The 72089-nt window shown below is 42.5% G+C and overlaps 1 protein-coding gene across 1 annotated transcript; it reads right to left on the reverse strand.

The window, feature by feature from the left end:
- Positions 1 to 22734: 22734 nt before the first annotated feature.
- Positions 22735 to 48495, reverse strand: NLRP9 (NLR family pyrin domain containing 9). Its single transcript, XM_027097461.1, has 10 exons — positions 48216 to 48495; positions 44095 to 45658; positions 40830 to 40989; positions 40207 to 40217; positions 31421 to 31558; positions 29296 to 29466; positions 26791 to 26961; positions 24768 to 24938; positions 24195 to 24365; positions 22735 to 23082 (listed from the first exon to the last, which is right to left on the reverse strand). Exons 1-10 carry the CDS (start codon positions 48493 to 48495, stop codon positions 22950 to 22952), a joined length of 2970 nt encoding a protein of 989 aa, XP_026953262.1. The 3' UTR covers positions 22735 to 22949.
- Between the last annotated feature and the right edge of the window lie 23594 nt (positions 48496 to 72089).

A 72089-nucleotide genomic window follows, 5' to 3' on the forward strand; every position in this document is an offset into this window, starting at 1 on the left:
ATTAGATAAAAAATAAAAGGTACACTTCAAGTACAAGAGCATAAAACGTTTAACATAAATTAATGGGGAAAATGCAGTGTGCACACCCCAACACGAAAAACATGGGTACAGCTGTATCATTACCAAAATAGATTTTAAGGCAAAATTGTTACTGAATACAGCACACTTCATAACAGAATCAGTCCAGCAGGAAGATACAGCAAGTCTAAAATTTTATGTACCAAATAGTATAGCTTCAAAATATATAAAGCAAAAAACAGAACTAAAAGAATAATTGGAGATTTAAACACACATCTCAATAACGAAGTGAACAAGCAGGGGGAGGGTTGGATTGGGAGTTCGAGATTAGCTGATGGAAATTATTATTCTATATAGAATGAATAAACAGCAAGGTCCTACTGTGTAGCACAAGGAACTATATTCAATATCCTGTGATAAACCATCATGGAAAAGAATATGAAAAAGATAGTATAGGTGTAACTGAATCACTCTGCTGTGCAGCAGAAATTAACACAACGCTGTAAGTCAACAATACTTCAATTTTTAAAAAATATTTCTTCAACCTTTCTGTGCGTCCTAAGAATGACTTTGGAAAGCACCACAAGCACTGATTTGGGGAGTTACAAATAAACTTTAGTGATCGGGTGAATTCAAAAGCATGGAATCCATGAATAGGGAAGATCAGCTGTAATTAGTATCATGTGTGTTGAGTGTAGGACGGGATCCCACAGGGTCCACGAGATTATATCGTGTAGAACAAGCAAGCCTAGGAAAGGGAATTATAAGAGACTTGAAGGATGCATCAGATTGAGGCCAGGAGGGTGGAAAGAGGGTTACAGGGCAGTGGTCAGTGAAAACAGGTGCAGAAACGCTGCAGGGAGAAAATACAGGAAGGGAGAAATTCAGCTGAAGTTTCTCAAAGACCTATCAAATCTCCTGGGTCTAGAAAGTGGGAACCTTCAAAGGAGAGTGAAACAGAGCAGAACCCTATGGTCCTTGCCCCCCATGTCCTCAGCCTGCCTTTTGCCTGTGGGAAAACTTTAGTCAAAGAATAAGTCTGATCAGAGAAGTAAAAAAGTGCAGAAACAAAGGAAAACACTCCAACAAAACTGAATAATCATTTAGTCTTTAAGCATAGTCAAGGACTTTAGTTCCTCCTCAAGGGCTATGAAGTAATATTCTGAGCCATATCCTGTGAGCTGTCTTGTAGATACTGAAATGCCCACCAGGAGGAAGAAGTTAACTAGATGATGACCAGACTGTAGCCATGACAATCAGTGAAGCTGATCAGACCACGGATGACCAATTTCAAGATGACTGTCAGAGGTGACTGCTGTTTCTGCATGTAGCCCCCTCCCTCCATCTCTAAAAGCTCTTGCCCCTTGATTGTCAGGGAGGGGGGAGTCGGCCTTCGGACAGGAGTCCTCATTCCCGCCCCGCAGTTGCTGGCATCCAAGATAAAGCAGACTTTCCTTTCCACCAACCTTGCCTCTTTATTGGCTTTTGCGCGGCGAGCAGCCTGATCCCACTTTCACTTACGAGAGGACAGAGGTGCAACAGATTCCTGCTGATTAAGAAAACGCCAGCAGCAACTCCCCACCTTCCGCTCCCCGGCCCCAAGCTCCTGGTAACCACCTTGCTAGTCTCTGCTTCTAAAAGTCGGAGTGTTTTCTGTACCTCACAGACTGGAATCCTGCAGTATTTTCCTACTGGAACTGGCTTACTTCACCTAGGAAAATGTTCTCCAGCGTCATCCATGCTGTCACAAATGGCAGGGATTTCCTTCTATTTTAAGGCTGACTAAGACTCTATACGGACTTCCCTGGTGGTCCAGTGGGTAAGACTCTGCGCTCCCAATGCAGGGGGCCCAGGTTCCATCCCTGGTCAGGGAACTAGATCCTACATGCCACAACTAAACAAAAAGAAGATCCCACATGCTGCAACTAAGACCAGAGCAGCCTCAATAAATAAATAAACGTGCTTAACCCTGCTCTCATTAAAGTTAAAAAAAACAAAAAAGATTCTATTGTATGTTTCACCCACGGTTTAAGTGTCAGTTATGCAAGATGAATTAGTTCTGGGAACCCGCCCTACATCGAAGTACCCACAGTCATCAATACTGGATTGTACCCTGAAAATTTTCAGAGAATAGGTGTCATGTTAAATGTTCCTACTACACACACACACACACACACACGACACAAAGAAACTTTTGTTTTTTGTTTTTGTGGTACGCGGGCCTCTCACCACTGCGGCCTCTCCCGTTGCGGAGCCCAGGCTCCGGACGCGCAGGCTCAGCGGCCATGGCTCACGGGCCGAGTCGCTCCGCGGCGTGTGGGATCTTCCCGGACCGGGGCACGAACCCGCGTCGCCTGCATGGGCAGGCGGACCCTCAACCACTGCGCCTCCAGGGAAACCCACAAAGAAACTTTTGGAGGTGCTGGCTATGTCTATTCCCTGATTGTGGTGTATGCCTGTGTCCAAACTCATCAAGTTACATGTGTTAATACGTACAGTGTTTTTTTCATATATTAATTATACCTCAAAAAAGCTGGTTGTTTCTACCCACCCCACTACTTTAAATCAATCACAATAAAGCTGTTCTTTTAAAAAAGAAAAAAAAAACAAAGGACAGGAAAGTTTGAAGCCCCAGAGAAAGGAGACAGCACTTACCCATCAGACCTCCAATCTCATCCAAGTTTCCAGATGCCCTTTGCAGGGAACCTCAACGATGAAGGCAACTCCACGCCCTCCCCAGCCTGTGATTGGCCCTCGGGTCCCTTCAGCTCCTATCAGATCTGTCTCTGGGCGTCCCGCCCCCTCCATTGCAGCCTATCCCCGCATAGGTCAAAACTCAGCTGCTACACGTAATTGCTGAGTCCTTCTCTTTTAGGTGTCAATCATCCCCACCTGGGAGAGGAGAGGCAGAGATGGGTTTCTAATTAACAACCCATCTGTTGTAAATGGAATCTTCCACTTCAGCCAAAGGTCACTGATGTGAATACCTCTCCTACCATCTGAGGGATCTCGTAGAACAATGAACGACTAGAGGAATCAAGAGTGCCTGAGGCCTCAGATACAGAGAACAGACTAGTGGTTGCCAAGGGGGAGGTGAGGTGGGGGAGGGAAGGACTGGGTGTTTGGGGTTAGCAGATGCAGACTATTATATATTGAATGGATAAACAACAAGGTCCTCCTGTATAGCACAGGGAACTATATTCAATTTCCTGGGATAAACCATCATGGAAAAGAATATTAAAAAGAATGTATATATATGTATAACTGAATCACTTTGCTGTGCAGCAGAAACTAACATAACATTGTAAATCAACTATACTTCAATACAATTTTAAAAAAGAGTCTATGAGCCCTGAAAATCACGGAGGCAACCCCATCCAGGGACCACTTCTTCTCCCAATGCCAGGAAAACCACCTATGAGGCCATTCCATCATAAACACGGAGGCTTTTCCACTGAAGTCAGGAACGAGACAGATGATCTCATGGCCACCACTAACTAACGTCCTGTTGGAGGTTTTAGCCAATTAAATTAGCAATTTTAACTAATTTAACTCACCCCTGTCACAAACATCATCCCAAAGCAGAAAGAAAATGCACTTGGTCTGCCCCACCTTCCACCTTAATAGGCTCTGGGGATACAGGCAGTTGACAATTGTAACTAATTTTAAATTTAAATCGGCAATTAGAGAAAGGCATAAGAATTGGAAAGGAACCGGTAAAACTATATGTGCAGATGACTTGATTACATTTCAGAAAACCCAAAAGACCCCATGGAAACCTACTACCAATATATGTGTTTATATATATGTCTGTGTGTGTGTGTGTGTGTGTGTGTGTGTGTGTCATTTTCCTACCTGCTCTGTCTCTGAGTCTCCTTCGACAGGGTCTATTGCTTTGGGACCCACATCGGGTCCTGGTGATACTGAAACCCTCCTTTGCTTAGTAGGATTACATTCCAAATAGGAGATGCTCATGTGAACGAGATCATCCAATTAATTGCTCTCGATGTTTCCCGTTGGACGCAGCACCTTTGGGCTGACAGCAGTGTTAGCCCTCTGTGAGTTTGGGGAACGCTCCAATCCTCTAATTCTCTAAAGTTGCTTGTTCTTCTGAATCTAAGAGGTAGGGGAGCAGATCCTTCACAAACTGGAAGCACCTGTGAGAATAAGCCTTGTAGCCCAACTCCTCTGACCGAGGATGCTAAATGCTTTCAAATCTGTGCCATGAAGAAGAATGACAACGCACCAGCCCCAGCCAATGGGAAGGGAGGATGCACGCTGCCCAGAACCCCAGAGCCTATTAAGGTGGAAAGTGGGGCAGACCAAGTGCTTTTTCTTTCTGCCTTGGGAGATGTTTGTGACAGGAAGGAGACAGGAAGCCTCATTCCCTTCAGCGGTGAGTGGTGGTGTTGTTTTCCTCTCCTACCTCCTATTTTTCCACATCACTTTCTTACAGTTACTACACCAGATACTTGAGTTCACCAGGTCCAGTTGGGCTAAGTTCGTTCTTTTTCCAGTTCTTTGAGGTTAGGTTGTCTACAAAGTTAGATTGTTTATTTGAGACCTTTCTTTTCTCTTAAGGTAGACTTTTTCTTTTTGCTCCAATATCAGAATAACAGAATCAAGAGTGGAGGTGAAGGTTAAGTAGCGAGGCTACTTCAGAGGTGGTCGTCATCCACAGGGAGCTTGCAATTCTCCAAATTCACTGCAGTGAATTGAAGGAGATAAAACTTTGAGTCAGTGCCCAATACATGATGACTTAAGTATCCAGGAAGTTCTCGGGTGATGGAGATGAGAATTAACAGATGATGATATATAAGAAAGATAACTCAGAGAAGCAATAGGATAGGAGTAGTAGGTAGACCAAGGCAAAAGCCCCACTCCCCCTAGTGACTTCATTCTTTTCTCCTCCACATTCCACTTTTTACACACAATAGAAGGAAGCCCTGAGTCACTGTTAGCTGTGATGAACCAGGCACTGTCTTCAATGTACTTGTGGGTGTATCTCTTTGAGAATTCTCACAACCCCAAGAGCACATAGGATAAGATCCCGGGACCAGAGATGAGCAAAGAGGCGCAAAGAGGCTCTGCAATTTCCCCAAAGTCACCTTGCTAATAAGTGGCATAGAGAATTAAAAACTACAACGTGGTTTTGAGTCTAAACACTGAGCCCCAATAGTGGAGGGGCCCCCAGGTCTTTCCGCAGGCCAGAGAATCTTGGAGGAAGGGAGGGGAAGAGGATATCCAGCACATGGTACACTCCATCAAGTATGGATTACATAAATCTGTCCCCTGGGGTGGTGTTCTCACGTTCCTATAACTTCATGTCTCCCCAGGTCGCGTCTCTTCTCTCTTCCAACTGGTCCTCCTTATCGCTGGCGCTGAGGCTCTCGGCCTCGGGTAAAGATGAGTGACGTGAGCTGGGATTCTGACTCTTCCCCCCGCTCTTCCTCATCTCCTTCTCCCCCTCCTTCCTCCGCTCACTCGCCTTCTTTCTTCCCGTCCTCTTCCTCCTCCACCTTCCCTTTCAAAGACGGAGTCATGCTGTACATGGTCTATTTAAGCAAGGAGAATCTCCAGAGGTTCAAGCAGCTTTTAGTGGAAGAGAGCCCCAGACCTGGCTCTCTCCAGATCAGCGGGGACCAGCTGAAGACAGCCCGGTGGGTGGAGGTGGTTCACCTCCTAATCGAGTCCTTCCCTGGACGCCTCGCTTGGGAGGTGACTCACGACATCTTCGCCAAGATGGACCAGGCAGAACTGTGCCTTCGGGTACAGATGGAGCTGAATGGTGAGTGAGAATCTGGTATACACGATGGGGCTGGGCTTGGGTGCTGCAGACCTAAGCGCTTCACTAGCCTCTCCTGTGTAGATACACTATGTTTACACTTTATGTTCTTATACATCTAACTATGCACATGCATAGATATATACACATATAGCACATACATGCATGTATATTAAAGTGTTTATTTATTTCTGTCGACTATGGTTTTGTTTTTTAATTTGGAAATTGGCTCCCTTTTTCATTGAAGTATAGTTGATTTACACTGTTGGGTTAGTTTCAGGTGTACAGCACAGTGATTCATATATATATATATATATATATATATATTCTTTTTCAGATTCTTTTCCATTATAGCTTATTACAAAATATTGAGTAGAGTTCCCTGTGCTATAGTGTAGGATATTGTTGTTTATTTTATTATCTTTAAATTTTTATTGGAGTATAGTTGATTTACAGTGTTGTGCCAGGAGCGGCTGGGCCTGTGAGCCATGGCCGCTGAGCCTGCACGTCCGGAGCCTGTGCTCCGCAGTGGGAGAGGCCACAACAGTGAGAGGCCCGCGTACCGCAAAAAAAAACAAAACAAAACAACAACAACGATAAGAAGTCACCTCACACCAGTCAGAATGGCCATCCTCAAAAAAATCTACAAGAGTACGTGCTGGAGAGGCCGTGGGCAAATGGGAATCTTCCTCCACCACTGGTGGGGATGTAAATGCGTGCAGTCACTGTGGAGAACTCTAAGGAGGTCCCTTAAAAATGTAAACACAGAGTTACCCCATGATGTGGCAATCCACTCCTGGGCTTGGATCCGGAAAAAAATCATAATTCGAAAGGACACGTGCCGCCCTATCTTCAGGGCAGAGGTATTTACAGTAGCCAGGACGTGGAATCCACCAAGAGGTCCATCCAAAGAAAAGTGAACGTGATGCGGTACATATGTACGATGGAAAACTGAACAAAATAACGCCATGGATGGATGGACCGAGAGACTGTGATACTAAGTCAAACAGGGCACAGAGAGAAACACAAATATCATAAGCTATCCCTACAGGCGAATCCTTACATTGATAGAAATGGAACTAATTTACAACACAGAAAAAGACTCACAGACTTAGAAAACAAACTTATGATTATCAAAATGGGTGGGAAGGCTGGAGCGATACATTAGGAGGTTGAGATTAACATATACACGCCAATATATGTCAAGTAAGTAATCCACAAGGACCTACTGAAAAGCACAGGGAAGTCTTCTGAACATACTTTAATAACCTATGTGGGATAAGAACCCTTCAAAGAATCAATATACGTCTATGGATAACTGAATCCAGTTCGTGTACACCTACCACAAACACAACACTGGAAATCAACGGTACACTGATATGAAATAAAAATTAAAAAACAAACAAGGAGGAAAACACAAAGGGGGGGGCATGTAGAAAAGCTGCTGCCTTGTGGCTGTTTTCCATAGTTACACCTTGAACACCTGGGCTGACGGGTACTTGCTCTTCACAGGGCCTGCGCGGCTGTAAAGAAGAAACACCTGCGCTCAAGAAACGTCCTCGTGTAGGTCAGCGAGAAGGAATTCAAAACCGGGACCACATTCCAGAAGCCAATTTCAAGAAGTTAGTCTTACTCACCCTGCTTACAAAATACCACATGAAAAGAGGTCCATGTCGATAAACAGTAGAGAGATGCTAATCAAAACTAAAGCGAGGTATAACCTCACACCGGTCAGAATGGCCACCGTCAACAAGCCTACAAACAATAGATGCTGAAGAGGGTGTGGAGAAAACGATACGCTCCTACGCTATCGGTGGGGATATAAACTTGTAACAGCCACTATGGGCCCCAGTGGGGAGGGTGCCTAGACGACCAAGAAGACAATGAAATTAGAACACTCCCCACCACCGTACACAAAAGTAAACTCCGAAGACGTTAAAGTTCTAAACTTTAGGCCGCATACCATAAAACTCTTGAGGAAAACCTACGCAGAGCATGCTTTGACATAAATTGCAGCAAGTTCTCTCTGAATCCATATCTTAGAACAATGAAAAATAAATACAAAATAAACAAATGGGACCTAATCTAACGTAAACGCATTGGCACAGCAAAGGAAACCAGAAACGAAAGAAAAGGACAACCCTCACAATGGGAAAACAATAGTGGAAACCAAGACACCCACAAGGAATTCATCTCCATAACAAACAAGCAGCTCACGTAGCTCAATATCTAAAAAACAAACAACCCAGGAAAAAATGGGCAGAAAAACTAAACGGACATTTCTGCAAAGACGACGCACAGATGACCATAAACCACATGAAAAGGTGCTCAGCATTCCCGATTAGGAGGGAAATGCTAATCAGTGGGGAAAATGCAGTAGCACCTCACACAGGTCACAATGGCCGTCATGCAAAAATGGGCAACAATAAATGCTGGAGAGGCTGTGGAGAGAGGGAACCCCCTACACGCTTGGTGGGGACGTATATCTGTGCCTCCGCTACGGACAACACTGTGGAGGTTCGTTAAAACACTAAACACACAAGTACCATGTGACCCAGCCGCCCCACTCCTGGGCATGGATCCGGAGAAAAACTAACTCTTAGAAGACAGCTGCACCCCAACGATCCTGGCAGCACTGTGTACACTAGCCAAGACGAGCAAGCAACCTACGCGGACAAGGACAGATGAATGGATAAGAAAGACGTGGTCCATACACTCCATGGCATATTCCTCAGCCACAATACAGGATGAAAGAATGCCATTTCCAGCCACGGGGAAGGAAGTAGAGATGATTCTACTAAGTCAACTAATGGAAACTGGGAAACAAAAGTCTCACATAATATCGCCTATAGGTGGAGCTGAGAAATGGATACAAATAAACGTCTTTACAAAAGAGAAACAGACTCACAGACCTAGAAAACAAACAACTTATGGTTACCAAAAGGGAAAGGTGGTGGGCAGGGAGAAATTAGCCAGTTGAGATGAATATGTACACACTAGTCTTTATAAAATAATCAAAAAGGACCCACTGTAGAGCACAGGGGACCCTACTAGACACTGTGGGATAAGCTCTATGGGAAGGGAAGCCAAAAAAGGACATATAAACGTCTAGGTATAACTGAAACAAGGAGCTGGAAATCACCCACCCCCCAAAAAAAAGCCCTCCACAGCATTATAACTCACCTATGCCCCAAGACAAAATAAAAAATAAAAGGAAGGAAAGAAAGAAAAACACCGACGCTAACCGTGGCCTTGGTGACATTGGCTGGTGTCACAGCCCTGGAGCCGGACAAGTCTTGGGTCCCAAGGCTGGACTGTCGAGCGGCTGAGGGAGCTGGGAGGATGTGCAGGCAAACGGGCCCCCTTTGCACTCAGAGTGCCCGGTCCTCTCTGCATGGGACCACACTCTCCAGATCCCCGCAGGCCCTCCTACCGCAAAACCAAGCCTCGTGCACCCAGAGGATGGTGGAGCATCTGGGCTGGAAGAGCATTCAAGAATCACTTGGGCTCCGCGTCTCCTGGTGTTGGGGTTCCCTCCTCCAGCCTCCTTCCTTTGGGTCGCCCCACCTACAGACGACGGCACCCTCAGCAGAGAGGTGTTGCAGCACTTGGGAGACATCCGGGGTCGGGGTTAAGGCTAAGGGGGAAGAAGTCAGGAGACACAAGCCTTGGGTGCTTCTTCTGGCGGATTCCACGGCAACTGACAAGCCAGGAGCAGGACTCTCCCTAAGGCTCTTGTTGCCACAGTAACCAAAGTCGGGCATGAGGAAATGCTGCCGCCTTGTGGCCGTTCTCCGCAACAACAACTGTAAAACCTGGGCACACGGCCACTTAATATTCACAAGGCCTGCGGGTTGCAGTTGACGCCGGCCCTCAGGAAATATCCTGGGGTAAGTCATCGGAAAAAGAGGCAAAACAGGGCCGACGATGAAGAAGCCACTTTCAAGACGTAAATTTTACTCACAATGTATTAAAAAACGAAAAAAGCACACGAAAGGATAGGCAACAGCACTAATTACGAAAGGAATGCATATCAAAACGATAAGAAGTCACCTCACAGCGCTCAGAATGGCCATCCTCAAAAAAATCTACAAGAGTACATGCTGGAGAATCCGTGGGCGGAAGGGAATCCTCCTCCACCATTGGTGGGGATGTAAATGCGTGCAGTCACTATGGAGAACTCTAAGGAGGTTCCTTAAAAATGTAAACACAGAGTTACCCTATGATGTGGCAATCCACTCCTGGGCTTGGATCCGGAAAAAAATCATAATTCGAAAGGACACGTGCCGTCCTATCTTCAGGGATAAAAAAAGTACATATACACGTCTAGGTATAAGTGAAACAAGGGGATGGAAATCACCCACGCCCCCCAAAAAGCCCTCCACAGCATTATAATTCACCTACGCCCCAAGACAAAATAAAAAATAAAAGGAAGGAAAGAAAGAAAAGAAACACCGACGCTAACCGAGGCCTTGGTGACATTGGCTGGTGTCACAGGCCTGGAGCCGGACAAGTCTTGGGTCCCAAGGCTGGACTGTCGAGCGGCTGAGGGAGCTGGGAGGATGTGTAGGCAAACGGGCCCCCTTTGCACTCGGAGTGCCTTGTCCTCTCTGCATGGTACCACACTCTCCAGATCCCCCCGGGCCTTCCTACCGGGAAACCAAGCAGGACTCTCCCTAAGGCTCTTTTTGCCACAGTAACCAGAGTTGGGTATGAGGAAATGCTGCCGCCTTGTGGCCTATTCCTGTAACAACAACTTTAAAACCGGTGGTGTAAGGCTTGTGGGATTTTAATTCCAGAGCAGGGATTGAACCTGGCCCTCAGCAGTGAGAGCGCAGAGTCCTAACCACTGGACTGCCAGGGAATTCCCTCAAATGCCTTTTCTATGTCTACGGAGATGTCATGTGATTTTTATCCTTCACTTTGTTAATGTAGCAAAAACAAACAAATAAGACCTAATTAAACTTAAAAGCTTTTCCACAGAAACGGTTACTATCAACAAAATGAAAAGACAATGTACTGAATGGGAAAAAAAACATTTTCAAATGATATGACCGGTAAGGGGTTAATATCCATAATACATAAACTGTTCATACAACTAAATATTGAAAAGCCAATTAAAAATGGGCAGAAGACCTGAATGGAAAATTTTCCATAGACAACATACAGATGGCCAACAGACACATGAAAAGTTGGTCAACATTGCTATTCTTCAGAGAAATGCAAATTCAAAACATATTAAGGTATCACCTCACACCTGTCAGAATGGCCATCATCAAAATGTCTACAAATAACAAATGTTGGAGAAGATGTGGCAAAAAGGGGACCCTTGTACACTGTTTTTCAAATATAAATTGGTGCAGCCACTATGCAACACTTTATGGAGGTTCGTCAAAAACTATAATGTAATCCAGAAATTCCTGTCCTGGGTGTATATCCAAAAAAATGAAAACACCAATTTGAAAAGATTCATGAACCCCAATGTTCATGGCAGCATTATTTACAATAGCCAAGATATGGAAGCAACCTGAGTGTCCATCAACAGATGAATGGATAAAGATGTGGTCATTATAGGCACAATGGAGTACTACTTAGCCATAAAAATGAAATTCCACCATTGCGACAATGTGGATGGAGCTAGAGATTATTATGCTTCATGAAATAAGTCAGACAGAGAAAGGCAAACACTGTATGTTATCAGATATGTAAATCTATAAAATAAACCAAATGAATGTATATAACAAAACAGAAAGAGACTCACATATATAGAGAACAAACTCGTGGTTACCAGTGGGTAGAGTTTCCCCTCTCTTTTCTCTTGGGGGGAAGTACAAGATAGGGAGGGATGTGTGATTAAGAGATACAACATACTACGTATAAAACAGAAAAACAAGGATATATTGTATAGCGCAGGGAATTATAGCCATTAACCTGTAATAACTTTTAATGGAGTATAACCTCTAAAAATAGTGAATCACTATGCTGTACAAATGAAACTAATACAATATTGTAAATCAACTATACTTCAATAAGAATACTTAATATAGGAAATACAATGTTCTGTTTATAGGAAATGATTTCTGTTTATGATTCATTAACTGTTCCATAATTTTCTGCTCTGCATTTGTACCCTACAGGTAACAAGCAGAAAGGTTCATAGCTTTGGCTATGTGCAGACAAGAATTTTCTATCACACAGGGAGATCAGCTCGGTGCTTTGTGACCAACCTAGAGGGGTGGGATAGGGAGGGTGGGAGGGAGGGAGATGCAAGAGGGAAGAGTTATGGGAACATGTGTATATGTATAACTGATTCACTTTGTTATAAAGCAGAAACTAACACACCATTGTAAAGCAATTATACTCCAATAAAGATGTTTAAGAAAAAAAGAGAATTTTCTATCCATGTGTCTGTAGTCAGAGTTTCCCTTGCCTTGCCCCAGATTCACTGGAGGACTGGCAATGCCTAAGTTCAACTGGAAAATTCACAGATATATGGAGATTAAACAACACACTCCTAAACAACAGATGTGTCAAAGAAGAAATCAAACGGAAAATTAAAAATATCTTTTGAGACAAGCATGAATGGAAATACAACACACCAAAAGTTATGGGATTCAGCAAAAGCTATTCTAATCGGAAAATGTATTGCGATAAAACCCACAATAAGAAAAAAATCTCAATAAACAAGCTCACTTACACCTCAAGGAACTGAAAACGAGAACCACCACCACCCCTCCCCTCCTCCCGGCAAGCAAAATGCGCCCAAAGTTAGCAGAAGGAAGCAAATAACAAAGATCAGAGCGGAAATAAATGAGAAGACACCAGGAAAACAATAGAAAAGATCCGTGAAACCAAGAGCTGGGTTTTTGAAAGGATTAGCATTCGTTTTGTCACTCACCACCGGCAGGAGCGTGAGGGAGAACATTCACGGTCGGGCACCTCCGGCGTTTCTAGCTTCGCCCCGTCCTCTCTCCCGTCTCCTGCTGGCGGCAGCTGCACTCCTGTCTTTACAAAACCAGAAGCGCGTATGGATGCCTCCCAGGAGCTGCCACCCTCCCTCTTCCTGGAACCCCCTCTCCCATCACTTCCACTGTTTTGCTCCTTCTTGGGCTCCGGCCCAGCTGACTTCACCTGCTCACAATCACCTGACCGTCGGCGTCGGTCACGCTGATAACTGATTCGCTCTCTTCACCTCAGAAGGGAAGTCATACCTCTTTTGTTCTTTTGCTTCTCCATCCTGTGTCTTCCTAATAATCTGAGAGCTGTAAGAGGCAAGGAAGAGTTTCCTTATTGCCTCGCAGATGCTCGGCCCACAGGGCCTGGACGCAGGGAACCGCTGCTGCATGGCTGCTCCTACGGCGGCCAGAGCGCTCCTTCCGTTGTAATTAACTGAAAGGCCCTGGCACTCCAGGTGCTAGCTTTTACCCTGGCCTCAGCGCATCCTGCTGAATCTTACTTACAGCCCAAAATGTATGACTGGCGTCTCACGCCCAGTAAATCCTCACGGGATCCCCCCGAAACCCCCCTCCTTGCTCCCTACCTCACACCTCCCAGCGACTCCTAAGTGCATGCGGGTCCCCTCATCCCCTTGCACCTCTCCTCCCACGAACATGGCCCATGGCCTCCCGCCCGTGGGGCTGAGAGTTTACTGGGGTGAGCGATGTGCTCAGACCTACCAGCTGCAGATTCGGTGCAGCAGAGACCAAGCCACAGGTGAGGCGTCTCCCCGACCCCATCAATCACCAGGCAGAATCGCAGAAGGACACGCCTGACCCTGCACAGAGAATCACCCCCAGCCCCACACGGTCACACACGGGGCACCACCACAGCCAGCGTCAAAGGAAGCCGCAGAAGGGGCCCTTGTGCTCTGACGGGAACGCACGTCCCAGCGCCGCCGCCGCCGCCCCCCGAGCCGCTCTTCACCCACAGGAGTCGGGGACCGGCGTGGGCAGCTCAGTTTCCATGGAACAGGACAAGCTGGAAGCAACTTTTACGAGGAAAATAGAAGCCCAAAGCCCTCTTTTCCAGCACCTTTTCTGATGACACAGCTCTGCTTTCACAGGCAAAATTTTGTGAAAAAAAAAAAATTTTTAATTTTAAAAATTTAAGAAGTTTTGCTTTTCAAAACTTGTGTCTCTCTTGTGCCTGAGCTCTTTCTCCTCCACTAGCTCCCTCGTATCTTGTGGGATTTTAAAACTTCTGTTAGTACAAATGCCTACAGCACAGTGGAAGCAGGAATTAATTCTGATGCGCTGGTAACAGAGTAACTCATCACAGGTGAGCTCAGAAACCGGGGCTGGTTTGCAGCAAAGCGCTGAGGCACAGCTGAGAAGGAGCTGCTTAGAGCATCTTCATGAGCCCAGGGCAGCGGGACTAAAGGAACCGGAATAAGGCCCTGGATAGAGACGCACTGAGAACAGGGGCCGGGAACTCGTTCACCTGCAAGCCGAGATCCACGAGGTCTGATAAAAAGAGCAGAGTCCTTGTCGGCCACAAGGGGGAGCTCAGTGACTCTGGTCATCCAAGGCTTGGCACAGACTCCAAAGAGACCACAGCCCTCTTCTCTCAGTTTTAGAACTCCAGGGCCCAGGAATTTCCAGCAAACCACACCATCCTGGTCCCACCCTGAGACACTGCCCAGCGCACACACACCCTCCACCCAGCCAGAGCATGGATGGGACGCTCAGAGGGAGGCAGGGTTTGCATCTGTCCTGCCCAATTTTAATGCAGCTCCTCTTGTTGGAGTTAACTTCCCTCCTGGTTTTTGCCCTGAGATTGAACAGAAAAAAGCACTCACCTGGCTGGTCTTTGTTTCAGAGTTCCTTGCAGGGACGCTCAGGATGAGCCCTGGGCCCTGAGGCCACAGGTATAGGGACCAGGCTCCTGGCCCTGATCTCTCCGCACAGATGCCATTATCACATCATCTGCTGTGTCAGTGACACTGTCTTCAGGGAGAGTCAGAGCAGAAGCTCATACCCTTTGGTTGGCCAATGTCAGGACTGAATCAGCTTCCCCCCAAAACAACTTTGGGGCTGAGTAGAGTGGATTCTTTTGGTCTAGTCACAGGGTCGTGCGACAGATTTTTTTAATAGCTATAAAACAATTGTATTTTTTCTACAGTGGTTGCCAAACCACTCTGTTCGACTTGCATCATCCCTTTTACATTTCCTAGTCCCTATCAGACCTATCTATTTTCGAATCCTGGCCCTGCTGTTATAGCTCGAGTAAATGAAAGAAACCAAGGGTCAGCCCAGAAGTTTGCATCCAGTGAGAACAATCTTCAGATGTTAGGGCGACACCTTCTTCTATTTCTCTTTATCCACTTCATCCCTTTCTTGTCATTTCCTCTCACCTCTTAGGCCATGATGGTGTTGGCATAGCTGCAGATACGCACGTTGGTAGTGGGATAGGCAGGGCAGTGAGGGAGGGAGTGGGCATGGTGACCTTGTCGTTGGGTGTTTTAGTCACAAGGCAGGGATGCTGCCGTGAGGGGGTGGGGAGCCGTGTGAAGGAACGGCAGCAGTGAACCTGCATTACAGGCGGGTGCTAAGGAGATGTGGGGTGGGCAAGATGAGAGAGGCAGTGTGGCTGTGAGACTGGGACCCTAAACCTGCAAGAAAAAGACTGCGCCAATAATAAATATGTTAAGGTGGATGTAGTCCAGGATTCTCACTTTTGGTGGCATATTTACAAGTATAGAAGAGGGAAAGGCTAGAATGAGTTCTTGGGGTTCGCTCTGAATTGGAGGAATTATGAGTAACTCATAGCTCGTTATAAATAGGTCTGTGCATTTGGGATGTGTGTGTGCACGTGCATGAAGCCAAAGTAACTCTGAGCTCTTTTTGCTGAGAGTTCCCGGAACCAGAAACCTACTGGCAGCAGTGGGCAAAGCTAATAGTAGACCTTGGATTCTAAAATCAGATCTCCATTTGAAGGAATCGGTATTCTTTGGCGAAATGACTGATACATCTGGACCAGTACCTGAGAAGCCTTCAACAATTCCTTTTGTTAAATTATGGGAGCTTTAGATTTTCCATTGTTCAAACCTGGGGCAGGGCTTGCCTGGTGGCGCAGTGGTTGAGAGTCCGCCTGCCGATGCAGGGGACATGGGTTCGTGCCCCGGTCCGGAAGGATCCCACATGCCGCGGAGCGGCTGGGCCCGTGAGACATGGCCGCTGAGCCTGCGCGTCCGGAGCCTGCGCTCCGCAACGGGAGAGGCCACAGCAGCGAGAGGCTCGCGTACCGCAAAAAAAAAAAAAAAAAAAAAAAAAACTACAAACAATAAATGATGGACAGGGTGTGGAGAAAAGGGAACCCTCTTGCACTGTTGGTGGGAATGTACCTTAGGATATCTACAAAAAACAAACGGATAATATAATATTATTAGACAATGCTTAACGGTTCAGTTTAAAATCTTGTCTGGTAATCTGGTTTCAGTATAATGGAATCACTTCGAAATAGAATGAGCAGAGACAAAGTGAATTTCACTAATATAAATTCCTGGTTTACATAAATAAACTCTTCCATTTAAAAGATATTTTCTCTCTCTGAAAATATTATGATTATCCACATTTATGCACATATTCAGAGAATTAAAAATGCTATTGGAAAATTATATTTATACTATAAACCTGAAAATACACAATAAATATGAATATTTTTTAAAAATTAAAAAAATTAACGTTTTGAATGTTAGACCCATTACACAGCAGATCGTTTTACACCTTCATTAGCTTTTGTGTTCCTACATCTTCTCTGACTTTTTACTTTGGTCTGGGTTTTACAAATCAGAGTCAGCTAGCTATCTGAGCTCAAAATCACCCACAGCACCTAAGGTGTCATGTTAAAGTTTGATCTGAGCCCTCATGAGTGAATAACAAGTTTCCATCAGAGCACAAAGGCTGACATATTCTGATTTAGGGAGTAATGTGTCCCAGAGGCAGTAATCTGTAATATTTCTGTAGGATTCAGAAGCCATTGTCAGGTATAGGAAAGGAGATAAGAATTTGCAAAAAAATCCCAGAGTTACCAAAATTCCCTCCTCTTCTGGAAAATCGGGTGTGTCTTGTGACGATCTATGCAAAATCGTGGGAAGTGGCACAGTGAAGGGCTTATGACCATCAGCTTGTGATTCACCAGATCTTTTTCTTGACTGCCCCCTCACTGGTGCTGGGACCTCTTTAAAGTCTCAAAACCTTATTCCCTCATTTATAATATGGGGTATTAACAGCACAGTGCGTAGAAGCCATGCATATGTTAAAATTTCAGCCTCTGGACCAGAGAGTTCTTGTTTTATGTCAAGATCACTTGTTAGCTTAGTCCGACTCGGGGAATTTTATTTATCACTCTGTGTCTCTATTCCTCATAAGAAATGTAAAGTAGGCATTAATGCAGAACATAGATCCAAAGGCTGGCGTGACAGTGAAATGAAAATGAGACCTCAAAACTCCTGCCCATATGGTTGTGCATGTTGGAATTATTTGCATCAGAAGATAACTTCCATTAGCCACAGAAAGAGACTCGCAGACATAGAAAACAAACTGATGGTGACCAAAGGGGAAGAAAGGTGGGGGAAGGGATAAATTAGGAGATTGCGATTAACAGATACACACTACTATATATAAGACAGGTAAACAGCAAGGACCTACTGTATAGAACAGGGAAGTATATTCAATATTTTGTAATAACCTGTAAGGGAAAAAATCTGAAAACAATATAATCATATATATTCTATAGCCAGAGGGCAGTGATTGAACTCACGCAATTCTGGGTCACCCTCTTCCATTTTCCAGGAATGGGGGTGGAAAGTTTGGGGTCAAATGGGACAAGGAATGACTGATTCCTGTCACTACATGGTGCCTTTTTAAAGGAACATTAAAAATTCTTTTCTAGTAAAAAAAAAAATAATAATCAAAGCTCTTCTCAAGAAAAAAAATTATTTCATTTTGAAAAAAAACAGACAAAAAGGCTGGCGTGAACACGTTTTTCATGTTCATTGTTGATCATAGTGGCTTGAACAAAGTTTGTTCTAATCTAGCATTAGCAGAAGTAGTAGTAAAAACTATAGTAAATATTGTTTGATTATCCTTCACTACTAAGAATAGGAGGGAAGGATATTAAAATGTAAAGTGGGAAGGATAGGTCAGGTACGCTCCACCGGTAAAACTCTTTCTGACACTTGAAAATTTAAGGGAGTTCTTCTCATTCAATGTTTTCTTTCTCCCCTTGGTGCCTCACACACACACATAATACAGAACGTAAGAAAAATCTGACCCCCCAAATCTTTAGAGGAACACTGAGTCAACTGCATCCTACTGCAAAAGGTTTCAGAAAAGAAACAAAAAAGAAACATAATGTCATTTTACCACACCCTGTTTTTCTCTGTGAATATCTGTCTGTGCATGTAAGTAAATATATGTCAGTGGAACTTATCTGATGTGTCAGGAGTTTGAAGTTATAACCCAGAATCTGCACATCACTTTCCCATATGTATTCACACTCAAGCCAAAACATCTGTTAGGTCTGAGAAAATAAGCAGACACTTTTGTACATGGCTGAGTTGCTCAGTGGCTCTGGTCATGCACGACTGACTGAGATTCCAAAGAGACCCCACCCTTTCTTCTCTATTGTCAACACTAGGACTGAACGACCTACAGTGAATCTCACCATCGTGGTCTCACCCTGCAACACTCCCCAGCACATGCCCACCAGATACCAGCCCAGCCAGGGCATGAATGGGGCACCCCAGGACAAGGCAGGGTGGGCACCTGTCCTGCCCAATTGTGCTAACAGCATAGCCCTGAGTTCCTCTCCTGTCGGAGAGCCCTTCTGTCCTGCTTTCTGCCCTGAGATTGAACACAAGGAAGCAGTCGCCTGCCTGGATTTGGCTCCAGCGCTCTGTGCAGGGAACTGTCCATCAGGATGGGCCATAGTTAGAGGGACAGGGTGCCTGGACCCGATCTCCCCACAGAGGTACCATTATCATGTCATCTGTAGTAGAGGTGACACTGTCTGCGTGGGGAGTCTGGGGCACCTCCAGTGAGGAGAAAACCGTATCCTCAGTGCTCATCACCGTCACCCACGTCTGGGGATTAGTGACAACTCCTGGCAATTACTGAGAAGATCTACATGAGCAGCTGAGCAGAGGGCAGGAAAGTTTTCCACATTCCCTGTGAAAGTTCAGAGTCAAAGTTGTAATCTGTGGTGGAGTTGGAACTAGAGGTTGGGTCTAGGGTTCCTTTTACACTACTATACAACTATATGGTTTTTCCCAATGGGCATTTTTAAAATTTTTTTTTAATTGAAGTATAGTTGATTTATAATGTGTTAGTTTCAGGTGTACAGCAAAGTGACTCAGATATATATAATATATATAATATGTTCATATACATTATATATATATGTTCTTTTTCAGATTCTTTTCCCTTACAGGTTATTATAAAATATTGAATAGAGTTCCCTGTGCTATACAGTAGGTTCTTATTCGTTATCTATCTTATATATAGTAGTGCGTATATGTTAATCCCAATCTCCTAATTTATCCCTCCCCACCCTTCCCCCTTTGGGAAGTTTGTTTTCTATGTCTGAGTCTCTTTCTGTTTTGTAAACAAGTTCATTTGTGTCATATTTTAGATTCCACATATAAGTGATAGCATATATTTGTCTTTCTGTGTCTGGCTTTACTTCACTTAGTATGATAATCTCTAGGTCCATCCATGTTGCTGCAAATGGCATTATTTTGTTCTTTTTTCTGGCTGAGTAATATTCCATTGTATAGATGTACCACCTCTTCTTTATCCATTCCTCTGTCGATGGACACGTAGGTTGCTTCTATGTCTTGACTATTGTGAATAGTGCTGCTGTGAACTCCCAATGGGCATTTTGGTCAATGCTCTCATGTCTCTCAAATCAGACTATCACCTATGATTGGCTCATACTGAACATTTCCATTTGATCTGGAATCTGGCCTCTCCCTTAAATACCATGATTCCTGCTACAGGTAGCCCCAGGTCTTTTAAGCCTGGAGGGTATCCCATGTAAAGTTAGTGTATCCCACCTCAGAATCCGTGAGCATCCCTAATGTCCACCTGATTCCACTGGGGAACGTGATGTGCTACCTATATCACCCAGAGAGGACTGCTTCCAGGAACTCCCTGGCGGTCCAGTGGTTAGGACTCAGCGCTTTCACTGCAGGGCCTCAGGTTCAATCCCCGGTCGGGGAACTAAGATCCCACAAGCCACGTGGCATGGCCAAAAAAACTAAGGAAAGAAAAAAAAAAAGAGGACTGCTCCCTTGTCTCTCATTGGACAACCAGTCTTTCCTTCTCTATTTTGAGGATTTATCTCAGGAAGTAGTATTCCTAGACATACAGACAGGATTCAGGGGACCTTAATATATAAGACAGATAGAAGGATAGCAACAGAATGCTCTAAAAATGAGAAAAAGGCCAAAAACCAAATGGCAAATTGGGCAAAATAATAAAGAGAAACGTCACAAGATGGATGAAAAGATTCACCCTAAATCATATGGATGTTAATTATGACAAGTCATTCAATTTTTAAAGATCGATTTGGATACGCTATATTTTTTGGATATGCTATATTTTTTTGCGTTTTCATATCATCTTCAGAATAAACTTGCCAGTTTAAACAATGGCGGTAGAACAAAAACAACACAAGCAGCATTGGATTATCTTTGGAAACTGTCAACTCTTTAGATCAAACTAGGGGTATGTGTAGGGTCAGCAGGTCTATGGGAAACCTCTGTATTTTCCTTCAATTTTGCTGGGAATATGAAACTTCTCTAAAAATAAAGTTTATTAAAAATGGGGGAGGAATGGATTGGGAGTTTGGGATTAGCAGATGAAAACTATTATATAGAGAATGGATAAACAACAAGGTCCTACTGTATAGCACAGGGAACTACATTCAAAATCCTGGGATAAACCATAATGGAAAATATGAAAAAGAATGTAAAGTGGTGCTGGGAAAACTGGACAGCTACATGTAAAAGAATGAAATTAGAACACTTCCTAACACCATACACAAAAATAAACTCAAAATGGATTAAAGACCTAAATGTAAGGCCAGACGCTATCAAACTCTTAGAGGAAAACACAGGCAGAACACTCCATGACATAAATCACAGCAAGGTCCTTTTTGACCCACCTCCTAGAGAAATGGAAATAAAAACAAAAATAAACAAATGGGACCTTATGAAACTTCAAAGCTTTTGCACAGCAAAGGAAACCACAAGACGAAAAGACAACCCTCAGGATGGGAGAAAATATTTGCAAATGAAGCAACTGACAAAGGATTAATCTCCAAAATATACAAGCAGCTCATGCAGCTCAATATCAAAAAAACATACAACCCAATCCAAAAATGGACAGAAGAACTAAATAGACATTTCTCCAAAGAAGATATACAGACTGCCAACAAACACATGAAAGGATGCTCAATATCATTAATCATTAGAGAAATGCAAATCAAAACTACAATGAGGTATCACCTCACACCAGTCAGAATGGCCATCATCAAAAAATCTACAAACAATAAATGCTGGAGAGGGTGTGGAGACAAGGGAACCCTCTCGCACTGTTGGTGGGAATGTAAGTTGATACAGCCACTGTGGAGAACAGTATGGAGGTTCCTTAAAAAACTACAAATAGAACTACCATATGATCCAGCAATCCCACTACTGGGCATATACCCTGAGAAAACCATAATTCAGAAAGAGTCATGTACCACAATGTTCACTGCAGCTCTATTTACAATAGCCAGGACATGGAAACAACCTAAGTGTCTATCGACAGATGAATGGATAAAGAAGATGTGGCACATATATACAATGGAATATTACTTAGTCATAAAAAGAAACGAAATTGAGCTATTTGTAGTGAGGTAGATGGACCTAGAGTCTGTCATACAGAGTGAAGTAAGTCAGAAAGAGAAAAATTAATACCATATGCTAACACATATATATGGAGTCTAAAAAAAAAATGGTTCTGAAGAACCTAGCGGCAGGAATAAAGATGCAGACTGAATAGAGAATGGACTTGAGGACACAGGGAGAGGGAAGGGTAAGCTGGGACGAAGTGAGAGAGTAGCATGGACATATATACACTACCAAATGTAAAACAGATAGCTAGTGAGAAGCAGCCGCATAGCACAGGGAGATCAGCTCCGTGCTTTGTGACCACCTAGAGGGGTGGGAGGGAGATGCAAGAGGGAGGGGATATGGGGATATATGTATGCATATAGCTGATTTACTCTGTTATACAGCAGAAACTAACAGAACACTATAAAGCAATTATACTCCAATAAAGATGTTAAAAAAAAATGTATATATATGTATAACTGAGTCATTTTGCTGGACAGCAGAAATTAACACAACATTGTAAATCAACTAACACTTCAATAAAATAAATCTTTAAAATGTATTATACTCAACAAAAATAAAACTCTATATAGGGCCAGTAAGGCATTAATAATTTATTGTAGAGGCAATAGAGAATTAGGCAATGTTTGATGATGACAGTGAGGTATTAATGTGTATTTGAAAAAGAAAACATTGAATTAAACTGTGTAGATACATTTGAAAAATACCGAATTTTTTAAAAAATGGAGTAGCATATGCTAAAGGATAAGTAGTGATCTGGAAATATACTTTTTTACTAAACCCGAAAACTGATGAAAAGTAAATTTGAACAAACTAAAAATGAAAGGTCCTGTTGGGATGTTAGATGCAGTGAATAAATTCTAAAATCTATAGATACATTCTAGCAGCAGTTCTACGTCAGAAGTGTCAGAGGATTGTGCTTCCTTCAAATCCAAGTTCCTACATCCCAAGATGTCCGGTAAGAAAATAAAGTCATGCTTTCCCAAGTGTTTACCCATTTAATGTATTTGTTCTTCTAAACATTGTGAGGCAGGATGGGAACTTTAAAGATGGGGCATAGAGGACTTAGGCACAGACAGCACATCCCACAATCATATTGCTAGAATACTGTGAAGGAAGAGCTCTGAAATTACAGTCCCCACTGCCCTGGCGAACAATTTACAGGACAGGGTGTGTCAGGAGGAGAAACGCCCATTGCGACCAAGGGGAAGCCTTTGTGAGAAGATTACTTCAGGACCTTCCCTGTCAGCCAATCACACCCCTGATCCTGTGCTCGTAATCAGTCCAGAGACTGTGTGAAATGGTCAGCTGGGGGTTCGTCTCTTCTACCTCTGTCAGCAGCATCTGAATTTCCTCATCATAGGAAGATTTATTCAGGCTGGGAAAATACAAAAAAAAAAAAAAAAAAAAAAGAGTTTTCTTGACTTGACCCATGATGGTTGGCCTCTCTACACCCCAGTGGCTACTTCCTCTCCACTCTTTCCTAGAAACGGCTGGGAGAGTTGTACTGACTGTGCAAAGAATGCACGAAACTTTCCTAGAGACTAGGAAAGTGAGGAAGAGGAATGTGAACCGTTTTGTTTATCCTCTGCAGGTCATCGGGGTCGGGGCAAACGGAAGGCATTCACATATTCATTCTACAGACATCAACTACACACGCTCTAAATGCAAACATAATGTTCCAAACAATATTAACTGCTACTCTTGAGGAAATGTACTTCTGGGTCAAGACTCCGCTCGGTCCTTTACGGAACCCCTTCCAGCTCTGAGCTGGGGTTACGTCTTTGTGGGCAAGGTAAATAGGAGATGGTGTTTACAGGAAAGCCATCATTCTTGCCTGGGGGTGATTTTGCCTCTCGGGGGACATTTGACAATGCCAGGAGCCTTTAAAAAATTTTCAGGGAATAGATGTGATAGGCATTCTTTTTAAAAGTTAGTTAATTAAAATTTCATTGAGATATAATTGACATACAACATTGTGTTAGGTTAAGGTGTGCAATGCATTGGTTTGATACGTTTACGTATTGCAAAATGATTACCACCACAGCGTTAACTAACACCTCTATCATACTGCACAATCTCTCTCTTTTGATTGAACAATTAAAATCTTGTCTCTCCGCAATTTTGAAGTTTTTTGTTTTGTTTTGTTTTGTTTTTATTGGCCACTTGGCTTGCAGGATCTCGGTTCCCCAACCAGGGATTGAACCAGGGCCACAGCGGCGAAAATGCAGAGTCCTAACCACTAGACCACCAGGGAAGTCCCTGAAGTTTCCATTTTTGATCATCATGACTGGAGGGAGGTGTCCCGGGGAATGGAATGTGTGGGCAGCGACCAGAGATGCTACCCAACCTCCTGTGATGCACAGGACAGCTCCGCATAGCAAAGAAATCTCCAGCCCAAATGTGAACCATGCCCATGCGGGGCAAACCCACGGCAGTCTAACCTCCCTCTGAGGTCACTCACCACCGGGGGAAACAGTGTCCACTCACCCAAGCGTCTGCAGGCCACATTCCAGCCTGATCAAGGCTTCACACAGCACCACCGCCCCATCACGGTCCATGCTAATCCATTCCAAGTTCATGCACCTCAGTGATTTGCAGAGAGTGAAAGCCAAGGCCAGGTCCTCACAACAGGCAGAGGTGAGTTCGCACATCTCCAACCTGCACGGGGAAACACCACCTCGAAATGCGGATTCCACGCCTCTGAGAGGTGACTTTGCCATCTAGACACGTCCTCCTCCACGGGGGCACATGTGGCAGTGTCTGGAGACATCTGACACACACGAGGAGTGCTACTAGCATCTCATGGGTGGAGAGAGGCCAGAGATGCAGCTAAACATCCCACAATGCACAGCCCGCTTCCCCACACAGCAAAGAACCACCCAGCCCCAGCTATCAGCCGTGCCAGGCGTGAGCAAACCCTGGTTTCACGGCTGGCATTTTACTTATCAGATTGTTCCAGACACACTTGTTTTCAAACATGCTTCCCCTTCATCCCTTTAATCCTCTAGCTTTTCCTCTTCTTGAAGTAGGTAAGCTTTCCCAACATCACTGGACACTCACCCAAGAGTCTCTAATTTACACTTAGGATGCTTCAAAGCTTCACATAACTGTTTGACACCAGCATCATATATCTTATTGTTCCCTAGTTTCAGGGTTTTTAGTTTCTCACTGTGAATAAGAACAGCAGCGAGGTCCACACAGCAAACAGAAGTGAAGCAACAGCCCACCAACCTGGAGAAAAAAAAATACACAAAATTCTCCTATACACACAAATATATACGATCATGAGGTCCATATACACACAAATATATACGACCATGAGGTCCATATACACACAGATATATACGATCATGAGGTCCATATACACACAAATATATACGACCATGAGGTCCATATACACACAAATATATACGATCATGAGGTCCAATCTGGAATGGCTTCACTTATGTTCACTTATTCCTGTAAAGGTAGAAATACTCATGTACTCCTAAGATGATGATGATGGTAGAGATGAAACAACGTCTCCACTTCTCCACTTTCTTCACTCTGCCCAGGCTCCCTGCAGTTCTCCTGTCTCTCCTGTGCTGCCTGGTCTCTCCCCCTGGGGCCTCTGCTCTTGCTGCCTGTCATACTCTTGGTCCAAATACCAGCGGGGCTGCCCCCTTACTCCCTCCAAGTCTCTGTACAAATGTCACCACGCTGAGGACTCACTATTTCATATTATATCTCCTATGTATCTCCTGCCCCCAAGCTCATGACGCAGAACTTCCATATGACCCAGCAATCTCACTCCTGGGCTTATATCTGGCGAAAACCACAGCTCAAAAAGATGCGTGCAACCCTATGTTCATTGCAGCAACATGGATGGACCTAGAGATTGTCCTACTGAGTGAAGTAAGTCAGACAGAGAAAGACAAATAGCATATGATATTGTTTATATGCGGAATCTAAAAAAAGGGTATAAATGAACTTATCTACAAAACAGAAATAGGGTTACAGTTGTAGAAAACAAATTTATGGTTACCAGGGGGAAAAGAGGGGTGAGGGATAAATTGGGAGATTGGGATTGACGTATACACGCTACTATATATAAACTAGATAACTAATAAGGACCTACTGTCTAGCACAGGACTTCTACTCAATACTCTGTAATGACCTCTGCGGGAACAGAATATAAAAAAGAGCGGATATATGTGTCACTGATCCACTTTGCTGCACAGCAGAAACCAGCACCACACTGTACATCAACTCTCCTCCAGTAAAAATTAATTTAAAATAGTCAATAGTGCTGACTGAGAAACCACGATAGATGCAGATATGCACACATACTGGCAACTTCACACTCACAGGTGTGTGCCTGCACGTGGGTGTATGTGTATCTGTGTGTGTACACGCCACTCCGTGGAAACAGGGACGACAAAGGGTTTCGTTTACCGATTTACCTCATCCGCCCGGTAAAAGGAACGACTGATCCTCAGGCTGTGCCTGTTCACTGCGTGCTCCGATGGGCCAGCCAGCGATGATAGCACTTTATGTGCATTATTCCCAGTGGTCGCCTCCATCTTTGTTTTTTAATTGAGGTATAGTTGTTTTACAGTGTTAGTTTTTACTGTACAGAGAAGTGGAGTTCCCTGTGCTATACAGCAGGTGCTCATCAGTTATCTATTTTATACATAGGAGTGTATATATGTCGATCCCGATCTCCCAGTTCATCCCACCACCCCACCTCCATCTTTTGAGGTGGGAAATATAATTATCCTCAGGTTACACTTGGGGAGAGGTGAGGAACCCTCACAAGTTCACACAGCTAGTTGAGGGCACTTGGGACTCCATTTCCGGTCTTTCCAAGGTCAGAGACCCAACTCCAGAGTAGCAGACCCTACCGAGTCCTGACAAGCCCTAGAGTCAAGACACACACCCATCAGCGAGCCCCAGAGATATCACGTGGGGTAAACATGTAGCCTAGTTTGTTTTTTTTTTCTTCAGCAGACTCCATGCTTTTCCCCCCTTCCTGTTTCCTTCCCAGGATGCCAACAGCCAAGAAGGAAACGCTGACATTCAAGCAAATCACAGCCAGACCTACCACAACTCCTCTAGGTTGCAGTTCGGGTGTTTCAGTGATTCACACAGCGTTATCACTCCATCATCTTCCAGGAAATTTAACCCCAGATCGAGAAAAGACAGGGATTTGTTGCACAGAAGGACCTGGGAGATGTAGTCGCAGGCTACAGAGGTGAGGCAACAGTACGTCAATCTGCAAAGACACACATACTTCATCCGTCAACCTACTTAAGCTCTATAGGGTCATATTTTCATGAAACTCCATGTAAAAACTTTCTTGTACTTCGTGGTCACTTAGAAAAAACAGGAGGATTAAAACGTGCAGCAGGTGTGGAAATACAGAAGGATGTGGACTACAGGGTCCCAAACTGGGGAACGGAATCTCGGATCCCAGTTCCAAGTCAGATCACCACCAGCTGGATGAACTTGGACAAAATCATCCCTTCTCTGTGACACAGTGTGCTTATTATTTATAATAGCTGGACAACATCCTATTTCACATTCTTCTTTTAAAATGTTATTTAAAAATATTTGTGGTTGTGAGTTCTTGTCTACTCACTGTTGGGAATTTAGAAAATAGAGGGAAACATATGATACAAGTTGCAACCGGGCAGATCAAGACTGAATATGACCTCTGAATAGAGTTGGTTTAGCTGACATTTCATGCGGAATTCTACACTTCTAACTATCACACACAAGCCAGATACCTGGGACTCCACAGCAGATGGTTACGTGGCAAATAACAGGTGGAAAGGATCAGGAACCCACCTTGGGTGGGGCAGGCACGGTCCAGTTCACCTCACTCCACCAGCTCCCCCATCCACCCACCGACTCCCGTTACCTCCCTGGCCCCTTCAGGGGCATCTCAGAATGTCACCTTTGGCAGGAAGTATACTCAATTCTTTGATTAGCAAACACTACTCACTCATGGTGGGTTTTCCCTTTCAGTTTTTGAATTTTTGAAATCAGACAATAAGCAACTGATTCCTACTTTTTTTGATGAAATATGCTTTCTCTAACATTTAAAAAAATTAAGACTTTAATGGTTACATAATATAATCTCTGATGGTTCCATGACCCTACAATTATACATTTCCTGAATCTCTGCATTTGTATTTTTATACTTTCTGCCATTTTAAGTTACACGGAATTAACACCTTGCATCAAAAATTTTTGGAAGTTCTGAGGTTTATTATTAAATAGACTTTTCATTTGTTTCGTGATTTATCAGGCAACCTACTTTGCAAAAAAAACTTAGTGCTTTCGATCATACTATAAATTTACCCATTTTGCAGAATTCTGGCCAAGTGGAATATATTTTTTAAATTTGTGCTTTTGTTTCAAAGGGTATTAAACATTTAAATATTAAAAATATTAACTACTAAAAACAGGTTGAACATTAGTGGATTGGGGTAAGGGCTATAAGAGAATTTTTGTGCTATTTTTCCAACTTTTCTGCAAGTCTAGTTTTTATTTTGAAACTAGTTCAAAGTAAGTTTAAAAAAATGGGTTGAACATTTTTTTCTTTTAAAATTACTAGTGACTTTCTTGCATCTTTAGGAGTCTTTCATTTTTAAGGAATAAAGATTCAAGTTTAAAAACAACAAAAAATTTAAATGATGTATTTTGAAGAACTCTTAGATAAACACAGCCCGGTTAAGTGACCAGTTGTTGAATACACTTTAATTCTACTTATTGTATAATATCACACAGGATTTAATAGCCAAATCCTTTCATCTTCCAATATGTCATTTCTTTGTACCGCTGAAGATTTTTTGGTCTAATCTTTATAGTGCAGAGTTTGTTCCTTATTTTTTTAATAGTTTGGTTTTAATGTTTAATGTTCCTGGACCTTATTTTAGTTTGGATTTTCCCTTACAGTCTAAAAAGTCATCTGAGCAATAATACTCTCACCTTCTACGGTAAATACCACTTTGGGTGGGTATGTTATACATAGGTCTACATACACACCTGTGCATGCACATACACACAAAGAAAAGTTTTGTTTCTAGACGACTTATTCGCTTCCATAGACTTGGGTGTTCTTGCACCTGTACCCTACTTTAAGGCATTTTTTTATTTAGCATTGAGTTTCTCCTGTGGCCTCACTGGGTAAATAGAAAACCCTTTCTCTTGCCCCTAACAAGGAAGCAGTTTGTTTTATATCTTAGCAACAAGAAAGAAGTGGAGACATTGTTCCCAGCGATAACCTAGAACCTATGCAACCCCACACCGGCAAGTAATCACATGAATTCCTTTTTCTTCATTATTTATACTGTCCCTCTCCCCAGCCCCCAGTACACCTACAGAGACATCATCCTTCTTCGTGATAACCAAGATTTACTGGGCTCCAAATTAGATGCCAGGCGTCTAAGGGCTAGTCTTACAACTCTTGAATTCAACCTCGTGGCTCCTCTGTGGGGCAAATATTTGTATCTGCTCCATTCTGCTGGACCGTTCAGGGTCCATGGGCATGCTCTGCCGTCTGCCCCCTCCCCCAGGCCTCCCCTCCCCCATGCTGACTCACAGCAGTGCCTCCAGGGCACAGGCTGGATCCTTCAGGGCGTCACACAACACCCTCACTCCTTCGTCCTTCAGGGGATTATCTACCAAGGAGAGAAGCTTCAGCTTCTTGTTATGGACGAGAACAGAGGCGATGTCTTCGCAGGCTTCGTCCGTGATGTCACATTTTCCCAACCTACACGAGAGACACATGTGGTGGAATGGCGTATGCACAACCGACCCTGGACCACATCCTGGCTCCTGATCCTGCACCCGCCAGCTCCAGACTTTGTAAAAGCACGGATGTAATTACATGACTTTCCTCACGGATCCCTTATTGCTTTAGGAAAGCAGTAAGTTAGGAAAACGTCTGAGCCCGTGCTTCTCAACAATGCTGTGGACAGCCGTCCACAGCAAAGAATGATCTGGACCTCAATGAGTCTGATTATCTGATTATTTATCATCAGTAGTGATAAGGTTGAGAAACCCTGGTCTGAGCCTTAATGCAGCTTAAAAGAACATCTCATGGGCTAGAGCAGGTTTCTCAACCTCAGCACTGCTGACACTGTGGGCTAGATCACTCCTTACTGTGGGGGCTTCCTGTGTGTTGTAGGATGTTGAACAGCATCCCTGACCTCCACCCACCAGATGTCTAGAGCATCCTTCCCATGTAATCATGACCATCAAAACTGTCTCCACAGTTAACAAACACTAGTGACCTAATCATTTAGAATAACCTCCTCCCTAAAGTGCTTTTTCCACTAGCTCACCCCTCTTCTGTGTGAGCAGAGTGAGTTCAACTTTCTTTCCTATTGCAATAGTCTTAACTCCTTCCTACTGCAAAATCTTTTTTTTAATTAAAAAAAATTTTTTTGATGTGGACCATCTTTAAAGTCTTTATTGACTCTGTTACAATATTGCCCCTATTTTTTATGTTTTTTGGCTTTTTGGAGCAAGGCATGTGGGATCTTAGTTCCCCGACTAGGGATCGAACCCACATCCCCCGCATTGGAAGGTGAAGTCTCAACCGCTGGACCGCCAGGGAAGTCCCGCGATCATCTTAAATGAAATCTTCCTTGCTATGAAAAAAAAAAAAGTCTCTAGATATGGACACCTCCTAACAGAGGATGAAACTATCCTCTGTTGAGAATTATTGGGCTGGAGAGAACCTGATTTTGAGGACTTCCCACTCCCAAAATACCAAACTGAAGGCAAGAGCACAGTTGGTCTGCCCCAAAGAAGCAAAGATTCTACCTATAAGCTGTGTACAACTGACTCCTGGTTTCCTAGATCTGTTACCCAAGTCTTATGCTAACCATGTAAAATGAAACACTCTATGCCAATGGCATAATGTGAAACAGGGCCAATACTAAGGAATTTTGTAAGCTCCCCCTGAGTAGAGAGAGCTAGTGTAGAAGAAAAGAATTGTTATGATACGGAAACAGCTAGAATGCTAGATAGGGTCAATAGCAAGGCTGTATGTTCAAACAACTCTTATTCATGGACCCTGTCTCTCCTGATGAATCTTGACAGGTGAAATTAACCAAGTGTATGTGATTATCATATTACTGGTGGAGAGAACAGTGTATTCTCTTGGTCGGTTTAATGAGTTGTTTTTGTTTATTGCTACTTCTGTTACTCCCTTTTGTTCTTCCTGCTGAAAAAGGGATTGAGCCTGTTTAAGAAATCACCCAGTGACGCTAAGGGCATCCCAGATCATTTTCAAGATGAAGAAGTGACTTTGGGCAAATCACTTTCCCTCCAGCCTCAACGTTCTCATCTGGCAGTTACAAGATCACACTTGTGATCATCCGTAAACTTTCTCATTTTAAGTTTCTCTATCTTCAGGAAAAAGAAATTGGAGTTACGGTTTTGGTATGGTCGGTTGGGAGCAGAGCCAAGGAGAATCAGATAAGGTGTCCATGAGAAGTAATTCAGGTGAGTACCAGAGAAAGGAAAGACGGGACAGACCTGAGAGGAAGCCTTGTCCTTTAGAATCCATCCATCCTCATCTTACTAGGAGGTCTACCGATATTGAGATGGAAGTGGTGAAATAAGTAAGAGACAAAGACACGAAAGAAAATGGGCATATTCGAACTGCAAAGTTCACACTGGAAAAAAAATATATCGTGGACAACCCTGAGACTTACAGCAGTGCTTCTATGTTACACACTGGGTGTTTCAGCGTCTCACACAGCTGCCTGACGTCCATATAGGAGAGGCCAGTGCCATAGAGGTTCAGGTATTTCAAATGAGGGTTATGAAGAATGGCCTTAAAGAAGTATAGGCTATTTGAAAGGTTCGAAGCAAAGTTATACCTGCAAAAGATGAGGAAATACGGTAACTCATGCAATGAAGTCCAAGCACAGAGCAAAATACCTGTTGCACAGTTCTTCCTACTTTCCATGCTTAGGCTCCCAAAATTTATTTTTGGGTATCTGGTTACTGCTGCCTATAAATTCTCTCCGGGATCTTCAGACGCCAGATGAGATGGTGCCTGTTTCTGCGAAGTCCTTCCACTTCTGAATACTACCACAGATGCTATAAGGGAAGAGAATCAAACTTACCCCATATTAACCTCTAAGCACCATGAGGGGAGAAATACCATGTGTGGACCTCCTTGCATCCCAGGCCTGGCTCGGTGCTTCCCATCCAACAGAGACACACGTATTCATATTACTGTGTGCCAAGCCAGACTCTTTCCCAAGGAAAGGCTCCACTCCTGTTTAGAAACTGAGGTTGCTTTTAAAAGGAGACAATTTGTAAAAGCTAAAATAAAAAATAAAATAAATAAAAAGGAGGCAATATATTGGGTCGGCCGCAAAGTTTGCTTGGGTTTTCTATAAGATGTCCATCAACAGAGGAATGGATAAAGAAGATGTGGTACATATATACAATGGGATATGCCTCAGCCATAAAAAGGAACAAAAGGGCTTCCCTGGTGGCGCAGTGGTTGACAGTCCGCCTGCCGATGCAGGGGACACGGGTTCGTGCCCCGGTCCGGGAAGGTCCCACATGCCGCGGAGCGGCTGGGCCCGTGAGCCATGGCCGCTGAGCCTGCGCGTCCGGAGCCTGTGCTCCGCAATGGGAGAGGCCACAGCAGTGAGAGGCCCATGTACCGCAAAAAAAAAAAAAAAAAAAAGAAAAAGGAACAAAATAGGGGACTTCCCTGGTGGCGCAGTGGTTAAGAATCCACCTGCCAATGCAGGAGACACGAGTTCGAGCCCTGGTCCGGGAAGATCCCACATGCCGCGGAGCAACTAAGCCAGGGCAACACAACTACTGAGCCTGTGCGCCACAACTACTGAAGCCCACTTGCCTAGAGCCTGTGCTCCACAACAAGAGAAGCCACCACAATGAGAAGCCCACGCACCGCAAAGAAGAGTAGCTCCCACTCGCCACAACTAGAGAAAGCCCATGCGCAACAACGAAGACCCAACGCAGCCATAAATAAATAAATAAATTTTTAAAAGAAAAAGAACAAAATAGTGCCAGTTGCAGCGATGTGGACAGACCTAGAGACTGTCATACAGAGTGAAGTCAGTCAGAGAGAGAAAAACAAATATTGTATAATATCGCTTATATGTGGAATCTAGAAAAATGGTACAGATTAACCTATTTGCAAAGCAGAAACAGAGACAGATATGTAGAGAACAAACATGGTCACCAAGGGGGGAAGTGGGGGTGGGATGAACTGGGAGATTGGGATTGACATATATACACTAATATGTATAAAATAGATAACTAATAAAAACCTGCTGTATAGCACAGGGAACTCTACCCAGTGCTCTGTGGTGATCTAAATGGGAAGGAAATCCAAAAAAGAGGGGATATATGTATACATATAGCTGATTCACTTTACTGTGTGGTAGAAACTAACACAACATTGTAAAGCAACTATACTCCAATACAAATTTTAAAAAATAAATAAATAGAATTACTAGTAGCTAAAAATAGAAAGTAACAACTTGGGTTGAATTTATATTGAACATATGATCTACTATTGAAATTCGTACTGAAATAAAATTTCTGAGTTTAAAAAAAACGGATTTCTTTTTAAAGGAGACAATTTTTAAAAGTTAAAATAAAAAATAAAATAAATACAAAGGAGACAATACATTGGGTCAGCCAAAAAGTTCGTTCAGGTTTTCTGTAAGATGTTACAGGAACACCCAAACGAAATTTGTAACCAACCCAACAGGTCATGGTTCAAGACTCAGGCTCCTGAGATAGAGAAAACCACATTAGAATATTTGCTTTTCCCCTGGATATTTTGCAAGGTTGGGCAAATTAACTTAATGGTGGAGTTTCTTCATGAAACAAGTAGAGAGGGTCATGATGGTTAAGAAATCATGATTTATTATAGTTCCTGGAACATGATCAGGCTTTGATTTTTTAGGGTTTTTTTTTTAAGATTTTTTTTGGATGTGGATCATTTTTTTTCATTATCTTTTATTTGCACTTACTTTATTGATTTACTTATATATTTTTTCACCCATTTGTTTAGTAGGTTGTTTATTATTATTATTTTAACATCTTTATTGAAGTATAATTGCTTTACAATGGTGTGTTAGTTTCTGCTTTAGAACAAAGTGAATCAGTTATGTATAAACATGTGTTCCCATATCTCTTCCCTCTTGCGTCTCCCTCCCTCCCACCGTCCCTATCCCACATTTGTTACAGTATTCCTTCTTTTTTATGTTTCGTTTTTTTGGCCATGAGGCATGTGGGATCTTAGCTCCCTGACCAGGGATGGAACCTGCACCCGCACCCCCTGCACTGGAAGAAGTCTTAACCCCTAGACTGCCAGGGAAGTCCTAGGTTTTGATTTTTTAATAACATATATTAAATGTATAATATATATATACTTTTTAAAAATTTATATATGACTTATAAATACATGCCACACAGCGTGGCTCTCGGTGTCATGTATTAAGTGTACCCTGACTTCTCCCCTCCTAATCGACTTTGAGAAATAACAAAGTAAATATTCTGCCATGTTCAAGCACTAAAATGTGAATTATGCATTGGCCAGAAATAAAAGACAGGTGTGAGGGACACAACAGCCTGGAAGACTTGTGGGAATTCCTGGCAGAGTGATGCCCTAAGCGTATGAGCAATACCCAAGGCACTTCCTGCCCAGAGATGGATGCAGCCCAGGACAGCAGGGTAGGACTTGTAGGGATTTGAGGGAGGGGGTTAGTACTGTCAGGAGAAGACAGGCTGGCCCAGTGAACAAGGAGAAGTGCTACCATGGAAAGACAGGGAAGGCCCTTGATGTGCCGGTGACACCTGTGAGAAATGGGGGCGTCAGCAGGTCCTCTGAGCCACCTTGCCACTGAACACACCGTGATTCACAGGCCGGGCAGCTGCAGTGGACTCCGACACCAGGCCGGCAGTAAGCGTTGAGCCAGCAGACAAACGGTGGGAAAACAACCACAAGGGTGAACATCTAATCAATAATTGTCACCATCTACATCATCAGCGCGTATCAGCAACCTCTTGGAAAGGAGACAGACTAAAATGGAAGTGTTGGCAGTAACGCAGTTTGTTGGGGTTTTCTTGCTTTCCTTAGAGTTAAGGAAAAAGTTAACAGAACAAAAAGGGGGGTAAGAAGGGGAGGGATAAATGGGAAGATTGGGACTGACACACACACATTACTGTATATAAAACAGATAACTAATGAGGACCTACTGTCTGGCACAGGGAACTCTACTCAATGCTCTGCAATGGCCTATATGGGAAAAGAATCTAAAAAAAAAGGGGATATATGTATATATATATAACTGATTAACTTTGCTGTACACCTGAAACTAATACAACACTGTAAATCAACTATATGCCAATAAAAATTAAAAAAAAAAAAAAGCAAGAAGAGCAGAATCTCAACCATCAGCAACTTATAATGTTGGTGAACTGAGAACCATGCAACCTTGGAGCCAGGCTGATGAGTTCAACTCCTGGCTCCACCTCTTGCCATCTGTGTGACCTTGGGCATGTTTCTGAATCCTCCCAGGTTGTGGTTTTCTAGTGTGTACCAGGAGGTACTGAGACTGACCACCTCATTAAGTAATTAAAGGCATATAATGAGCTAATCCTGTGAAATACCTGTAATAGTTGCCGGACATGCTGAGTGCTATAGTGAGAGCTAAGTGGACATTTAATCTCTTTGCCTGAGATTTAAAGAGCTCTTACCTTGATGGAGTAAGTGAATCAAACAATGGTTAGTGTAAAAACCGGACACAATGAATAATCATTGATATAAAAATATTTTATAAGCTTGCTAATCTTTTCTTCACATTTTGGGTCCTAACTCTATAAAAATCTGAAGTTTATCTTGTTGATGTTAAAAGGGATGGTTTCAAGTTTTACCTCCCTACTGTAGCAGAGATAAGCCATCCTGATCGTTTTCCTAAACTTAAGCACAAGCCTTCCCCCAAATTATTTTCTTTATTAATCATTTGTCAGTTCTAAGATTGAAAGGGCCCCAGTGAGAGCCAGAAATTAGGTTAAACAAAATTCCCACAGGGATCCATAATATTGAAATTTGGAGACTATTAGGGATAAACAAGAAACCTAAGCACTACCAAAACCGAGGATTTTTTTTAGAAGATGATCTATAACTGAACAATGGAAATGATCAATCTCTACATCTGCAAGTGAAATAATTCAGAGAAAGACACTATATGATCTCACTTCTATATGGGATCTTAGAAAGACACTAAACATAAATATTTGGTGGTTGCCAGAGATTGTGGGTTGAGAGGATGAAATGGTAGAAAGTGGTCAAAAGTTATAAACTTCCAGTTATAAGATAAATAAGTCCTGGGGGTCTAATGGTGACTATTGTTAACAACACTGTATTATATATTTGAAAGTTCCTAAGAGAGTAGATCTTAAAAGTTCTCATCCCAAGAAAAAAAAAATTGTAACTACACATGTAGGGCAATACATGTTAACTAAATAAACTTCTTGTGGTGATCACTGCAATATATACATGTATCGAATCATCACAATGTACCCCTAAAATGAATACAAGGTTCTATGTCAATTATCCCTAAAATGAATACAATGTTCTATGTCAATTACCCCTAAAATGTATACAATGTTCTATGTCAATTACACCTAAAATGAATACAATGTTCTATGTCAATTACACCTAAAATGAATACAATGTTCTATGTCAATTACACCTAATATGAATACAATGTTCTGTGTCAATTATACCTAAAATGAATACAATTCTATGTCAATTACCCCTAAAGTGAATACAATGTTCTATGTCAATTACACCTTGATAAAAACTGGGAAAAAATCTACATCTGCAAAGCTGAATTTAAGGAAATTCCCCGGCGGTCCAGTGGTTAGGACTCTGTGCTTTCACTGAGGAGGGTCTGGGTTCTATCCCTGGTTGGGGAACTAAAATCCCACAAGCACATGGTGTGCCCCCACCCCCCAAAAAATTGTTTTTTTAAAAGAGTTGATAGTAGGAAGCGGCTGCATTGCACGGGGAGATCAGCTTGGTGCTTTGTGACCACCTAGAGGGGTAGGATAGAGAGGGTGGGAGGGAGATGCAAGAGGGAGCAATATGGGGATATATGCATACATATAGCTGATGCACTTTGTTATAGAGCAGAAACTAACACAACATTGTAAAGCAATTATACTCCAATAAAGATGTTCAAAAAAAGGCTGAATTTAAGAAAAAAATCAATAGAATTCAAAGAAACAAGGGAAAAAAGGTTTAATATTCAACATGTATTCTCATCATTAAAGGATACATTTGCAAGGGACACGGTTTTAGACTCAAGTTTACTCAAACTTTTGACTCAAATTTGCTCCCGGTAGAGACTCTTGGAAAAGCTCTTGGTATAGTGACATAGGATGCACAATGAATTCAGCTGGAAACAATGAGTCACAGAAGCAAGAATGAGCTAAGAAATTGGCAAATGTTTCTAAAAGAGGCACACGCTTGTCAGTTACAACCTGATACCACATGGTATCTACACGGGAGATAGATGGTACAAGGTGGGAAATAGGTAGCAAAAGAAAGGCAAGGCATTTCAAGGGTGCTCCAGGTCAAAGAGCTACTTACTAACTCAAGATCTTCTCACTTCAAAGAGCAATCCTTAATCTCTGCAATCACGCCAAACTACCTGTTCATTCTCTTCACTGGACAAATACTTAAGTTCCAACTAGATACCAGGGTGCTGGGTGTATATAGACACGAATATGACAGTCCAGGACCCAGAACCCAGAGCTTACCTTCTGCTTGGAGGCAATTACAACAGAAGAGTGGCAATTTCATAACTGATACTGAAATCAAACATAGGATGAGGTTCTAGAGTGGCTGGGCTGGGGGTCTGGGCTGCTTAACTGGGGGGAAGGGTGGTCAGAGAAGGCATTTGAAAGAGCTTGCCTGGTGAAAGTCTAGGGAAAGACTGACCGGAAAGGAGAGCAGCTGGAACAAACATTCTGAGTCAGGAATGAGCTCGGTCAGGGGTTTGAAAGAAAGTTAAGTTCCGTGGGCCATAGCATACGATGGGGAAGCAGGTGAAGGATAAACCAGAGAGAAAGAAGGGAAAAGCTCAGATTCTGAATATTTTCCTAATGATGGGAAATCATGAAAAAGACTTCAAGGCATAATTTATTATTTAAAAAAAATCTCTCGACCTCACAGAGTAATGAAAATAAAAACAAAAATAAACAAATGGGATCTAATTAAACTTGAAAGCTTTTGCCCAGAAAAGGAAACCATAAACAAAAAGACAACCCTCAGAATGGGAGAAAATATTTGTAAACGAAGCAACCAACAAAGGATTAATCTGCAAAATATACAAATAGCTGTACAGCTCAACATCAAAAAACAAACCACCCAACCAAAAAATGGGCGGAAGACCTAAATAGACACTTCTCCAAAGAAGGCATACAGATGGGCAAGAAACACATGAAAAGATGCTCAACATCACTAATTATTAGAGAAATGCAAATCAAAACTACAATGAGGAGGCTTCCCTGGTAGAGCAGTGGTTTGAGAGTCTGCCTGCCGGTGCAGGGGATGCGGGTTCAAGCCCTTGTCTGGGAGGATCCCGCATGCCGTGGAGCAACTGGGCCTGTAAGCCACAACTGCTGAGCCTGCACGTCTGGAGCCTGTGCTCCACAACAAGAAAGGCCGCGATGGTGAGAGGCCAGCGCACCGCGATGAAGAGTGGCCCCCGCTCGCCACAGCTGGGGCGGGCCCACACACGGAAACAAAGACCCAACACAGCCAAAGGTAAATACATAAATAAATAAATTTATAAAAAAAAAAACTACAATGAGGTATCACCTTACACCAGTCAGAATGGCCATCATCAAAAAATCTACAAACAATAAGTGCTGGAGAGGGTGTGGAGAAAAAGGAACCCTCCTGCACTGTTGGTGGGAATGTAAATTGGTGCAGCCACTATGGAGAACAGTATGGAGGTTCCTTAAAAAACTAAAAATAGAACTACCATATGACCCAGCAATCCCACTACTGGGCATATACCCAGAGAAAACCATAATTCAAAAAGATACATGCACCCCAGTGTTCATTGCAGCACTATTTACAATAGCCAGGTCATGGAAGCAACCAAAATGTCAATTGAAAGAGGAATGGATGAAGAAGATGTGTTACATATATACAATGGAATATTACTCAGCAATAAAAACGAACAAAATAATGCCTTTTGCAGCAACATGGATGGACCTAGAGATAGTCATACTGAGTGAAGTAAGTCAGAGAAAGACAAATATATGTGCAATCTTTAAAAAATGATACAAATGAAATGAACTTATTTACAAAACAGAAACAGACCCACAGATTTCGAAAACAAACGTATGGTTACTACCAAAGGGGAAAGGGGGTGGAGGGAGGGATAAATTAGGAGTTTGGGATTAACATATACACACTACTATATATAAAATAGATAACCAACGAGGACCTACTGTATAGCACAGGGAAATCTACTCAGTATTCTGTAATAATCTATGTGGGAAAAGAATCTGAAAAAGAATGACTGTATGTATAACTGAATGACTTTGCTGTACACCTGAAACTAACAAAACATTGTGAATCAACTATACTCAAATATAAAATAAAAATTAACTTTAAAAAATATACATAGAAAAAAAAGTATTTCTGTACATAAATGCAGTCTCTCCACTAGAGAAACGCCTCCTTACCTTTAATAAAAAGCATTCTTTTTACTCTAAAAAAAAAAAAGTATCAGATGTGGTCCAAGGACAATGGTGCTTCAAGGACAAAGCATGACGCTGTCTGAAAAAGTTTCAGCGTTACACCCCCTTCTGGACTCTTAATCGCCCACCCCACCCTGTTGCGATGGTTTTGAAATTCCTGAGCCCACCTGGGTGACGCCCACCTGGGCAACAGGACCTGTCCCAAATAAGGAAAGGCATCTGGCCTGCCCCACTCCCACCCTATAGAAGGAAGCTATATGTGCCTCGACCAGTCAGTACACGAAATTTTCACCTCGGACCATTCCTTTGTTTTCTGGCTATAAAAACTGATCAATAGCACATGTACGGGCCCGACTCTCCCAGACTACTGGGAAGTCCGCCCGCTGTTCTGGTAGTGACACTTCCCTCTAATAAATTCTGTCTTCTTTACATTCTGCCTTGTGTCTGGACATTCTTTTCCAACCCGCTTTGGACCAGGACATCAGAGAAGGACTGTGAGCTTCTCTGTGCTTCTGGTACATGTTTTGTAAAAGGGTGATGACAAGATTGTCATGAGGGTTCAAAGACAGAGGAGAAAATTAATATTAAGCAACCATCTCTGTGCCAAAGAAGTGTTCTATACGTGTTACCTATTCTCTGTGCTCTTCTTATTTTTCTCTTTTATGAACTTCAGGCTCTTTTCCCACCTGTCCTCAGCACCCTCCTCCTGCGTTACCTGGGAAACATCTATTCTGAGTCCATCATCATCCCAGCAAACATCACCAACAACCACCAGGACTGTTCCCTCTTAGGTTCCCCAAGCAAGTTTTATTGTACACGTCACTATAGTTAAAACATCTGTTACAGAGAAATGGAAACGGGGGCCACAGTTCAAACACATCCCTACACCAAAACACACGCAGTCTTGTAACACAATGGTAAAACCGATTTCCTCAAAATGCCGATTCTGCTTCTTAAACAAACTTAAGATTTCTCCAAGTCGGCATGAACTTGCAACTCCCCAGCTAACTGGCTGTGCACAAGTGAGCTGATGCCATGGGAAGGAAGGTATAGTTCTAGGGACCACTCACAGCAGAAAAAAAAATGTCCTTTCTCATCCAGGCTTTGTAACCTGAGCTGTAGCTACTGGGAGCTGAGCTTCTTGACCACATTCAGTTTTAAAGTCTCCCTGTTTGTCCACAGTTTGTGTCTCACTGAGTAAAACATTTGAATCAAGGAAAGCACTCAGCATTTTCTTTTGAAACACTGGATTGTAGCTTGGGTTTTCAAAAGAAGACAGAGTAGAAAGAATGCCACCCTGCTATTGACTTAAAGAATAGGTGAAGATCCGACTTACACGAACTTCTGGAGTTTACAGACAGGCTGAGCCAGCGTCCTGCAGAGAATCGCCAGGGAGGCCTCGTCGAACTGACAGTTGTCCAAATCTAACATCTGGAAGTTCTCGCTGGCAGTAAATGCGGAGCAGAGATCCCGCCAGAGGGAGAGCTTCTCGATGGTACTACAGGAAGACAAACACCGTGATTCTCCAGCGGCTCAATTCAACTAGTTCCTTAGAAAACTAAGAACAGAGCTAGCATGGGACCCAGCAATCCCACTGCTGGGCATGTATCTGGAGAAAACCATGGTTCAAAAGGACACAGGCACCCCAGTGTTCATTGCAGCAATGTTTACAATAGCCAGGATGTGGAAGCAACCTAGATGTCCATTGACAGATGAACGGATGAAGAAGATGTGGTCCAGGGACTTCCCTGGTGGCCCAGTGGGTAAGAATCTGCACCTCCAATGCAGGGCGCTCAGGTTCGATCCCTGGTCGAGGAACTAGATCCCACATGCATGCCACAACTAAGAGTTTGATGCTGCAACTAAGACCCCACATGCTGCAACTAAGAAGCCCACAGGCCGCAACTAAAGATCCTGAATGCCACAACTAAACATGCCACAATGAAGATCCCACGTGCCACAACTAAGACCTGGCACAGCCTAAATAAATAAATATTTTTTAAAAAGCTGTTCATATTAAAAAAAAAGATATGGTCCATATATACAATGGAATATTACTCAGCCATAAAAAAGGGTGAAATAATACCATTTGCAGCCACATGGACGGACCTAGAGATAATCATGCTAAGTGAAGTAAGTCAAAGAAAGACAAATATCATATGATATCATCTATATGCAGAATCTTTAAAAAATGATACATATGAACTTATTACAAAACAGAAACAGAAAAACAAACAAACAGAAACAGACTCAACAGGCTTATAAAACAAACTTATGGTCACCAAAGGGGAAAAGGTGGGGAGGGGATAAAGTAGGAGTTTGGGACTGACATATACACACGACTGTATATAAAATAGATAACAAATAAGAACCTACTGCATAGCACAGGGAACTCTGCTCAATATTCTGTAATAACCTAAATGGGAAAAGAATTTGAAAAAGAATAGATACATGTGTAATTGAATCGCTTTGCTGTACACCTGAAACTAACACACCATTGTTAACCAACTATACTCCAATACAAAATAAATTTAAAAAAAAAAAAAAGAATGCAGGGCTTCCCTGGTGGCGCAGTGGTTGAGAGTCCGCAGGGGACGCGGGTTCGTGCCCTGGTCCGGGAAGATCCCACATGCCACGGAGCGGCTGGGCCCATGAGCCATGGCCGCTGAGCCTGCGCGTCCGGAGCCTGTGCTCCACAACGGGAGAGGCCACAGCAGTGGGAGGCCCGCGTACCGCAAAAAAATAAAATTAAATAAATAAAAATAAAATAAATTTTAAAAAGAATGCAGGTAAAAAAACAAAAAAAAGACATTTTCAACACAGGAGAACACCATTCCCAGAGGCCCTCAAAGCTGACAGTCACAGTCAAACCTGAACAGGGAGAGAAGCAGTCAGATGCACTGAGTCAACATGCATGGCGGTCAAAGAAGTGAGCCGTGAGGCCAGGGCGACCAGGATCAAGCCCCATCTGAAACACTTGTGGGTTATGTGACACTGGGCAAGCATTCAACATTATTCTGCCTCTGTTTCCTCCTCTTTGGGGTGACAACACTCAACTGTTATGTGGACAAAGGTTGATATTTGGTGGCCCATCCGCAAACGAGGAACTGTGTCCAAAAACATGACTGTACAGGTAGATGTAAGATAAATAAGTCGCAGGGATGTAAAGACCACAGTTAATAATACCAAATTGCATATCTGAAAGCTTCTGAGAGAGTAGATCTCTCTGTCTTGCTGTTCTGCATGACTTTTTTTCAGTTTGTTGAACAACAATCGATTTACAATATGATATGGACGTCAGGTGTACAACATAGTGCTTTGCTATTTTTATAGGTTATACACTATACTATGTTAGGATGAAATATTGACTTCTTCCCTGCATTGTAGATTACATCCGTGTGACTTCTTTATTTCATAATGGCTAATTCATACCTCTTTGTCCCTTTTACCTATTTTGTCCCTCCCCCTCTCCATCCTCCTCTCCCCTGTGGGAACTGTTTGTTCTCTGTATCTATACTGTTTGTTTTCTTATGTTTGCTCATTTGTTTTGTCTTGAATCGATTCCACATGTAAGTGAAAAGGTACAGCGTTTGTCTTTCTCTCTCTGACTTATTTCACCAAGCTTAATACCCTCCAGATCCATCCATGTTGTCACAAATGACAAGATTTCATTCTTTTTATGGCTGAGTAATATTCCATATATCTGACAATATCTATAAATATTACATCTGGTTATCCATTCATCTGTTGATGGACACTTAGGTTCCTTCCATAACTTGGCTATTATAAACAAGGCTGCTAGGAACATTGGGGTGTATATCAAAGTCTTCATCACTGGAAAAAAAATTCTGTAACTATGTATGGTGACAGATGTTAACTTGACTTACTATGGTGATCATTCCACAGTATATACAAATACTGAAAATTATGTAGTACACCTGAAACTAATAATGTTGTATGTTAATTATACTTTTTGTCTCTTTGGCCAGGCCATGCAGCATGTGGGATCTTAGTTCGCCAACCAGGGATCAAACCCATGCCCCTGCAGTGGAAGCGCGGAGTCTTAACCACTGGACCGCCAGGGAATTATACTTTAATTAAAAAAAAAAAAGACCATGAAAGGGGGTATGTATTTGAGAGCTGAAGTGTGAGCTGGTAGCCTGAGCCTGATGAAAGAATACAAGCTAAAATCAGCAAAGAGAAAAGACACATGGGCAAAATCCAGAGGAAACTAGGCATAAGCTTCCGAGCGTCCCTTCCCAGTGGATTCACCAGGATATGCTAAAATGCTACGGGAAGGGGAAAAAAGCAGCATGGTCCTGGCAACAATAAAAACTGCTTACCTTTCAACTTGACATTGGCCCTATGAAGACATTTACCCCTGATGATACAGACAGAAATACTTAAGAAACACAGTTCATGGCCACACGGCTAGCAAATGGCAGTACGAGAACTCAAATCAACGTCTTTCTGACTACAAAAGCCATGTTTTTAAGTACAAAAATACAGTGATTTATGAAATACCCCTTGGGGATTGGAGCAAGCTAAATATATATATGGTGTGTGTGTAGGTTAGAGGGAGAGAATTAATAGGTGGACTCACTTGGAGATGGATCCAGATTCATCTGAAAAGACATTTTCTATACACAGGTGAAATTTCTGCAAACTCTGGCAATGTTTCAGACAGAACGCAGATACTGTCAGTTCTTCAATGGTACCAATATAAATGTCAATTTCTTTGAAGAAATTCATCACTTGGATTACAAATTCTTGGTCCTGGGTCTCAAACAAACAATTGAACAATTCCTGGAAACTCACCACCATCTTACCGGGGTCACACTGACTTAAAGTTTCAAGGCTTTGAGTTACTTCCTGCTTTATGTCTGTGGACAGTGGAAAACCAAAAGATGTCTCCAGCATGTTTGTTATTTTTTCAGTTGAAAATGCAAACAGGAACAGCCCCATCCAGGACAAATGGGAGCAGGCTTCGCTCATGGCTGCTGTGACAAACTGGGTCACCTTTCCAATGACTGGGTGAGGCCGGTCCTTGGGTCGTTTGAACAGATAGAACAGGGCGGCACAAAATTCTTGGACACACGTGTGGATGAAGGTCAAGCAGTTGCCGCTCCTCTGAAGAAGTCTCACGTCCACCCACATCGAGGTGTCGGATTCAGACACCCCATTCCTCCTGAGATCCCCAGGGCAAAACAGAAACGTGCGAGTCCACATTCCCTCTGCAGCCAAGGTACACAGGCTTTGTAGTCGGGTTCTGTTCTGCTTAGGTGGACAGTTCCCACTTGCTGCTTTGAATACATTTGTCAAGAAGGACACATACAAACAAGTGATGCTTTCAGAGGCAATCTCCAGGTCTTCGCCTTTCTCCAGCTGCCACTTCAAGCAAGTGCAAACCAACCAGCAAACAAACGGGCTTTTGCACAAGACAAACAGCGGTCTCTTCTCTCTCACAAAACTGAAGGCTCTGGAGGATTTATTCTTCTCACGGAAGTAATGGGAGAAATACAGCTTCCTTTGGCGTTCAGAGAATCCTGGGAGACATATGCATTTTGTCTGACACAACAAGAAATAATTTTTTTTCATACCCATCTTTCCTAGGGCGATAAGCAGAGAGGATTCTGGGAGCATCTGTTTGTGCAGCAAACTGCTCAGGACAATCTGCGTTGGCCGTTGCTTCTCCCAGTCACCGCACAGGTCAGCGTCAAGCGTCAGGTCAAATTTCAGTTCCTCCAAGCCATCCAGGATGAACAGGATTCTCTCTGGCTGGGAAAAAATGTCTTCGATGGGCTCTGAAGACTCAGGCCAGTCCCTGGAGATGAGCTCCACTAGGCTCGTGTCTGTAATACTGTTCATTTCACTGCCTTTGAGGAAGAAGACAAATGAGAACCTGTCCCTCCACAGGTTTCCCTCCGCCCATTCCAGCATCACTTTTCTCAAAAGCGTTGTTTTTCCAACTCCTTCAGGACCTTGCAAGATCACAGTGGGTGAGGGATTTCCAGGCTTGTCTGCAGTAAGGTAGACAGCATTCAGTTGTTCATATTCATCCTTTGTGGTTTCTTTGTAGAAATCCTCAGGAACTTCAAGGCAGGTCTCCTTTTCCCATATGTCTCGGAATTTTTTCTTCATGTGGTTTCTATATGGGTTTAGCTTATCTGAGTTAACGGGGACAGAATAGAAGACAATTAAAAAATGCACTCCAGGGCTTCCCTGGTGGCACAGTGGTTAAGAATCCACCTGCCATTGCAGGGGACATGGGTTCAATCCCTGGTCCGGGAAGATCCCACATGCCACACAGCAACTAAGCCCATGCGCCACAACTACTGAGCCCGCATGCCACAACTACTGAAGCCCACGTGCCTAGAACCCGTGCTCCACAACAAGAGAAGTCACCGCAATGAGAAGCCCGCGCACCGCGATGAAGAGTAGCCCTCGCTCACCGCGACTAGAGAAAAGCCCGCACGCAGCAACGAAGACCCAACGCAGCCAAAAATTAAATACATTTAAATAAATTTTAAAAATAAAATAAAATAAACATATGCATGTATGCACATGCTTGGCCATGAAAATAAACAGTAACTCAAAGCCCTTATTAAAAAAAAAATACACTCCATCCTTGGGACTCAGATTGACCTCTACAGATTTACTCAGACACACATGCAAAGACTGATGTATATGCCCACATGGGACCAGGCTCCTGAACTCAGTTTTGTTAAGACCAAAATCTATCTGAATTCATGTCCGTGGAAACACCTGATCAAGATTGGAAGCCCATCTCAGAGCTACAGGCTACAGAAAGTGTGAATACTTGGGGATTACGTTTCAAACTAGAAGAGGAGTGTTAGCCCCCCCAGTCAAGAATTCACAAGCACTACTATTTATTTACTGAGGGCCACCCAGGAATCGGGGCTGAGAAAGTTGTCACCGGTACTTCATCTTCCATCTCTTCAACAACCCATTAAGATTCATTCTATGCCTACTTTACAGAAAAGTGTTGAGAGTTTATGTTACTTAGCTAATTTGGTTAATGAACAGATATTTGGGTCAGGTGTTTGTCTCAGTTGTCTGACTTGAAATCATAAAGTCTAGACTATTTCTGTTAAGACCATGCTGATTGCAATTTAATTTCAGAAATGCACCCTTGAACTGTCATTCTTTCAACCTGCCCTTATTATGTACCTTCCATGTTCAAGGCTATGCACTAGGGGAGATAAACAAATTACAAACATAGACAAGGACCATACCCTGCATTGAAGAAATATGAACTACGGTAGGTGAGGCCTTTCTGCATGTCTTCTGAGCAAAGGGCATTGCTAGTTTTGTTTAAGTATGTGTGACTAGGAAAAGAGTCTTGGAAATTAGGGAGCCTTTCTCTCTCTGGGACAGAGGAAGATTTGTTTATAAAAGTGGGTGATTTCAGGGAGGGGGAGGGATAAATTAGGAGTTTGGGGTTAACATATACACACTGCTATGTATAAAATAAATACCCAGCAAGGACCTACTGTATAGTACTGGAAACTATACTCAATATTTTGTAATAACCTATAAGAGAAAAGAATACGAAAAAGAATATATATATGTGTATGTACGTATATATATATATATATATATATATATGAATGACTGAATCACTTTGCTGTACACCTGAAACTAACACAACATTATAAATCAACTATACTTCAATTTTAAAAAATCATAATAAAGCCATGAGAACACATGAGAGGGAGAATCTGGAGAGCAGAAAAATACATAGAAATGCCAGGAGAGCTTCTATGGTCATGAACTCCAGTTTGAGGTGAAACACTAAAAATAACTAAGAACATATTTAAAGAGAAAAAAACTTTAATGGGTGATTTGTCTCATATTTTGTCACTTTTATTTGCCAGTATTTACAACGCAACTCATCTTATTTTCTGAGGGGAGACAAAACGGTGTATCCACCCAGAGGAGGATACCAAGCCATCAGTGAGCCAAAAATAACTGGTTTGGGTCAGCTCTGTCCCTTTTGGAAAAGTCATCTAACATGAGGAGACACCGTTTGACCTGCATCTTTTTCACTTGTAAACCTCAGAGCCGTGGTAAGAATGAAAAGACATTATGCATAAAAAGTTCTTCCTATAGCACCAGGGGCATATGTTCTCTATAATGATTTCCTCATCTTAGGACTCTGCCCAGTCTCTTGTGCAGGTCTGGTCAAAAGGATGTGACCTACATGGGGAAGCAACCTAAAAAAGAGGGGATATGTGTATATATCACTGATTCACTTTGCTGTACAGGAGAAACTAACACAACATTGTAAATCAACTATACTCCAATAAAAAAATGTTTGCATAAATTTTTTAAAAAAAGGATGGACAATAACCATCATGGAATTCCATCTCAGCAGTCCTGGTTGTGCAGACACTAAGTCCCAGGTCATCTCCTGGAATAGCACTGACTCACCTTGGAACAGAAAAATGGGGAGCAGACACTTAGAGGAACGATTGGTCTCAGGCCACTACTCATCCACAGTCCATCACTGGCCCATGAATGACCAGAGTTGGCTTGCAATTCTTCTACTATTTCCAAGCGTCCTACTGACCTATACACATTCTCAACTGATGGAGGCATGGCCACTAACACACTAACAATGTGACCTTCATTATTAGGAGCTCCCAGTAAACCAACCTTCCCCCAAGGGTCCCTGCGCTGCATCCCTTTCATGACACTTACGTCTGATCTCGTTCCGAGCCTTCGTCCAGAGATCTCCCCGGTTGATCAGTAGAAAGAGACTCAGGGTCACATCCCATGCCAGTTTTCCTGGGTAATGCTTGCTCAGCAGCTGTGACAGATTTTCTCGTGAAGCCTTCTTTAGCTCGGTCCACGGGATTGGCTTGAGTTTGAATTTCAGAGATTCTTGTTTGAGCAGCTCCTTAAATTTCCAGAACTCTTCCTTTTTGAGCTCCTCCAGGTACCACAGCAAACCAAAGTCAGAAAAAAAAGATTCAGCCATCTCGTCACAGGATTGTGGAGCTTGGACTTCTCCAGTGGGGTGCAGTGGGGGGAGGATCCTCAAAAACAAGGACTAAGTGATACCTGGGGAAGAATGATGTCATTATGGAGTTAAATCTCAGCAGTGTAAAGGGGCTTAAACTGATGGATATCATGCATTTCTTGTTTAAAACCTATCTTCCCAGCTTCACTTGGGGAAGGTACCCCATCCTTTCTCAACATTCCGAAATCATGTATGTGAATTCAGTGCTAGCAACTAAAAATGTGGTTTATACTAATCAAATGTCAGGGAGCATTCTAACTACCTAAAATCATACTAAAGCTTTGAGGTTTATCAGTGTGGCCAGGCAAGGAAAAATTAGGGTATTTCTGACCTTGTGTCCCTACTGTGTATTGCGGGCACTTCTGAGAAGCACTGACTATTGACCTTGTGTTCTCATGGGACAGTCTATCTAAAGTTCAAAAGCCCATGTTATACTGAACATTCCTTGAAGGAAAACAGTTTCTGGTCTAGCCTGACTAACTTTTGAAGACTTTAAAAAAAAAAAGAAATCAAAAGCCTAAAGATACGTCTTTGGTACATGAAAGTTTTGATGAATTCCTGAAAGATGGGAAGCAGAGAGCTGTGCCTGGAAAAATAAATTCAAAATTTCAAAATGAGGGCAGGAAAAGACAAATCCAAGGGCACACCAGCTTACATACTGTGGTCCTAGACAGAAAGAACTCTGAACAGCCATCTCAACGATGGGTCACGGAAGTACGTTTCAAAGAGCATTGGCCAACTCGGCCTCAGTGCAAAGAGAAGTGATGAAAAATGTTAATAGTTCCAGAAATTCCAACATCCATCTCATTGACGTTCCAAACAAACAAACAAACAAAAAACCCAGAGGGAATAGAGGGAAGGAATAATTCACGGAAGAAAGTTTTCCAGATTTGAAGAAGAGACTTGCATCTTCAGAATAAAAGACCTTGCCGAGTGTTAAGGAAAATGAAAGATAAAAGATCACATGATATTTAACTTTCATAATTTCAAAAATAAGGAAAGTCCTGAGTCTAGAGGAGTACTGTCCAATATAATGTGAGCCATGTTTGTAATTTTAAATTTTTGAGTAACCACATTAAAGAACTTAAGCAAACAGGGGAAATTCATTTTAATATTATATTATTTAACTTAGTCTAGCTAAAACTCCAATTCAACATGTAAACAATATTTTTTTAAAAAATCAATGAAATATTTCACTTTTTTAATATTGTCTTCAAAATCCACTGTGTATTTTATACTTACAGAATATCTTATTTCAGAAGGTAAATTGTCGTTGGAAATACTTGATCTCTATTTAGATTTTATAAAATACGCATTGGAAAAAGTAAACTCTCATACTCGTTATTTAATACATACATAAACCTTCTAAAAACTGAATTGAGTATCAGTTTTAAAGTCAAATTTTGCATTAATGAAAATTAAAAATTCAGTTCCTCAGTCTCACTGGACACACTGCAGTACTCAGTTACCACATGTGACTAGTGGCTACTATTTTAGACAGTGTATGTCTAGACTCCTAGAAATGTAAGCAGTTTACCAACAAGAAGGGGTGATATTCAAATTATGTAATGATTTAATATTGAATAATCACTCACGTTCCCAAAAATGCACTGAATATCGTTTTTTGTCTACAAGAGGATAAGAATCCTTTTGTGAGAATCCTTTCTGACAACCCTGAATATAAGTTAGCAGCACAAAGAAAGAATCTGCAAACAATTTAGAGTGGAGAGTTGCTGACCTCGACATCTCTGCTGGGTGATATCTTCCATTCAAATGCAAGAGAAAAGTAAACCATTTCAGACATGAAGATATTCACAGTTTACCATGCAAAAATCTTCTGACTCAGCAGAGGATATAGTCAGAGAAAAAAAATTAATCAAAAAGGTGGTAACACGCTAGGGACATATCTGCTAAGATCAGTTTTCATAGTATGTATATATATAATTATTAGGTTGTATAACCTAAAACGAATACAATGTTATATTGTCAATTATATCTCAGTAAAAATGTTTTTAATTCACTAAGGTATCAGGACATGAAATTAAATACAAAAATTATTAGTCTTATTATAGACAAACAATACCCACTTAGAGGATTTAATGTTAAAGGAAAAACCCTTTATAGTATCAACAAAGAAAATGCCTATGAGTAAATGCAACAGGAAATGTACAAATACATATAAGAAAAACTTTAAAACACTCATAACAACGAGGAAAACTGAAAAACTGCAAAGTAGAAAGGGGTTACCCTGCCAGCTATTAAAACGTACTCTTAATGTATCTATACTTAAAGCATAGTGGTCCTCACAAATGAACAGACCAGTGGAAAAGAATACAAAGAAATAAACCAAGTCACATATGGACATTAGTAACTGATAAAGCAGGTATTTCAAACCACGAATGCAAAGATGGACTTTTTGATAAATAGCTCAGGAACTTATTAGCCAGTTAGAAAGACCTAAACTTAAATGTAAACCTCATCTACTATGCAAGAACACAGCACAAAAGGATCCAGGATCTAAACGTAAAAATTGAAAAATTGCAGGTATTAAGAGAATCACGTGTGAATTCTCTTGTAACCAGATGTAGGAAGAATTTCCAAATTATGACTTAAAATTCAGATACAATAAAATGATTTTTTAAAAGAAGGTTCGTATGGAATACAACAAATAGTGGAGAACAAAGGAACAAAAATAATAGAGTAGCTTCCGTTTAACTTTGTAAGTTGTAAAACACCATAAATAAAAAATTGTGTAAAACAAACTTATAGTTTATTAAACTTAAAGCAAATCCAACGTAACCACAACCAGGTCAAGTAGGAAATCATGTCCCATGTTCTCCTTGCCAATTATCTGTACCCTCCTCCTGAAAGAGTACAACTATTCTCACATTAATTTGTAAGTTTTGCTCTATGATTTTAAAACTTAGATATGCATTTTTATCAATATAGCTTGATAGCATATGCTTATTCTCGGTAAATGGAATGCTAAAGTAGTTTCTATCTGGCCTCTTTTGGTTGGCATTTTATTTGTAACATTCTCCTACGTTGTTACATGTAGCTCTAAGTGGTTCATTTATATTGGTGTATCGTATTACACTGATGATATTCCCACAGCTTAATAATGCTACAGTTGGAATTCCCCGGCAGTCCAGTGGTTAGGACTCCATGCTTCCACCACGGGGGCCATGGGTTCGATCCTTGGTCGGGGACCTGTTTTATAACCTAAGTGATGCTTCTATGAACAAACTTTCACATGCACCCTAGTGACAATAAGCACACATCTCTCTAAGTTTTATCATTTTGAACAAGCGTTCACGTGTAGTTTTGTGTAATCAAGCATGTATTTCTCTAGTTTTGTAACTACAGGTCATAACGTATGGATCATCATGTTTACTACATAATGTTCAATGGATGAATGGATAAACAACATGTAGTATGGACATGCAGTGGATTATTATTCACCCATAAAAGGAATGAAATTCTGACACATGCTACAAGAAGAATGAGCTTTGAAAATAGTATGCTAAGTGAAAGAAGACACAAAAAGACAAACACTGTATGACTCCACTTATGTGAGATACCTAAAATGGTCAAATTCATAGAGAGAGAAAATAGACTAGGGAATAGAGATGCTGGGGCAGGGAGGACAGGAGTTGTTTAGCGCATATACAGTTTCATTTGGGGGATGAAAAAGTTCTGGAGATGGATAGTGGTGATGGTTGCACAACAGTGTGAATACTTAATGCCATGAAACTGGCATGGAAGCAACCTAAGTGTCCATCGACAGAGGAATGGATAAAGAAGATGCGGTACATACATACAATGGAATATTCCTCAGCCATAAAAAGTAATGAAATTGGGTCATTTGTAGAGATGTGGATGGACCTAGAGACTGTCCTACAGAGTGAAGTAAGTCAGAAAGAGAAAAACAAATATTGTATATTAACACATATATGTGGAATCTAGAAAAATGGTACAGATGAACCGGTTTGCAAGGCAGAAATAGAGACACAGATGTAGAGAACAAACGTATGGACACCAAGGGGAGAAAGTTGGGGGGGGTGAGTTGGGAGATTGGGATTGACAAATACACACTAATATGTATAAAATAGATAACTAATAAGAACCTGCTGTATAAAAAACAAATAAATAAAATTAAATTAAAAAAAAAACACAAAAGGAATGAAATAATGCCATTTGCAGCAACATGGTTGGACCCAGAGATTATCATGCTAAGTGAAGTAAGACAAAAAGAGAAAGACAAATATATGATATCACTCATAGGTAGAATCTAATTTTTTAAATGATATAAACTTATTTACAAAACAGAAACAGACTCACAGATTTCGAAAACAAACTTATGGCTACCAAAGGGGGAACGTGGTGCAGGGGGTGGGAGGGGTGTATTAGGCACTTGGGATTAAGATACACACACAACTATGTATAAATAGATAACCAACAAGGACCTACTGTATAACACAGGGAACTCTACTCAATATTCTGTAATAACCTATAAGAGAAAAGAATCTGAAAAAGGGGCTTCCCTGGTGGCGCAGTGGTTAAGAATCCGCCTGCCAATGCAGGGGACATGGGTTTGAGCCCTGGTCTGGGAAGATCCCACATGCCGAGGAGCAACGAAGCCCGTGCATCACAACTACTGAGCCTGTGCTCTAGAGTCCGTGAGCCACAACTACTGAGCCCGTGTGCCACAACTACTGAAGCCCAGGTGCCTAGAAGCCGTGCTCTGCAAGAAGAGAAGCCACCATAATGAGAAGCCTGTGCACCACAGCAAAGAGTAGCCCCCGCCCACCGCAACTAGAGAAAGCCTGCACGCAGCAACAAAGACCCAACACAGCCAAAAATAAAATAAATAAAATAAATAAATTTAAAAAAAAGAATCTGAAAAAGAATAAACATATGTATAACTGAAAAAAGCTGCACTTTTTATTTAAAAAACAATCAGGCAAATTATAGAAAACAGTCCTCTATTCTTGCCTGTAAATCTGATCATTAAAATAAACTACTTTCAAATGTGTAAAAAATGGTTAAAAGAGTAAATTTTGGAATTCCCTGGCGGTCCAGTGGTTAGGACTCCGCACTTCCACCGCAGGGGGCACGGGTTCGATCCCCGGTCAGGGAACCAACATCCTGCATGCTGCACGGTGTGGCCAAAAAAAAAAAAAAAAGTAAATTTTGTTTTATGGATATTTTATAATGAAAGAAAACCTCTCATGTGTTCTAAACATTTTCTCTAAACATTGTTTCCTCATTCCCTCTCTAGCTGAAAGCTTCACCTGAAGACGGTGATCCCTGAAGCCTTTTGAAATGTTGGCTGCTTAATCATCCCTTCCCTCCTGCTACAGGACCCAGCTGTGGGGTTGGTAGGCAAGGCATGTAAAAAGTGGACACCTGACAGTGGCAGGTCCAGAGTAGCTCAACAGCTGCCTCTGCTTCCAGACCAGATCCCGCTTGGTGCTGAATGATCTAGAGATCAGAGGTGCAGCCAACCTTCTCAGCTACCTACTCAATACCCAGACACCTACCAAGTGCCAGGTGGGTCAGCTGTGCTCAGAGCTGGGGATTCATGGGGAGCACAGCTGTGCCAGCTGCAGCTACCACAGGGGATGAAGTCAGTTACTGGCTGAGGCCTCTCCCAGAAAGCCCTAAAACACCCCATAATCCACTGACTGATGCTCGGGCCTGAAGACCCTGGGCAAGAGCAACTGGCCAACACAGCATCCAACTCAGGCCAAGCTGTCGGTCAAGGAGCAGAGGTCAGAGCCATGAGACTCCACGCCTGGGACACCGCAGATGGTACATATGCTTTCCTGCCTGGAGAGCCACATGGCACGATGCGGGACCAAAGCCCTGCAGCTGGGACAAAGGACCACAGGCAGTGGGGGGGGTTGGGAAGCCCTAAGGAATGTGGTTTGTCCTGTGTGAAGTGCATCAAGAAGGCAACCTGGCTTTGGACAGATGGATGTGCAAAGTTCCCTTCAAGGCACAGTTCCTCGGGCTGGTGGGTAGAGACAGCCACTGACTCACCCTCTTCTCAAGGACACATGGAGATAGAAAGGGGGCTCTCTTCACCCAGGGCCCCTGCAAACAGCTGCTGGCATCACAACTAGGCAGGAGGGAGGTCAGGACCACAACTGTCACATCTGCCATGATATGTCCAGGGCCTGGGCTGTGGCTAGTACAGCAGGTGCCCGATACACATCTGAATGAATGTGACACTTGACAGGGCTTCCAAATGCCTCCCACTCCCTCTGCTGAAGGAGGGTTCTGGCCATCCTCCCAAAACACGCACACAATACCCCACCTCTGCTGCCACTGCCAGCCAATTCAGTCTACCCCCAGCTTGGCATCCCCAGCTCTGGCTACAAATGACTTCTCTAGTTTTCTCTCCCCTCATTGCTCTCCACGTCATGTACTGCAGCCACACCATCTACTCCAGGATCGGCTCCCCTCCTTCTTTATTCTGAATTCATACACCACACAGGTCACTCTTTTCAAGTGCACAATTCAGCACTTTTTAGGATATTCATAGAGCTGTATAACATTTTCATTATCCATCCCCCCAAAACTCCATACCCATTAACCCAATGAACATCCTCTCTCCTACTCCACTACTGTCTAATCCCAACATGCTTCAAGACTTAGCTCATGTCAGGCTTCCCTAGTGGCACAGTGGTTAAGAATCCACCTGCCAATGCAGGGGACACGCGTTCAAGCCCTGGTCCGGGAAAACCCCACATATCCCGCATGCCGCAGAGCAGCTAAGCCCGTGCACCACAACTGCTGAGCCTGCGCTCTAGAGTCCGCGAGCCACAACTACTGAGCCTGTGTGCTACAACTACTGAAGCCCGCGCATCTACAGCCTGTGCTCTGCAACAAGGGAAGCCACTGCAGTGAGAAGTCCGCGCACCACAGCGAAGAGTAGCCCCTGATCCCTGCAACTAGAGAAAGCCCCGAGCAATGAAGACCCAACGCAGCCAAAAATAAATAAATAAAATAAACAAATTTATATATATATATATATATATATAAAGACTTAGCTCATGTCATTTTCCTATTAATATTGTCCTATTTTACGGACTTGCCTGCTTTCTCCTTTAAGGTACCAACTCCTCCAGAGCCACACGCAGGAATGTGTGTGAAGGACCCGGCTGGGGTGGGGGGCGGGGTCCTCAGAAAATGGCAGCGACTATTACAAGGCAGGAACAACGTGGCTCTGTGTAGTCTCAGGACACAGAGCAGCTGGGCTCAACACTGGGATGAGTGACCCCGGAAAAGTCAGATGCCCTGAGTTTCAGATTGTTTATCTGTAAAATGGGGACAATGAGAGCACCGACTTCTTTAGAATTAAATGGGAATCTACGTAAGCCTCAGCTCAGGGCCTGGCCCTTGTAAGCTCTCACCTTATCCTTAACACTATCAGTTAATAAGTGGCTCCCCAAACCCACTGCCTCAATCACTCAACAATCCTCTATCCGGGGATAGAGCTCAGGACCCTGTACTTGCAAAGGTCCCCAGGTGACCTGACGCAGCCAGTGTGGCCCAGATCTGTGGGCTGGCTCTGGGGGCCAATGGTACCGCAGAAACGCTCAGTTTTCGGTGTTGCAGGGTCTGGTTCAAGTCCCAGTTCTGCCACTTCCTCGTGAAAGTCCCGGAGCCCGTTTCACCAGCTTTCAAATGGGGACGATAATAGGGCGACACCGTCAACTAGCTCGGGGACCAAGCAGGGGCTCGCGGGCCGGACTTACCTCCACCTTGGGCTGCCGGCACGTGGCTGGCGCACACGGCGATTGCATCTGCTCGGTATTTCCCGGCACGCCAGACCCGCCCTGCCTTCCAGCCAGAAGGCTCTCCCTGGCCCCGGGGTCGCCAGCGCCCGCCTCAGTAACCCCCGGCTGAGACACCCCAGTCCCCGCCCCCCGCCGGGAACGCAGGTGGCGCGCGGCGCCCGCAGTCCAGCCGGAGCTCCCAGCCCAGCCGGAGCTCCCAGCCCCGGCCCCGAAACTGCCTCCCTTCCCCTCCCCTCCTCATGCCTCACCGTGGCGGCCACTATTCTTCGGAGGCACGGGCTCCGGCTTTCCGGCCCCTCGGCCCCGGCTCCAAAACTTCTGTTTTTCATTTGTCTCCCCAGGTTACATGAATCTCACAATCAGAACCAATAGACCAGCCAAGTCAAAAACAGCTCTTCGACTTTTGTTTTTTTCATTATTTCTCTTTAGTTCTCCAATATCCAAGGCCCTCGAATTTTCTATGTCTCTGATTCAATTTCCTTTTTTTTTTTTTTTTTTTTTGCGGTACGCGGGCCTCTCGCTGCTGTGGCCTCTCCCGTCACGGAGCACAGGCTCCGGACGCGCAGGCTCAGCGGCCTTGGCTCACGGGCCCAGCCGCTCCGCGGCAAACGGGATCCTCCCGGACGGGGCACAAACCCGCGTCCCCTGCATCGGCAGGCGGACTCTCAACAACTGCGCCACCAGGGAAGACCTCTTTTTTTTTTTTTTTTTTTTTGAGGTGGATCATTTTTAAAGTCTTTATTGAATTTGTTACAATATTGCTTCTGTTTTTTGTTTTGGTTTTTTGGCTGCAAGGCATGTGGGATCTTAGCTCCCCGACCAGGGATTGAACTCTCACTCCCTGCATTGGAAGGCAAAGTCTTAACCACTGGACCACCAGGGAAGTCCCCTCCGATTCAATTTTAGAAAAATAGGGAGCCCCAGTTCAGCCTGGAAGAGTCCCGTTCTCCTAAAAGTTGAGAACCATGGAGATTTAATGAGGGAAGTTGCTGGATACACAACCTCTCTGTGAATTTAAATGCTTTTCACTGTAGTACATCCTTGCCAAAACAAAGGGGAAGACTTGACCATTTCTCATACCCTTCTCTCTTGTTCTTTAAGCACCCCAGACCTGTAGTAAGCTCTGAGAGGGGGAAATGAAGAAAAAGAAAGATCAGTGATAAGACTTCCTCACCCAGTCTGGTCCCTGGTCCTCCTGGTTGGTCCCCATCAAAGAACAGCTGTAGAAACTGAGACTTAAAGGCTGTGCCTGCCCCTTGATTGGCCATAGAATCTCTCCCTTCCCATTGGCTGGCGTAACTCTTGATTGACTAGTCTCCAAAGGCGATGTGAACCTGTTTGGGCTTGTTTTCCACCTCAGGTGGGAATGATCTTCCTTCATGCATCAGTGAATAATTCCTTCAGGAGGTGCTGACTCCTGGGTAGCCACAACGCTATTCATAGCTCTGTCTATATAATATCATCACTGGGCTTCTATGAACAATGTTCTCCCACTACCGTTGAGGGATAATTTGGAGACTGGTAACAGGAACCTTCTGCTTGTCATCTGAATATCTGACTTCTCCGATACTGTTCGCTTCCTGAGGGAGACTATCTTATGCATCTTCTCACCTTTCATAGCAGCACCTAAAATGAAGCATTCATAGATCAGGAAATCAATTAATATTCCCCAATAACTAGCTCTGGATGGAAAGGGCAGAAGTTAGAATTTGAAAATGCCTTTTTTTATTGTGATAAGAACACTTAACATGAGACCTATACTCTTACATGTTTGTGTTCAATACAGTAGTATTCACTATAGTCACGATTGTACAGCAGAACTCTAGAACTTAATCACCTTGCATAATCAAAAGTTTATACCCATTGAACGATAACCCCTGTCTTCCCCCTCCCTCCAGCCATTGGAAACCACCATTCTATTCTGGTTCTATGAATTTGGCTATTTTAGATACTTCATATGAGTGGAGTCATGCAGTATTTGTCCTTCTGTGGCTGGTTTATTTCACTGAGGATGCTATCTTCCAGGTCCATCCATGCTGTCGCATATGGCAGGATTTTCTTCAAAGGCTGAGTAATGTTCCACGGCAGGTGTCTCTTAATACCCCATTACTGTCATCATTGAAACTCGTGTGGACTCTGCCCCATCTTCACTCTAATCACCGTCACCCACCATTGACTCTCCTAATTGTCTCCACCACCCCAAACATTCATTGGATGCTAATGATGTAAGAGCCCTCCAGGTAAGGGCATTTCATGCAATATCTGATTGTCTTCAGCCCTCTGAAGTAGGTGGTATTATCACCCCACCCCTTTTCAAAGATGGTGGAGGCCAGAGTTGAGAACATCCCTACTTAGCCCAAATTTTAACCCTTCTGCTGAACTGCCTCCTAGGCAGCAGCAGTGGCAGTGGGATTTGGCGAGGGCTAGGCTGGATCAGTGGGCAGGTGTGGCTTAGTGTTGCTTAATGAGACTGAGCTGAGAGACTAATTGGTTCTTTTCTCTCCAAGGTCTTCATTTTTCGTTAACCCAGATGCCCTCCACCAAAATTCTGACCTGATTTCTTCATGCTGACTGTCTAAACCATCCTCGGCTGGACCACAGCTCACACATTAGAGAACTGTGTCTTGATTTCCTTTTGGGGGGATTTCCTGATAGCTGAAGGTTAAAATTTGTTAAGTACTTGAGTTTCAACGCTCATTCATCCAGGCTCTCTGTGTGGCTATTGGCAACTATCTTAACTTCTCTGTTATTTCCCTCCTCCGTAAAATGGAGATGGTGATGATGATGGTGATGGTAGTGAAGATGATTGTTGACAATGATTGTTGAGGATCTAAAAAAATATATACTATCAGCTTCAACAATCGTCATGATTACACTGTTCAGTAGACATTCACTGAATACCAACTTTTCACGTGAAACAATGATCTCTGTTTTTACATTTCTAATCGAAACATAATGTGCAGGTTTCAGGTGTACAGTGTGTTGATTTGCTGCATTTATGTGTCACACAGTATGTTTATCGCTGTAGCATCAGCTAACATCTTTATCACACCACATATGTATCTTTTTATGTACAGCGGGAAGAATTAAGATCAACTCTTTAGAAAATTTGAAATTTATAATACAGTATTGTTGAATATAATCACTATGCTGTTCATTAGCCCTCCAGGACCGATTTATCTACTCCTTCCCAGTTTATACCCTTAAAAAACATATCTCCAGTTTCCTACCTACCAGCCTCTGGTAACCACCATTTTACTCGCTGTTTTTATGAATTTGGCTTTTTTATATTCCACAGATGAGTGATATTGTACTGTACTTGTCTTGATTCATCTGATTCATTTCACTTAGCTGAATGTTCTCCAGGTTTGTCTATTTTGTCCCAAATGGCAGGATTCCCTTCAGTCTCATGGCTGAATAATATTCCATCGTGTATCCCACAACTTCTGTATCCATTTGTCTGTTGACACACACTTAGGTTGTTTCCATACTTTGACTATCGTTAATAATGCTGCAATAAACATGGGAGTGCAGATAGCCCTTCAAGCTCCTGGTTTCGTTTCCTTTACATATATAACCAGTTGCAGAAATTGCTGTATCATATGGCAGTTCTATTTTTAATTTTGTGAAGAAACACCATATTTTTTTTTTCCATAGTGGCTGCACACCATATTTTTTTTTTCCATAGTGGCTGCACTCATTTACATTCACACCAACAGTGTATCAGGGTTCCATTTTCTTCACATCCTCACCAACACTTATTATCTTTTTCTTCTTGATGATAACCATTCTAAGAAGTGTGAGTTGATATTTATGTGCCTGTTGGCCAATTGGTAGTCTTCTTTGTAAAAAGGTCTATTCTGTTTCTCCTCCCATTTTTTTTTTTTTTTTTTTGCGGTACGCGGGCCTCTCACTGCCGTGGCCTCTCCCGTTGTGGAGCACAGGCTCCGGACGCGCAGGCTCAGCGGCCGTGGCTCACGGGCCCAGCCGCTCCGTGGCATGTGGGATCTTCCCGGACTGGGGCACGAGCCTGTGTCCTCTGCATCGGCAGGCGGACTCTCAACTGCTGCGCCACCAGGGAAGCCCTCTCCTCCCATTTTTATATTGGATTGTTTGTTGTTGCTATGGAGTTGTATGAGTTCTTTGTATGTTTTGGCTATTAGCCCATTATCAGATACGTGATTAGCAACTATTTTCTCCCATTTGTTAGGATGCCTTTTAATTTTGTTGTGGATTTCCTTCACTTTGCAGAAGCTTTTTAGTTTGATGTGGTCCCACCTGTTGAATTTTGCTTTTGTTGCTTTTGCTTTTGGTGTCAGGTCTTGGCAATGATTTTTGAATCTATGTCAAGGAGATTACCACCTGTGTTTTCTTCTAGGAGTTTTAGTTTCAAGTCTTACAATCAAGTCTTTAATCCATTTTAAATTAGTTTTTGTGTGTTGTGTAATAGAGGTGGAGTCTCATTCTTTTGCATGTGGCCGTCCAGTTTATCCAGCACAGTTCATTGAAGGTACTGTCCTTTTCCTGTTATACATTCTTGGCTCATGTACCATACATTTATTGACATATTTGTGTGGGTTTACTTCTGGGCTGTCTCCCCTATTCCACTGATCTATGTTTCTGTCTTTTTGTTGACATGATACCGTTTTAATTACTATAGCTTTCTAAGATAGTTTGAAATCAGGGAGGGCAATGCCTCCAGCTAACTCTTATTTCTCAAGAGTGCTTTGGCTATTTGGGGTCTTTTCTGGTTCCTTACAAATTTTAGGTTTATTTGTTCTACTTCTGTGAAAAATGCCATTGGACTTTTGATAGGGATTGCTCTGAAAGAAAGTTATTTTTTAAATTATTGTTTTGAATTAATTACAAGTACTAATACTTTTATCACTTACCCCAACCGTTAACACTTTACTGCATGTGATCTGTCAACCAGTTTCTCTATATTTTATCTCATTATCACTAGATTTTTTTCTGAACCACCTGAGAGCAGTTGCCTGACGAGCTTCACACTATCCCTAAATTCTCTAGTGTGATCTTCTCTGCAATGAAGACACTCTCCTATATAACAAACACGCTGCACTTCGATTTAGTAAACTAATGTAGATATAACACAACTGCTATTTTCTTGTTCAAGTGACCATAATATGTTCCTCCAAGTTAAAAAATTACCCATTTGTTTATCATTGTCATTAAAGCATACAAGTGTACACTGAGCTACCTGAGATCTTGTGTTCCTGATATTAACTCAACCAAACAATCAGTTGGATCCTTTCACCATGTTTCTTTCTTTCCTGAGTTCAGTAACAGGTAAGATAAAGATCAGAAGAAAATTAAACAAAAATATTGGAAGTCACTTGCAAGTTTAGGAACAAGATCTAGGTTATGAAAGTTAACCAACATCTAAAAGAAGAGGTCAATTCCAATATTGAATGCTCATCAATTAACACATTAAAAATTAGTTTTGGATTATTAAAATTCTGATTTATGGTCTCTAAGAGGATCCATAGTTTTCTTTTTTTAATTTCTATTTTATATTGGACTATAGTTGATTTACAGTGTGTGTTAGTTTCAGGTGTACAGCAGTGTGATTCAGTTATACATATACATGTATCTATTCTTTTTCAAATTATTTTCCCATTTAGAATATTGATCAGAGTTCCCTGTGCTATACAGTAGGTCCTTGTTGGTTATCTATTGATATTTTAAGAGGATCCATATTTTTCCATTGGAACGTTTTAAAATGTGTGAACACAAAACAAATCTCACTAGCCCCAAGGACCCATAATTGACTCCTATGTGCTTTTCTGGGTTTTTTTGTTTGTTTAAGATTTTTAAGGTGGACCATTTTTAAAGTCTTTATTGAATGTGTTACAATACTGCTTCTGTTTTATGTTTTGTTTTTTTGGCCAAGAGGCATGTGAGATCTTAGGTCCCCAACCAGGGATTGAACCCACACCCCCTGCATTGGAAGGTGATGTCTTAACCACTGGACCACCAGGGAAGTCCCCTATATTCATTTTTGGAGGACAAAAGTTATTTTTGGTCTCCAGGAGATTTTAGAGAAATTGGAGTACCTCAGTTCTCAGAGAAGAGACATTTAGGGAGAGTTCATTACCATGAGTTGATTTGAAGAAACAAAGACAGGCACAGTGGCTTAGAACTCAGAATGTGGGTAAATGTGAAGATATGGAATCCAGTGATAATGTCAATAAAGGAAAGGTTTCCAATGTCCAAGTCAGAAAAATCCCAGAAATCTGCAGTATTCAAGAGCCCCCCAGGTGACTCTATTTCTGTGAATGTGGACAAGGAATACTTCCCAGAGCTCGAGCCCCCCAGGTAAAGGGTGGTAAAGGTGCATGTGGTTGTGTGTAGATTTTATTTAATTAATTTTTATTGGAGTATGGTTGATGTACAATGTTGTGTTAGTTTCTGCTGTACAGCAAAGTGAATCAGTTATACATATACGTAACTCCACTCTTTCTTAGATTCTTTTCCCATATAGGTCATTACAGAGTATTGAGTAGAGCTGTCTGTGCTATACAGTAGCTCCTTATTAGTTATCTGTTTTATATATAGTAGTGTGTATATGTCAATCCCAATCTCCCAATTTATCTCTCCCCCTACCTTTCCCCTTTGGTAACCGTAAGTTTGATTGCTACATCTGTGAGTCTATTTCTGTTTTGTAAATAAGTTCATTTGTACCATTTTTTAGATATATAAGTGATAAGCATATAAATGATACCATACGATATTTGTCTTTCTCTGTCTGACTTACTTCACTTAATATTATACTCTCTAGGTCCATCCATGTTGCTGCAGATGGCATTACTTTGTTCTTTTTTTATGGCTGAGTCGTACTCCATCGTATACATGTACCACATCTCTTTTATCCATTCATCTGTTTATGGACATTTAGGTTGCTTCAGTGTCCTGGGTATTGTAAATAGTGCTGCCATGAACGAAGGCCAGTGTGTGTAGATTTAAGTCCTGTGGAGACTCTGAGCCTTAGGGCTGCCGCATGTACCTCCCTCCCTGACCTGAACTCAGGGAAATAATGCCTGATGCAGACCCTAACCCTCAGAGCTCAGCTACATGTCTAATGTGCTGAAGTCTGGACGTCAGACCAGACCTCCCAAGCTCACTGGAGGGTGACCAGTGCTTGCTCCGTATGCCTCTCTTCCTGGGAACTCCTCTGATGGGCCGTGTCATCAGTGGTGGATGCCTCGGGTGTGAACGGGGTGTGATGAGTGTGCTTCGGCGGGCATTCTAGTCTGCAACTTCATGGTGAGAGAAAACGAGTCCTTTGTTTTCTAAGTGAGTTTACTTTTTGAGAGAGCAAGGTCCCATGATGAAGTAATTTGCTAATTCAGCAAGTGTAGTCTGAGGCCGACTCAATGCCAGGCATAGTGCGTGCACTTAGGGACCCTGCACTGAGTATCTGCCCTGAGAGCAGTAGGCTGACTTGGATCTATAGGACGCGGCTGGAAGAATGACTGTGTTTTCATTTTCTGTATTCATTACAGCTTCACAGGCTGCATGAATGGTGAGTTCTCCCCCATGGACTTGTTGAACCTCCCAGGTTCTGCCAAGCTTTTACCACAGGTGGGTCAGTGACCGAGTCCAAGCTCGCTCTGCTAACTGCACGACAGGCCAATAAATACGAGACGAGGTGTTGAGGCGGGGAATACGACTTTATTTGGAAAGCTGGCAGACCGAGAAGATGGCGGACCAGTGTCTCAAAATAACCATCTTATAGGGGTTTGGGTGCCAGTTTCTTTCATAGTACAGAGAGGGGGAGGAGATGAGGAAGTAAAGTAAAAAGACCATAAGGTTTGCAAATATCTCCTGGAATGGCCAGCCTCCGGGAGAGGATGTGTTAATTTCTTCTTTTTTCTTTTTTTTTTTTTTTTAAATTTCTTCTTTCTTGCGACCATCCATAGGTGGAACAGGGTCCGGATGTTTCCTTGAACAAAGACACTTTGTTTAGGCAGAGGGCAGGGTTCCCCAAGGCAGGCTATTATGTATAGACAGTATCCTTTCAGGGAACAAAAGCAAAGGAGAAGCAAAGGTTAAAGTAAAAGAAACAGATCCAATATGTAGTCAGTTTTCTTCCCTGTTACAAGTCCAGCTGGGATGAAGAATTTCTGAGTCTAGACCTGCAATGTCCAACAGAAATAGAACATGACCCCCAGATATAATTATAAATCTTCCTGCAGTCACAGTAAAGAAAATGAAGGGGAAAAAAACCTCTAGCTTATTTTCATATCGTAAATATTGTCATTTCAAGCTGTAATCGACTCTGAATAGTTCTTGACAAGATAGTTTACATCCTCTCTGTCTTACTACATTTTTGAAATCCAGTATGTATGTTACACCCACAACATCGCTCAGTTCAGATGAGCCCATTTCAGGAGCTCAATAGCCACCAGGGACTGGAGGCTTCCACAATGGACAGCCTGCCTCTACACCCTTTCACCAGCTCAGCTAGAAGTCTGGTGATGAATCATGTCCTTCATAGAACCAGCATTTCCAATATCAGAACCAAAGACATGAGTATTTCTGTTTGGACCTCTGTTACCTAGTGCTAGGGATGGCACATAGTAGGTGCGCAGTCTCTCTCTGTGTTTAAATGTGTGGGGACAGATCTACATGGTTAATAATCATTCAACACATTAAACTCATTATCATGCACATTTTTCCCAAGCGGGGGCCGTGCTTGCACAATTTAAATAAGCAGTAGCTGTCCTAGCTGCCTGCCTTATCTTGAAAAACCCATGTACCTGAAATGTGGACTTGTCTGGTGCTCTCAGTGCATCCATTTGCTGCAAAAGGAACCTGACGGGAAGATTTATGCGCCCTTTCTTCTCCATAGTCTAAGAGAAAAGTTGCGTCAGGCCCATTTGACAGCCGATGGAGTTTGTTTCAAATATTCAATTATCAATTGAAATTTCTAAATATAAATTGATTGATTCAATGTCAAATTTAAAGAATTCCAGTATCTCTCTATATTTCTTTTGTTTTGTTTTTTTGTGTGTGTGTTTTTATTGCGGTACACGGGCCTCTCACTGTTGTGGCCTCTCCTGTTGCGGAGCACAGGCTCCAGACGCGCAGGCTCAGCGGCCATGGCTCATGGGCCCAGCCGCTCTGCGGCATGTGGGATCTTCCCGGACCGGGGCACGAACCCATGTCCCCTGCATCGGCAGGCGGACTCTCAACCACTGTGCCACCAGGGAAGCCCTGAACGTTGGAATATTTTGATGTTTGTCCTCAGTACCAAATTTTTACATAAAATCCAATGAACTTAGTCAATTTAATAACGGTGCTACACTGGGATATCTGAAAGTTAAGCCATCAAATTATCACCTGGAAAAAGATACAGCCAATTACTGAAAAAAACAGTTTCCCTCTTGATCATTGCAATGTCTGAAAGAAATCTCCTTTATTCAGGAATATTTGAAGAGTTTCTGCAAATTTTATCTCTATGTGGCTAAAACCTGAAATACATTGACACATACACCAAAACTGGTCCAGATAAATATTACTCCAGGGTGTGTGTAGATTTTATTTTACAGATGAAAAAACTGTAAAATGGAGAATGTGCTTTTTATATGATTTTGTATCTTTATTTCACTTTTCTTTTCCAATAAGCTGACTGTTAACACAGAAAATCAATGTTCTTCGATGGGTTGCTTCACCTTTGAACCTGGATTTTCTGTACATGGTTGACCTTGATGGTGATTTTGGTTGATTGGAAGCATGAAGCAGGAGGAGAAACTCCCCTCTTGATATTTTTTAAATTATATTGGAGTATAGCTGATTTCCAATATTGTGTTAGTTTCAGGTGTACAGCAAAGTGATTCCGTTTTACATATGCATCTATTCATTCTTCTTCAGATTCTTTTCTCATATAGGTTATCACAGAATAGAGTTCCCTGTGCTATACAGTAGGACCTTGCTGGTTATCTATCATATATAGTAGTGTGTGTATGAAACTGCCGTCTTTATATTTGTCACTTAAATGTTCACTTTCCATCATCGAAAAACAAAAATGTTTGTCTTAGATTTCCATTGTCCTGTTTTTTCCTCTTTTTTTTTTCTTCTGCCTCCTTTTAGGACAGTTTGGTATTTTTTAAAATAAATTTATTTATTTGTTTTTATTTTTGCCTGAGTTAGGTCTTCATTGCTGTGCACTGCTTTCTCTAGTTGCGGTGAGTGGGGGCTACTCTTCGTTGTGGTGCGCAGGCTTCTCATTGCGGTGGCTTCTCTTGTTGCACAGCACAGGCTCTAGGCACGCAGGCTTCAGTAGTTGTGGCATGCGGGCTCTAGAGCACAAGCTCAGTAGTTGTGGCGGCGCACGGCCTTAGTTGTTCGTAGGCATGTGGGATCTTCCCGGACCAGGGCTCAAACCTGTGTCCTCTGCATTGGCAGGCGGATTCTTAACCACTGCACCACCAGGGAGCCCTGGTATTTTTAATACGCCATTAAACTTTGATACCATTAGGGTATAACTATTTTCCATTGGCTGTGGTTCCCGAATTATTAGGTTCTAGTTAGAACTTCTTTTGACCATTTCACAAAATATGTAAGAATCTTACAATAGTATAATTCCGCATATCTTGTAAATCTTTATGCTGTTGTTTTGTTTCCTCTAAAGAATACTGATTCCTTCAAATGGAAATCAGTTTTTAGAAACCAAGATCTGCTATTATCTTTGCAGATTGCTACCAATATACCATTGATTCTGAGGTCTCTCAGCAAAAAGATCTTTTAATATTTAGGTTGCATACACATGGGCAAACACACGTGAAAATACACATATAGATATACACATGTATACTTTTATAATGATCTATGAGTTATTCACAAATGTTCTAAATCAAAACCAACCCCTAGGATTCATTCTAGCCTTTCCCTCTTCTATGCTTACAAATATTCCTGCAACAGTGGAAAACCTGGACAACACCCGCCTCAATGTATATATATTATTGGCTCAGTCTTTTCCTCACATGGTTAAGGATCCCAGTCTCATAACCACACTGCCTGTCTCATCTCCATCCATTCTATCCCCTCAGTACCTTCATGTAATGCTTATTTGTTCATTCGCAAGGATACCCTCCCTAGGTACCACTTTCATCCCTGGATTGGTGGTGACTGAAACACACAACAGTACTGCTGCTTTGCCGGCTTCCTCCCTCATGGGCCTGCACTCGTGGGGGCTCCCATCCCACTAAATGTGCTTCTGCAGCTATGCTAACCCCACTGTGGCCTGAGAGGGGGAAGGAAATTACCAGAAAGGAATGAAGTGGAGAAACAGAAATACTGAGAAGGAGGTGCCACCCTAAATTCTGAAGATTGTTCTCAGTGGAGCAAAATTCCGGGCCAACCCTCGGTTTCATTCTTGTCATTTCCTCAAGACTGACAGCTAGAGTGGCAGAGTAAGGATTCAAAAATAGAGAGATCTAAGAGGAAATAGTAAATGGAAAATGACGGATGGAAGTACAGCATCGTTGTCTGGCAACTATCCAGTGCTCTGTGGTGACCTAAATGGGAAAGAAATCTAGAAAAGAGGGGATATATGTACATGTACAACTGATTCACTTTGCGGTACAGCAGAAACTAACACAACAATGTAAAGCAACTATACTCCAATAAAATTAATTTTTAAAAATTCTTGGGCTTCCCTGGTGGCGCAGTGGTTGAGAGTCCGCCTGCTGATGCAGAGGACATGGGTTCGTGCCCCAGTCCGGGAAGATCCCACATGCCACGGAGCGGCTGGGCCCGTGAGCCATGGCCGCTGAGCCTGCGCGTCCAGAGCCTGTGCTCCGCAACGGGAGAAGCCACAGCAGTGAGAGGCCCGCATACCGCAAAAAAAAAAAAAAAAAAAATTCTTATTTAAAAAAAAATCCCGCAGCATTTTCTTGTCACTGAGTCCAAAGGATCCACTCTACTTCAGCCCCAAAATTATTTTTGGTGGCATTTCATTTCAGTCCTGACGTCAGGCCATCCAAAGGCCGTGACAGTTTCTGCTGTGACATCATTCACTCCTGTGTCCTGCACTTTCCCATCTCTACAGAGTGTGCCCCTTTGATGCATCTAAGGACAGGCCATAGTTCTGCAGCATTTTCATGGGGCTGGGACAGGCAGGGTCTCTGTTGGTTCCACACACAATTTTACTGGAAACAGAAACACTTAAGTTCCTCTTTGTTGATGCCAGATTCTCACAGTATTGTATCTTGAGAGTTCTTAAAAATTTAAGCACCCGTGAGTCCTTAGAGGAAAGCTTACAGAGAGATCACCATATCTGAGGGACATAGAAATAAAAGGGATAATGAATATCTGCAACTAATGAAAAGTACCTCCTAAACTGTTCCGCTTGGAAGAAGAAAATGCGATGAGACTAGCAGAGTGGAAGGCAGGAAAAGAAGGAGGCTGAGGGCCTGAGAGCATCAACTGTTACCGTAGCAAAATTCCAACATCTGTAGAATTGAAATAATTACTATTAACAAAGATAAGCACAGGACCAGGACTGTGGGGAAAATTATTCTCATTATGGTGGTCTTAACAAATGACCCAGTTGTTTAGGCTTTTTATTAGAGCCAACATGTTCATCTCTGGGCTATGGGGTCCTGCACTCCTATCATTTACTCCACCACACCATCAGGTGGATTCTTCAACATTTATTTCTTCCACGCATTCAGTAAAAGCTAAGATAAGTGACAGGACCAAATTAAGGAAACAAAAATAGTGGAAGTCATATTGAAACTTCAGGGAAGGATCTCATCAAAAAGAATAAAATACCTAGGGGAAACCTACCTAAGAAGGTAAAAGACCTGTATTCTGAAAACTATAAGACACCATGAAAGAAACTGAAGATGACACAAACAGGTAGAAAGATAAACCGTGTTCTTGGATTGGAAGAATCAGTATTGTCACATGACCATACTACCCAAGGCAATCTACAGATTGCCATAACTAAAAAAAAAAAAAAAAATCCCACATGCTGCAACGAAGATCCTGCATGCCACAACTAAGACCGGCACAGCCAAGTAAATAAATAAATAAAATATTTTTAAAAAAGAACTGGAAACTTAAAAAAAAAAAAAAAAAAAGGCATTCAGCCTTCTTTTATAATAAAAGGGGACGGGGTGTGGCTGCTTGGTGGAAACTTCCTGGTGCCAGCTAAGACCCGGGAGGGAATGTTACCATCCTTTGCTCTGCAGCTGTCCATGTAGGTCAGGTCATACGTTCCTGTAAACCTCCAGCAAGATAAATGTTACTCTCTGTTCTGCAACTTTTTATCTCTGTATGAATGAGAAGTGTTATACCTTTAAAGGTCAAGCCTGGGAAGCAGAGCTGTGAGAAAGGGCGTTTATGTATATTTCAGGCTCTAGGCAACATTCCGTTACAAAGATGCAGAGCCCGCAGGACTAAGCACAGGCACGGAGCAGGAGGGTTAGAGCTAAAGGAAGAGATCCAATATGGATTCAGGGTTGTTATTCTCTGTTACAAGTCTTGCCAACCATAAAGAAAAAGCCATTTTGAAGAAGTGATTGTGAACCACTGGGTATGATATTAGGAAATATTTCTGAGCAGGTTTAATTAATTTCGTGATCTCAACATAAAGAGATTCTACATAAGTGAGCAGAAAGTATTGGAAATTAGCTCCATCTATTTCATGAAGATTAATATTGATTGCAAAAATTTCAGGTTAAAAATCTTTTTCTGTCCAAAATTATAATCTTCACCAACATTCATAATATTCCATATCTAATATAGAATGATAAACAATATTTCATCCATATTGTTAAAAATAATTGAAGCACTTTAGATGGTAAACTTTAACACTTAGTGAAATGGTCAGAGAACTGCAAAATAGGGCAGAAGGAGAGGGAGGTTTTATAGAAGAAAGAGTAAAAAAACAAGGAAGTAAAAAAAGGAAAATATCTGACTGGCTGGGGCCACACAGTTAAGCTTTGTTTGGGGTGAAAAAAACCAAGGAAATTAGTGTCCAGAGCTGGCTTGGCACTGGGGAACTGGTTGACGGATACACTGCATTTATAGTCAGTTGGAGTATTTACAGGGACGTGAATGTTACTTAAATTTCAGTTTGCCAAGGTGGCACTCTAGGTGGGAGAGGCTTCACCTTAGACCTAGAAAATGAACAATACTAATAAAAATAAAACGAAGGATAAATTGTTCTCTTTTGTTTGTGGTAAACTCCCTATGTCCTCAATAAAATTTCACTCATTCAAAAAATAAATCAAAATCTGATGGAATTAAGGAGGAGAGGTGGGAATGTGAATAAGGAGGGAGGAGAGACCATCTCCAGTAAAAGCCCCTGCAGGGGAATCTCACTCCAGAGCTGTGCGGTCGGTAGCTCATGGAGGCCACAGGAGAGCCCAGTGGACTTGAGGTGGGTCCAGTTTATGGAATTTCTTTTTTCTATCTCAGAATTCTACAAGAGGCAGATTTGAGAGAGGAAGGTCTGTAGAACGTAGTCCTTTATTAATTCAGCAAGTGTTGTCTGAGGTCAACTCAATGCCAAGCTAAGTGTGTGCACTTAGTAGACTATGCCCTGGGAGCTATGGGCTGGCTTTGATTTTTTTATACGCAGGCTAGAGAAATGACAGTGTCTTCATTTTCTTTAGTCATCATGGCTTGACAGTCTGCATAAGATGGTGAATACCCCCCTTTGACTTATTCAGACTCTCAGCTTCTGCAAAGTTTCTGCCACAGGTGGGTCCAGCTGGGGTGGTTGATGTATTTCTGAGTTTAGACCAGCAATGTCCTGGAGAGATAGAACATGACCCATTAAATTACATGTCACTTGCTGCACATTAAAGAAAGTAAAAAGAAACTCTAAATGATTTTAATAGCTTAAATATTGTCATTTCAAGCCATAATCAATTCTGAAAAGATCTTAAGATAGTTTATATTCTCTCCATCTTAATACATCTTTGAAATCCAGTGTGTATGTTACACTCACAGCACCTCTCAGTTCAGATGAGCCCATTGCAGGAGATCAGTAGCCACATGGGACTGGAGGCTTCCACACTGGACAGTCAAGATCTGGACCCTTGCACCAGCTCAGCTAAAAGACTTGATGAACCATGTCTTTCAACTAACCAGCATTTCAAACATCAGAACCAGGGATGTATTTCCATTTGTATCTTCATTACTTAATGCTAGGGATGGCGCACAGTAGGTCCACCGTATCCCTGTGTTTAAACATGAGGGGACAGAGCCCCACGACGAATAATCATTCAATACAATAAAACCATTGTCACTCACATTTTTCCCAGTCAGGGGCTGTCTTACACTTAAAAGAAGCAGTAGCTATCCTATGTGTTTGGCTTATCTTGAAACACCCAGGTACTTGACATGTGGACCCGTCTGCTGCCCCCAGTGCATCAATTCACTGCAGAAGGAGCCAATGGGAATAGGTTATTGTGTCCCTTTCTGCCCCATGGTCTTTCAAATGACATCAGGCCTATTTCCCAGCTGATGAAACTGGTTGCCAAGATCCAATATTCATTTGAAATTTCCAACTGTCAGTTGATAATTCTAATGCTCAAATTCAAAAATTCCAGTGTTATCTCTCTATATTTACTAATCAATGCTTTTTCCTAATTCATGTCTATATGTCCAGAAATGCTTCTTTCCAACACTAATTGCCCAAAACACAGGGAAAGGCTGGTAGTCCAGTGAGATACTGAAGAAGAGGACTTCATGGCTGACTTAGAG

The sequence above is a fragment of the Aethalodelphis obliquidens genome, unplaced genomic scaffold (genome assembly GCF_003676395.1).
Source record: "Aethalodelphis obliquidens isolate GAN/ISIS:26980383/991018 unplaced genomic scaffold, ASM367639v1 scaffold113, whole genome shotgun sequence".
NCBI classification, from domain to species: domain Eukaryota; kingdom Metazoa; phylum Chordata; class Mammalia; order Artiodactyla; family Delphinidae; genus Aethalodelphis; species Aethalodelphis obliquidens.

Excerpts from the sequence above, each read along its gene's own strand:
- NLRP9 (XM_027097461.1), bottom strand. The coding sequence starts at position 48,495 with ATGGCTGAATCTTTTTTTTCTGACTTTGGTTTGCTGTGGTACCTGGAG. Across the intron at positions 45,659-48,215 it reads GGCTCGGAACGAGATCAGAC|ATAAGCTAAACCCATATAGA; the intron begins GTAAGTGTCATG and ends CCGTTAACTCAG. Across the intron at positions 29,467-31,420 it reads TGTAACATAGAAGCACTGCT|GTTGGGAAAATGTGACATCA; the intron begins GTAAGTCTCAGG and ends TCTCTCGTGTAG.